This window comes from Nymphalis io, chromosome 4, assembly GCF_905147045.1.
Source record: "Nymphalis io chromosome 4, ilAglIoxx1.1, whole genome shotgun sequence".
NCBI classification, from domain to species: Eukaryota; Metazoa; Arthropoda; class Insecta; order Lepidoptera; family Nymphalidae; genus Nymphalis; species Nymphalis io.
In genome coordinates, this window is record NC_065891.1 from 6,706,689 (window position 1) to 6,778,777 (window position 72,089).

At 32.0% G+C, this 72,089-nt stretch overlaps 1 protein-coding gene across 7 annotated transcripts; it reads left to right on the forward strand.

Annotated features, from left to right (window-relative positions):
• Positions 1-720: 720 nt before the first annotated feature.
• LOC126768241 (vascular endothelial growth factor receptor 1) lies at positions 721-27,296 on the forward strand. Of its 7 annotated transcripts, XM_050486235.1 has the most exons (25): positions 721-1,254; positions 10,956-11,303; positions 11,391-11,503; positions 11,893-12,046; positions 14,243-14,394; positions 14,519-14,681; positions 15,202-15,322; positions 15,416-15,591; positions 15,675-15,823; positions 15,902-16,187; positions 16,397-16,540; positions 17,087-17,211; positions 17,362-17,539; positions 17,640-17,897; positions 18,484-18,708; positions 19,882-20,038; positions 20,148-20,239; positions 20,492-20,524; positions 22,189-22,343; positions 22,910-23,032; positions 23,316-23,485; positions 24,276-24,420; positions 24,736-24,910; positions 25,692-25,738; positions 25,989-26,194. In XM_050486235.1, exons 1-24 carry the CDS (start codon positions 1,158-1,160, stop codon positions 25,715-25,717), a joined length of 3,765 nt encoding a protein of 1,254 aa, XP_050342192.1. In that variant the 5' UTR covers positions 721-1,157; the 3' UTR covers positions 25,718-25,738; positions 25,989-26,194. The 7 variants fall into 7 exon arrangements, with proteins under 7 accessions (XP_050342192.1, XP_050342186.1, XP_050342188.1 ...); XM_050486229.1 differs by lacking the exon at positions 25,692-25,738 and having other exon boundaries at positions 723-1,254; positions 25,989-27,296; XM_050486231.1 differs by lacking the exons at positions 11,893-12,046; positions 25,692-25,738 and adding an exon at positions 12,358-12,490 and having other exon boundaries at positions 723-1,254; positions 25,989-27,296.
• The last annotated feature ends 44,793 nt before the right edge of the window (positions 27,297-72,089 follow it).

The following is a 72,089-nucleotide window of genomic DNA, read 5'->3' on the forward strand; positions in this document are numbered from 1 at the left end:
GAATGAGAGAGATATGGTCGAAGAGCCAAAATAATAGAGTTACTTAAAAGCGGTCCAGCTTATCCAAATAATTTACTTGCAGCAGAATGAGAGCATAATCGATAATTATTGGAAATATAAGCAATTCTATTGATAAAACTCTGATAAAATGACTTAGCGATCTTATTCTTGTCTATACAATTGTAGTTTAAATTTGCAAACCTGGATCTTATACAGAGGTGTGATTACCTTGCAATAAGTTTATTGTTAACCCATTGGAATGGATCAATATTATAGTTAAAAATATAATATATTAAGAGTTTCTTAGGTCATTAAATATGTATATTAAAAGTCATAATAAATTTTTTTTTTGGACATTTACGCGCCATGAATGCGTGAAGTTGTATTGCCAATTTCTATTTGTCAACCTACAAACAAGCTTTTTATGTAAGGTATAACAAAACAGAATTATACCAGAGTGTGTGTACGGCAATAACCATTAAATAATGCAATTTGTATGAGAATATATTTATTTAACATGCGCATAATATATGAATATAACTGAAACCGATATACGGTGTAGTGTGAAAATGTGTTTGATAAATATTCAAATATTGGTATTTTTGTCTCGTTTCGTTATATGCTGACCGATATGGTGTTATCTTCGTCTGATGGCGACTGGCGAGGAGTCGTGACGGACGCGGGCGCGCCGTGGCCGGGGCATGGTCGTGTGTGTATGGACGATTGTAGTTCGTACATTCCGTCGGAGTAGACGCTGCGAGTTGCTCGCGTTGACGATTCACTCGCCACGTGCCCCGTTCAACAATAGTTTATACTTTTACTGTGACCTAATTATACCAAGCTTTAATACGTTAGCATATTGGAAACGAATTAGAAAAGTGTCAGCACAAGTTTCAAAATGTGAATTTATACTTTTAATATTTGCAGCGCAGATTAACGAGAAGTGACTCAGTGATTCTAAAGTTTTTAAGTGTTTTCATCGGCTGTGAATGAGAGGAGGATGTCTGTTTTCGAACTGCGATAGATTGGATACTTAACTAAAATAAACCCGACTAATCAGCTTCGTGCGATTGGGATACGGTTTATAATAACTTACGCATGGGAGCCAATGCATACGTTTAAAATTTTACTTTGGTATTTATAAGAAAATTGTCAAAATGATTTTTATCCGGAGCTGGCAGTTATTAACAGTTGCTGTTGGGATCATAGTAACATGCCCGAACGTTATGACATTTAGCAACTTCACAACAGCAGGTTTGAACATTTATCTTAACCTATTGGATTAACAGTTTGAAATAATAAGCTCTTCTAACTACTCATGGAAACATGTCACTATTCTAACAAAGGATTTGTATAATTCTTGCTGCACCTTGTCTGTTATTATAAGTATAAAACCCCAAAGCCGTTTCAATTTTTATTGAATAATGTTCGTATAAACGTGACTTAAATTCAAAGTTTACGTGTTAATGTATGTGAGGGATATAGGAAACGGTCTCCCATATGTCGAATGTGGAGACTTTACTTAAATCATTTTTCCTTGACTTGTAATAAACTTTAGTAATTTTAGTTTCCCGTTTTCTGTACATATGAACTTTTGTTTTTTTTTTTATATATAAAATTTTGCAAATGTTTGGCGTTTTTGCAAATGGGCTACCTGTAAGTTGTCACCACCGCTCGCAGATTGGCGCTGTAAGAAATATTAACCATTCCTTACGGGAATTAAGATGTTATATATTAAAAAAATTACCGCTGAGTTTCTTTCGCCGGTTCTTCTCAGGTCTGAGGTGTTTATTTTCGAATCAGTGTTAGATTTATGGCAATCAATATTATTGGTGTCTGTAGTTACACTGGCTCACTCACAGTGATGAATAAGTGGTACCTAGCTAGACTGGTTTCCTCAAAACCCTACCATAAGGTGTGTTTTTGATTTTTTGGAGATATAATGCGTATAATTAATTTATTGATGAAAATAATTAATGATAAAAGTCCATTAGTACCGTTTTGTAGGTATAAAGTATAAAGCATTGAAATTCATATAATAATAGCAGTTTTAAAATCCATCATAAAGCTATTATTAAGGTAAATTGTTCTTTAATGCGAGATAAAGATATTGCTAATTGATTGAACGAACATTGAAGCGGCTTTGACTGTGTTAATATAAAATGTCTTGAATAATGTATGAGCATAGCCAATAATACTTTGTCACTATACTTCTGGCAAAATCTTGCGTATAATTTGTTGACTAATTTGGAAATTAATGCTTGGTACTAGAGCTACGTCACAACAATAACAATGTTATATACTACTTAGTAAGGAATGTAAGCGGACAGCGCCGCTTTGCTTACAGAAACATACGGAATTAAGGAGAGCTTGTAAGTATTTAATGATGCTATGCAATTGTGCTAACAAATTGTGCACAGATAAGAAATATTGATAAAAAATTACTAATACACGTAATTGTAGCCCATCACCAAATGCGCTACCACCTTTTTTTGTTATGTCTCGATACTTAATTTTTTTTTAGTGTTAATCAAAATTTCAAGTAAATATAGTATTTTAATGGGTATAGTAGTATCACATCGTATCTTATATATATTTATTGATCAGTAAAAATATAACTAGTATTCAATAATAATATGTAATATTATTTTATCGTTTTATTCCGGTAAAATCTCAGTTAAAGAGTGAATAAACGAAATATAAAATATGTCTCTTTGACTATAATTAAATCAGCGGTACGTAATGAGGTTATTATTAATAAATAAATAAACAAATGGTTAACTTATATACCTAGTACAATATTGAATGAAGGTGAGTCATGAGCATCGTAATTGTCTAAGTCGGAACTGATTTTTCTCTTGGTTTTACGGTAAGGGTTCAATATCCATGACTCATAGAATCTCAGCATCTTGTTTAAAGGCGAATTAGTCAAAATATAATGATTCATAGTAAGTCGTATTGGAGACAATTGTGCGCTACAATTAAGAAAAGTTATGAATATGTTTCTACTTTTTAGTGTCGTAATCAGTTCTATTCTGAGAACAAATAAACATAACAAACTGATAAAAAGGTTTTATATCAAAGATATGGTGTATGGTTTTGTCTGCAGTCTTTAACTTAAAGCTGATATAACTATATAAACAGCTTTTTTTAGACGCAGTCTTATTTTACATGTGAGAAAACCATGATTATTTCCTTCAATTCTTTAGTACGTAGTATTAAAGAGGGAAAAGCAGAGGCCGTTTCAAGGTCATGGAAAAGTTAATGTTCAAATTAATATTATGAATGTACCTTCGCATTTGTATTAAATGTGTTCGGAACAAAAAGGTTTTATTAGTTCTGTAATTATGTACTGTTATTAACAATATCATTTATTTCATAGAAATTGATATTAATCAAAATTAGTTCAAAGATAAAGATTGTCAGGATCAAATTGTATGTTTTGATATTGACACAATTTCAATGCAAAATAATACACGATGAACTGAATAACTTAAATACCTACTTTTTTTTTAACTCAATGAGGATTTTGCTGTCAGTTAACATTTATTTAGTGTCAGTATTGAATGACAAATATTTTAAAAGTTAGCAAGATAGGCAGTAACTTTGATTGAGAAAACTGAAAACTTGGAAAATAATATACGTAAGAATTCTAGTCGTAAAGTTGTATACTATATAAGTATATTGATACAATATATATGATCGTTTTTAATATATAAATAAATTAATTATCATAAATATGTATCGGTTAAATTTTCATATAATTGAGGTATGTAATCAGAATATATTTATGAATGTCATTAATCATTTTCTTTTTTTATTTGGACTGTAAATAGAAATTGGGGTTTTGTATTCAACAAATATATTATATATATATTCTACATCATGTCATATTCTGACAGTGAAAAAGAAAAAGTAAATAGTATCGTACGTTGGTAAATGTTCAACTCTGGGCTAAATTTTTCTCTACATTTTAGGCGAAGGTTTCTCTTTTATTTTACTATGTTGCTCCAAGTTTTTGACGATGTTTTTCCTAAACGCTGACTGCGAAATTAATTGTAACAACTAAAGCACTTATAAAGTCACCGTCGCTTGCCATGATTTGAATTCGTGATATTCGCTTAAGAACCACGTGCTCTGTTGTGGTTATTCAATTGAAAATAATTGTATTTTTTTATCCAATCGTTTCAAGCAAAACAAGGTCATATTTGCCTTTAAGCCTTTGCCTTTCAAAGGGTTAATTTTGCGTTATAATTTATAACATATTTGAAATAATGTCACGATTAGTATCGAATTTTTGTGATAAGCCAGACCATCGAATAAACACGCTTGTTGAAACAAGGCCAGGTAAACTGCAAGGACAAAATTTAGAACAAAATATTTTATATATATAGTAAAAATAGACAACAAACTATGTAGAAATCACGACTTTAATAGTTAGCACGTAGCAGAGCTGTCATTTCTATTCAATACAATTATCTATCGTGCTTATATTAAAAAAATGCTTTTTTTTTTGTAATTGTGAACTATAGATTTATGTTCCTTGTAGTTAGTTTTGACCTTAATTAAGTCATTTAGTAATATTAGAACTGTAACTGCAGTAGTGATTAGATAAAACCCTATTATTTCACTTTTTGAAATAATATTATAAAATAACAAGGATAAAATATTTTATTTTCTACCTTATACTTACAACTATGCTAAATCTGGAACATTCTAAATACAATTACAATTGTATGTATTTTGTGAGCTCTTAAAGAACCTAGAAATACTCAGGTTAAAATTTGTGTATTAACTTTTTTTTTATAGAATAGGAAGGTGGACGAACACATGGGCCACCTGATGGTAAGTGGTCACTAACAACGCCCTTAGACATTGGCATTCTAAGAAATGTCAACCATCGCTTACATAGCCAATGCGCCACCAACCTTGGGAACTAAGATTTTATGTCCCTTGTGCCTGTAATTACACTGGCTCACTCACCCTTTAAACCGGAACATAACAATATCAAGTACTTCTGTTTTGCGGTAGAATATCTGATGAGTGGGTGGTTCTTACCCAGACGAGCTTGCACAAAGCCCTACCACAAGTAGGGTTTATTAAAGTATATTTTATTAAAATATATGTTAACGCTAATTTTTTTTTTTTTGATAATGATCCAAACAACAAACGAGAGACGTTATGGGACATCCGGTTGAAACGAAGTTGCTTTCGCTATACAATGAAAAATATATTGTGTGAGAATAACTAGATGAGGCATAAAAATAAATACTTGTACCTTCGAATAAATAAAAATACGCTTGTAAATAAACAATATACAACGCACGCAATAATACAACGCACATATTATAGCAAACGTGTTGTGACGGTCTAAATCTTACACATATTTCCGGCCTTTATAAAAATAATATTTAATAATCCACGTTCTAAAAAAAACAAGATTTAGTTTAACAGATTGTATTGTCTTCAGTTCCAACAGTTTGTGCAAAATTAATTACAATTGTCTTGTCGGAACTTGTTTAAAATCAAGCAGCATGATTTAACCCTTATGGTTCACATACAAACCAGTGATGTTAATTATAAGCTTGTAATAAAAAAAAGGTTTTAATAGGTAGTTATTTTTTATCGTTCGATACGATGTATTTTTTAAAAGTTTATTGGCGATAATTATTACTTTAGACCGTAAATAGTAGTAAGGCCAAAAGTATTTTATTTAAATATACAAATGTCACAGTAATGAAAAATAGACCGTTGATTTTGTTTTTGCAAATGCTTATTCATTACGAAAATAGTTTGATCTATGATCTTATGTTCCAGTATGTTCTATGTAATAGTCATTATGCATAAGCATACAATAGTAATATTATTTAAATTCAAACTTTAGGTATGTAAATTTTTATTAAATCCCACGAGGATTGTCTTCGCACATACTATCATTTTACCACCCTTGCCTTGCTTGTTTACACCTGACAATTTTTTGTCAGGTGTAATTTGTCCTTGAAATCAGAGATGAGCTATAATGACTACTTAAAAGTGTTCAATAAGTTCTTCTTCGACTTAAATTTGGGCTTTATTAATATGCCCACGTTTATCTCTCTCTTCTCTAAAAACTCAAGTGGTTCCCAAGCAGTTTTCTCACGGAATACATATGTTTTCTGCCTTATAGTGTTTAATCCAAATAGTTATAGTAGTTGAAACAAATATTTTAGTAGTTAAAGACTGTCATGAAAATCTCTTCAATGTGATAAAAATCTAACTTTTATAACCCCTTACCATTCAATACGTTTAAAAAGTCAAGTAAAAGTCTATTGTTTAGCTTTCTGAATATCTGTAGTTACTTAATTGTTTTAATGGAATTGAATTTTATGGTTGTATATTTGTGTCCTTGTTATTATTATTATTTGTATATTAATATTTTCATTATAATATACAAAGATTATATATTGTTTATTATTTTCAAATCCTATATATCTGACGGCGTATTAGTAGAGACATTAGATAAATCAATCTTATGTTATAATTCAAGCCAAAGAATTATTCAAACGTAATTAAAATTAACTGCGATCCTTCGATGACGTCCAATTACAATATAGCTGTCCGTTTGACGTTCCGCCAGAGTGACATAACAACAAAAAGTCTGCTGTCACTCTCGGCTCAATTTTAAAAGTCTCAATTGATGGCGGCGCCACAGTCTCTCCGTCACATTAGTCAATATTTACACACTTTCTCATCGTTTTATTCAATTTCTTGTCTTCTATCTAAAGGTTGACAGAAGAGATCGCTTACTTAGCGATAAGCCTGCCTTTATTTGTTAGTGTGCAATAACTCATATTTGAATTGTAATTAACCTTATCATTTCAAGACAGACTCAAGCTCTAAAGTATAATGAGGCGATTAACAATGTATTTTTTATGTTTATACCAACTAGTCGAAGCGAAAACAGCCAGAACGCTTCAATCTCGAACGCTAGTAAAAATATAATTTATATATTGAAACTATACGAGAGCTGTGTGTATTTCAGAAACGACATTAGAAAAAAAACGAGACAATACATCATTGTCCAGATAAAAACTCAGTAACAACATCTAAGTTCACTGGTAGAGTCGTTATGATGATATTATTGAAGAGGTTTGAAATAGCACATAAAAAATATGTAGTAAAATAAATATATATAAAATTTTGTTAGTAACAAATATACTTTTCTTAAAATTATAGTAATATATACGGGCGTAAAGATTGGTGGCGTATAGGGGACATGACGGCATAAGAGAGCGCTATGCCGCTTGCCATCACGACGTATGAGTCGAACTTACCCCCAAGACGCGCAAATAGATGTTTTATATCAAAAACAGTACGCAGCACTGGTTAGATATGAGCGGAGAGATCACATGGCACGATACATTCTGAATGACCGAGTGATTTTTGTTGATACGGTGCTTATATTATGAAAAATATTATCAATAGTTTCGTTAACGATCATTTTGTTAGTTGAGTTGTGACTTAAATAGTAAAAGTGATACTAGTACAAATGTACATGTCAAGAAAAATCTATTTAATATTCGTATATAAACAAATATCGGAGGGTAGATAAGCCAATCTTAGATTTATGCAATGATTTGCTAATAGCTCTGCTACATTGACGGGCTGGTTGGCGTGGTTGGTAGATTCTTGCATTTCACGCTGAAGATTGTGGGTTCGATTCTCAACCAGGACAGACATTTACGTGCATGAACATGTATGTTTGTCTTGAGTCTGGGTGTAATTATCTATATAAGTATGTATTTACACCAGAAAAGTAGTATATGCAGTATTTCAGTTATCTGATTTCGATAGCACAAGCTCTGCTTAGTTTGAGATCAGACGGCCGTGTGTGAATAATGTCCCGGGATATTATTCATTTATTTATTTATTATTAACAGTTCTTGATTACTATATTTTTATTTATTTGTATCTACTTTAATTTTAATTTAAACAGTTAAAAACATCACCCACATTCAAATAACGGATTCATAATAATATGATAAATTATTTAAAATCTTGACCAATGATGACAAGTCAATTACATCTGCTTCGGTTAAAATGTTCGTTTCGTCGTCGTTTCGCATTATACTTGTAATGTATATTCAACCTTTTAAAAATTGTGGTTTGCTTTCTTCAATCATCAATATCTAAAAAATTTTATCTCTTCAAAAACCTACATTAGGTTTAGAAGTTAAGAAAGTATCACGATATACATTAACTATATAAGTGAAAAAACTAAAATTGGTGTATGTTTTTGCTTCATTGCTTGTAATAGAAGGAAATGCCTCATTCCACAATTATTTTAGTAACAGGATGTATATTCTGATATCTTAAAGGGGACATCCGGCGACAGCTGTATACAATAGTTTTATTATACCGAGAGAAGTCCAACAACGTATCATTATAGTCCAGTTTTGAAAAAAATACATATGTATTTCACTTCCTAGTCAAGTCAGGTTCTTCATTTTTATTGTGATTTTTAATGTTTTTTCGAGGATAGTATATATATGTTTTAATTAAATATTAATATTATTTTAGTCATACCACTACCTACCTCATATCCTATCAGTAATTACTTACACCGTTGGTTGCCTTTAAGAGATCGCTATGTAGCGATAAGTTCACCATAATTGTACATTTATTTGAGCAGTATACATGTTTTGTATTTTTCTCTTTGTGGTGTGGTGTACAATAAAGTATAAAGTAAATTTAAGTAATGTATATATAATAATAGTAATATATATATAATATATATATATTATTAATTCAATGAGTGTCTGGTTAGCAACAAGAATAAGAATTGTTTCTACTTTTAGATCTTTTTGATGGGTGATAAAATCAAAGATAAACTGCCAAAATATATGCTTCATATATTTTTAGAACTAGCAACACGAATTTGCAAACAAAGCGTATCATGCAAAGAACTGTTTTACAGCTATTTTTAATTTAGAATTTTAAATTACACGTATTTTCTTAAATGGCTTTCATGGGAAGGATTTTTTTTCGAAAATATGCAGGTATGTTGGTATGTGTACCGTTAATGGTTATTTACTTGAACAACCATTTCCGTAATATATAACTCTTGAATATAAACAAGGTACTTTTGTTCATTTAAGTTATAACATTACCCGGTTACACGAATTGTTGCTCAAAGCAATTTGCTTAAAATAAATTATTATAAAGAAACAAATAACCTGAACGCGAACAACCCGGCACAGAGATAAACAAGCTTTAGATTCTTAATTTAGAAATGTGAGGTGTATTCGAAGGTGTGACGGAAGCTTTCCAGGTTTTAGCAAAATCTGAAAGAAACCAAAGGCGTGATGACGACGCCAACATGTTTATTTCTAAATAAATAATCTCTTTTAAAAAATAATGGAGAGATGCTATTGAAGCATATGTTTTTTGGTTATTGACCGATTACTCAAAAATGGCTCGACTGCTCTGAATTTGAAAAAATCGACTAAACATATTTACTCTCAAAAATGTGTACTTATCGTGACTTGTTTTTTTTTAACGTATGATATTTGATTTCAAAATCGCTTCAGACGTTGCTTAATGAGTTAGTTAATTAGTTACTAATGCAGCTTATATTATCATTCACTGACGTAAGCTCACTTCCCGATAAATTGTACCCACATTACTAGTATTAATTCTTATCAAAATTGCAAAATTTTCAAAGTTTTTCGCATATAAAAATTACCTTTTACACTTTGCATTAGTAATTTCGGATAGATTACTGGATGTTACAAAAGTTCGTTTAAAAAAAATTACGATAAGATCGTATCACACTGTTTCAAATATAACTTATTCTATAATTATTATAAACATATCCGTATAGGAGATGGTCAGGATCTTTACCAATATTACTAGATAATATGAGATTTAGTAAATATGTTGGCAAGATATAATTGTGCAGCAGGTATAGGCAGATGATTATGATTATTTTCCAAGTAATTTATTGGTTCTGAATTATAAATTGTGATTCTGTTTAATCGTTTCTTTCACTTTACTAAGAGTAGCATAGACTTGCCAAATAATTCACTTTATTAGTAAGCTAACTCAAATTGCTATACTACTGCAATATGGTTATATTTCAGGTTAAACAGATATCTTAGCCCACACTACTTTTCGATTCTCAGTATCAGTAATGCCGTATTAAAAACATATATAGATGTTATATAAATCGATCACGTCATTATATGAAATGCCTAAAACATTAACAAGATAGACCACGGGATTCTAATCAATTAATTGCCTAATACCTTTTCCAAAGTTTGATATAATCAATTGTTATCAGCTAGCGACAGAGAGGTTCATTCGCCATCTTGCGGGTAGGATTAATTTACCGAATGCTGACCGCACCTTTGTTTGTCACACCCCAAACATGAGCTAATTAATAGAGTTTTCAATACATTGCCGTGGTAACTCGTCTTACGTTACACGTACCATTAGCATGATAGGCTTATTTGTTCCAATGTTTCTTCGTCATACTTCAATTCGTTACTATATATTCCCCTCCGTCGGAACGGTGTAACGCTAAACGAACTCTTGGCAAGGTTGTTAATGTTTGTCTTCCCTACATGATTAACTACTTGGTTAACATTACCGATAGCTGATGTTACATGTTACGTTGATAAATTGGTCGTGAAAAGTTTTCCATGAAACGCTCATTTTCTTTTTCTTTTTGAAGAGTAGGTGCGGTTGCATTATTGAGTGCCATTTAGCAGGGCATTACTGGTTATGATGTGTATGTTTGTACATTAATGCGCCATCAGTTTTTAGTTATGTTCGTATGAACTAAATTTACATTGTTTTGTTTTTAAGAAAATTATTAAAAACAATTACAAATATTTCCAAATTAGAAACGATTTTTATGTAGCGATTTATAATGAATAAATAGAAATAAGAAAAAGTCTTAATTGTGGTTTCAGATGACGAAACGAGTGGTCCGACAATTATACCCAATAAAAATGAAATAATTTTAAAGGAAGGTCAAAACTTCACGATATATTGTAAATGGAATCATCCAGTACAAATAAAGCAACAAGAAATTGGGGAAGAGAGAACAGGGTCTTTCGAAATGGTATTAAGAGACGTCTCAAGTCCTAATGATCCGAATGTATATGAATCCGCGCTCGATTTGTACAACGTTGATAAATTTACTGTCGGTTATTACGCATGTTTTAATAAAACAGTGAACGAAACTGATTTCTTAAAAAATATAATGGAAGAACCTGTCAATACGAAAAACATTTCATATATTTATATCTATGTTGATGGTGAGATTTTACTTTTTGTCTTATAATTTTTAGTTATATTTTAATTCAATTTCATAAATAATCAACGCTGATCTGTGATACTTTTAGAAACGAATAGCTTACTTGCACCCATGAGGGAGGTCGTAATAACGAGAAATGATACCACTATTTTAGTCGAATGTAGACCTACGACACCTGATGTAAACGTTACGTTGTTAGGGGTATGTATATAACAAGTATTAAAATATATAAACTTTTAACAGAGACAGTACATAAATTGCTTTGAACAAATATTATGTATGATTTATAAATAAAATCTACAAAACAAATAGCTTGCAGTTTACATATGCATGGTTCGTAAAATCTAATTTATGTATTTAACAAATTATAACAATTACGTGAAATGGGGCAATGATCACTATTTTAATTAGAAAAATAAACGAATATTATTACGGAAAAGATAAAATGCATGTTAAAATTGACGTTGTCTCATTAAGTGCTTACGAATAAAACTAACGCTTAATGCTGCGAGATCTAAAGTAACTAAGGCATGTAACTTCGAATTGTTGATTGCTTGAGATAATTTCATAACAACGTTCTTAATATTCAGGAATTTGCAGACAATGAATACACAGTATACAATTTTAGCCCCAAAATCGGGTTCACCTTCGATAACAATCTTTTGGATGTTACATTATCTATTTTCACTTGTGTCTTTGAGAGACGAGGCTTAACGGATCGAAGCTACGTTTTTGTAAATAAATGTAGGTGATTAGATGATGTGTGATTTTATCTTAACGTATATATGCTGCGTTCACTGGAAAAATATTATTTTTTAAATAACAATTCTATCTTTAAGATGCGAATGCTTAGATTTTTTGCGGTGAACGTAGTAAAATAATGTTTTTCAATTTACTTTATATCAATTTATTTAAAAAAAAAATGAATAAAAAGGAACAAAAAAATGTGAATTGTACTAAATAATTCGAGTTTAATATAAAATTGAAAAACATAATTTTGAGGCAATTATGTTCGTACTAACAACACATTATTTATTTGGTAATATTGACAATAGCAGCAGAGTAACAAGACACCAGAAATTTCAAAATACTCTCCAAAGATTGGATTTTTAGTGAAATCGCGTAAGTCGCGTAAATACTTATGCGAAGGACACCAAGGAAAAGCAAATGAAATGAAATATATGATTTGTAAGTAGATAGTGCTGATATCTTGATGTCACATAACGAGGTAGCGTGGTGTGATGGTTACATTCAGTGTTAAACCAAAGTTAATCCTTTGCGTATATCGGCTTGCTGCTTGTAATTTTTACTTCTTTTCTTACTTGGTGTGGTGCTCTGTATGATCTTTGTGCACTCACTTAATATATTAAGACTAATTTACTAACTTATAATAATTTATCATTTTTTATTGTATTAATTTTGTTTTATTAATAACACGTTTTGTACTTTTTTACCAGTTTTGCACTAGTATGTTAATATAGATATAAGATCGAACAATGGAGAACGAACAGTGTAGGAGGGTAAATTTTAGTTTATTTAATATATGCCATTCATAGCAACATTGTTTATCTTGGCACGTTTTGAGTAAACAGCGCTTTTCTGTTATTTCTAAAATGCAAAAGTAAGTAAAAAATACGCAAAATTAAGAAACGACATTAATTATTTAATTCGTATAACAACTTTTACATTACAAACAATAGGATTTATGAGATTTTTTACATCGTAGATAAAAATAATTTTAATATAACAGATAATAATAAAGTTTTCAATCATGATACACTAAAACTAAGTAGATATATAATTTTTTTTCTAGAAACTTTTAATTAATGTGAATTATTATACATATAGGCTATTTTACGAATTTCTACTGTTTCTATGTACGCAAAACTTTTGAAGATATATTTTAGAAATAAATAGTTTGAAAAGCGTTGTTTCTAGATGCTATTTCACGAAATACTGCACGATTTAATAAATGTATTCTATGCAAGTTATCAATAAATAATAAGAGTATTTTTTCAGAATATTTACAAACAAAACTTTAAATTATTTCGCTCTGTAACTATTGATTCCTGAAGAATATCAAAATACATAATATAATACGCAAAGAACAATTATTAAATAAAAACATATTTACAAAATGAAATCACAAGCTATTAATAAATATTTAATTAATTTTATTTATAATATTATCTTTTACGTGTGAGGGAAAATAGTTACAGCTTGTTTGAATAATTAACCGCAAATCGTTCGAAAACTGCACGGTATAAATGCAACAAACTTAATTTTAATTATTGATAGATAGATTAACATATGAAACAAGCTGCATGTTCTAATCAGTATCATAAAGCTTTTGAATGAAGATCAAACAACATAATATGATAAAATGTTAATTAGTTTATATATCTTATACGCAAGAAGCTACGAGAAAGATAAATATAGAGATATTTCTTTCTGTGTTTTATGTTCGAATCCGTTTTAATCTTTACGTTAAATTTCAAATGTGAATCAAAATTATAAAATGTATAAAATATTCGTTTTATTATGATTTTTTAATAAATATTTTTTAATTAGAGCTTTGAACTTATAGTACACACATACATGTCTTACTTAAGTTATATTTATTTTCTCTTAAGCACTGTGCTTGTTATATAGTTTTGTGGATTATTGATTATGTTCGCGCTTGTTATATTCTATATAATTATGAAAAATATAAAAAATAATAATTTAATTAAAATAAAATCAATTAAGATATTAATGTCTCTAATATTATTCTAAAAAAATTGCGTGCAGTATTTTATAATAGCGCTTCAATTCCTTTTTGGTTCTCAATTTTCAAAGTAAATCGTTTTTCTTTTTCAAGTATTTAAGGCTGAATTATTATCATAAAATAAATTTTATAAAATTTAATTGAAACATATTTTTTTTCTTTTCTTTTTTAAGATAAAAACGTGGTGCCTCCAACGCCAAAGATTATAATTAATTCAAAGTTTTTCTTGGAGGGTGAAACCTTTTCCCTCAATTGCACAGTATTATATACAACTAATTCGGCAGTCAAATTAACATGGAATATTCCACGACAAGAACCGATAGAGGTTAGTACCATATATATATATATGTTGGTAAAATGTCGCATCCAATTCCAATTTAGAAAATATTATGGTTGTTTAGTTTGTTTCATTATTAATAAATTATATAATTTTTAAAAACTTTTTAAAGGAGAGTATTGGAATTGATACGAATGAACATAATATGACAGGCGACATTTTGTACAAAAGTATTACCATAGCGAATGCAACTATAAACGATGCAGGAAACTATACGTGCACATGTACCAACCCAATCGACAACCGCGTAGCGAGAGTTGTAAAAATATACAAAGGTAAGTAAACACATACTGCTAAATGAGTCGTAAACGGTTATAATATTGTTATTATTTATTATTATTATTTTTGATGATTATTAGAAGATTTTTTTAGATTAGATAGACACACGGGTAAATAGGCGACCTGATCGTAAGTCTCACCACTGCCCATAGATATTGGCATTGTAAGAAATATTAACCATAACTTACATCGCCAATGCGCCACCAACCTTAGGAACTAAGATGTTAAATCCCTTGTGCTTGTAGTTACATTGGCTCACTTACCCTTCAAACCGGAACGCAACGATATTTAGTATTGCTGTTTAGCGGTAGAATGTCTGATGTGTGGCTGGTACCTACCCAGAGGAAACAAAGCCCTACCACCAGCAAAAAAAAGTTTAGGGTGGTTGGTATCTAGACGGGCATGCACAAAGCCGTACCACCTTATAAATACTATACCACTATAATACATTACATACTGCCTGATAGCCTACTTTTATTTCTTTTATGAATACATTCTCAATATTAAACTTTTCAGGTAATAGAGGGTATGTTAAACTTAAATCAGCACTACGAAATCTTGATTTAATCGAAGCTACGCAAGAAACGATTCGTTTGCAATTTATAATAGACGCATATCCTCCAGCAAATTTTATGTTGTAAGTAACTCAGAAATTTACTCGTTTAATTGTAAGCAATTATTAAAAGCTAGCTTATAGAAATATTGACTTATTGTGACTCAATTTTTATAGCCTGCTTGATGGTAAAAAGCTGCCAGAAGACGATGAGAAATACAAAATAACCAAGAAATATGATTCTGTTTATCTGAATATAGATCCTTTGAATATTGAAGATACTGGAAGCTATACTATGGTTGCTAGCAATGAATACGAAAGTGATAATTTAACATACAACATTAGAGTAAAAGGTATCGTACTAGAATGGGGTTACGGTTTCATTTAAACTATTTAAACACTGATATTCAATTAATCTCAAGAGTTTTAATTTTAGCTTCTCCTGTTGTTGAATTCGGGCCAGAAGTCGACAAAAAATATTTATTAGGCTCAATAGCGACGCTTAAGTGTGAGGCTATTGGATATCCCTTGCCAAAAATAAAGTGGGTATTCATAAATGAAACTGGCGAAGAAAATTCTTACGAGGTATTTTATCACGTCGTGCATATTTATGACTTTAAACCAAGTGTATTTATAATGTTAATAATTTTAATTGCGTCGCAGGCTATCAATTCCACTGCCGAGTCAATTATAAGAGTATCCTCGCTTGTCAAAGTACCAGTACAGACTTCGGGAACTGTAATATGTCATGCAAGAAATTCAGAGGGAAATGATTCTGCAACGAGGAATCTTCTAGTGTATGAGATACCAGGCGGTTTCGGAGTGAAGAATGCCGACAAGGCCTGGTTTCCTGAGGGTCAACGTGTTAGGATGGCATGTTACGCTTCAAAGTATAACTTTCTCAATGTCAGATGGATAAGAGATGATAACAAGTCAAGAGTGGATATTGGTATGTTTTAAAGCAGTTTTGCATATAATCAGATTAAATAATACTAGTTTGAAGGAGATAAATGAAATAAATAATCAACGAATATTTTGTCGTTTCAATCGTACACGCTTTCTATAAGTCTAATATTATAATAAAATATATATTATATAGTAAACAATTGCCACAAAGTAAAAATATTATGTATATTTCACTTTATTTTATTATTACAGTGACGCTAAGAACGTCTCCCTTCTCTTTGATTGCAACATTGGAAATACAAAATATATCAATTGAAGATGAAGGCAATTACACTTGTATTGGAGAAAAAAAAGACGGCTCAAGCGAAAGTCAAACGGTTTTATTCACGGTTGCAGGTATGTTTTTTTTATTATTGGAAAGCGGATGTGCAAATGGTGAGTGGTCACCGCCACCTATAAAATACGCCACCAACCTTGGGAACTATAATGCTATGTCCCTCGTGTCTGTAAAATATTACTCTTAATTATGTTTTCTATTTCTGTGCAAAGCTCATGGGTGTAGCGAGAGCATTATTTTATTACTACGCCCAAACAATAATTATACCAATTTAATTGAACTTACATCTCTGCCTTTCGTATTCAAGCATCACATCATGTAAGCCCAAATAAGGCTAAAAATAAAATCAACCTTGATCATTTTAATTTTCATATTTAGTAACAATATTTTATTACACAAGTATTTGCTATAATATATTTATATTATGAGAATAAAAGGTTTTTTTTTCTTTAACCAACTTATTACGTTATTGAGTTGGTTTTTTTGATGGATAAAGTACTAAAGCTAGAAAACTTATATATTTGTCTCTTGAGCCTTTGCAGGCAAATATTCAAAATAATTATTTAAAGATTTAAATATAAAAAAAATTAACTGATTATTTTTAGCAACGCATCCACCTATAATAACAGCACCAGAAAAGGATATAGACCAAGAAGTGAATCCATACCTACCAGTGAAGCTTTCTTGTCAAGCTAATGCTGTCCCACCACCTGTTGTAACTTGGCGTAGGGTAAGATAAAATCAACCTTAATTTTGAATATTATTATAATCAGTAAACTCACTCACATTGCACTTGATGAACTTCTTCGTCAGAAATGTATCAAACAAATTGAATAAGTACAAAAAAACATCCCATTATAAATATGTTTCTTTTCTATAGAATGGCGAAGTGTTGCACAATGATAGTAACATAGATATATTTGTGGACTATTTAAATTATACAACTGTCAACTCTACTATTTATATAAAGCAAATGATCGACGATTATAACAAATACGAATGTGCCGCTGAAAGCGGAGGAATCGTTAAGCACAGGTCTTACAATTTAATTATAAAAGGTAAACGGTTTATTTTACATACCCTCTTAAGTTTTTTAATTTTGTTTTTCTTTATTTTTTTGTGCATGAGTTTTTAATTTTCTTCTTTTTACATTTTCAGAAAAATCACCTTTTAAATCTGCTATATATCTCAGTATAATTGGAGTCATATTATTGTGTCTAGTTTTGTTAATTATTTATCTAGTGTGGAAGGTACGTAAAGAGAAACAGTTTAGGAAAGAATTAGCTGCAGCTGGTTTATTATACTTCAAAGAAGGGGTAACAAGATCTCTCAATCCAGATCTTGGTATCGATGAACAAGCGGAACTGTTGCCGTATGATGAGAGATTTGAGTATCCAGCTGATAAACTTATTTTAGGTAATACTATTGTACGATCTAACTTGCTTTTAAATAGTAATTTATAGATTAAATTTTAATTTTTTTTTTGTTATTGTATCTTCACAGACGTGTTTTCTGGGCTTTTGGTTTATTTTTTCTTTAATTTATTGTAATGTTTTTTTTTAATATGCCTGCATGTTTATTAACGGACAGCGATACACTATACGTATCAGGATTCAATTGATAGAGATTAATTTATAATATAAATGTTGACTTACATTTAAAATCTTAAAGAGTCCAGATAAATTCTCTGACTCAGAATGTTGACAGTTGACTTCTTTGAAGAAGTGTTAGTTGTCATTATAGATTACATTTATCAACGACAGTTCAATTAAGTTAATTGTAGTATGTAATAATATTAAGCAACCCTGGGTTGATTCATACTCGATATTACCCTCCGTACTAGGTCAACTGTATGACGGTGGGTGGGTTTGTTTATTATTATTAAACAAATGGTTTATTTCAACTTTTCTCACAAGCAATCGTAAAGCCCGTTGACGTTAAATGATAAAATATTAATATGAAACTAAAAAATTACAAAAATCTTTTTTCTGTTTTATTTCAGGAAAGCAACTTGGTGCAGGTGCTTTTGGCGTCGTGTATAAAGCTGAAGCCCGTGGTATCATCAACGCTGAGGAGACCACGCCGGTTGCTGTTAAAATGGTTAAAAAGACCGCAGATAACATGTATATTAAGGCATTGGCTTCTGAATTAAAAATCATGGTACATCTCGGAAAACACGTGAACATTGTGAATTTACTTGGTGCCTGTACAAAGAATGTTGGAAAAAGTAAGTGTTCTTATATAGCCCGCTTAGGACGCTATTAAAGTGAAATTTATTTATGCTGAGTATGAGATTTTTCTATGTAACATTTTAAGATTAAGCTATTGTAACTAAAAAAGTTTTCGCATTTGCACGTGCTTTGATTTTATTTATTTGACGAGCCGGTTGGCGTGGTTGGTAGATACTTTCACGCCGAAGGTTGTGGGTTCGATTCCCACCCAGGACAGACATTTTTGTGCAGGAACATGTCTGTTTGTCCTGAGTCTGGGTGTAATTATTTATATTAATATTATTAAGTATGTATTTACAAAATTAGGTTCCATAGGTAGGTTTCCATAGCACAAGCTTTGTACAAGCTTAATTTGGGATCAGATGGCCGTATGTGAAAAATGTCCCAGGATATTACTATATTATTATTTTTTATAAAAAGATGTGAATATATCGTGAATTTTAAATTGCTTTGGGATTATTTTAAAATATAATTTAGGATAAATTGTTGCAAATATTATCACACATTGAGATACCATCCAACGTAAATTTTAAAAAACAATTATGGCTGTAAATCTTAGTCACAATCTAATCTAATCTACTTTTTTTATATCATAAAATATTATGAGCCGCGACAGATGTGATTGATAAATCAAAGAATAAACTTTTGTTCGCAACTATTTTTGTCATTAATTTAGTTAAACGACGAGTCTCTATCAGAACGAGCGTAAATATAAATCGTTATCATAAAACCGAAATAAATTTTTAGTGTGTACATAAGTTGATAATTATTTTAATAATAACCAAAAATACCTATATTTCATATATAATTAAAAAATATATGAAAAGTATGGAAATGCTAAGAATACTTATTACCGTTTAGATTGGTTTTCCTCATATTAACTTTATTACTAAACCGATATTTTTTAGATTGTTGTGATGTCAGAGCCGAGTAATCCACTTTTATTTCAAGTACACGGTACTAAAACCCAATATAACTATAGTCACAGTTGATACCACATTGACAATGACATGAATTTCAATGGCATTAATCGTCAGATAACATTTTGCGTTTTGGATAATATTTATTTAAAAAAAAAATAGGCGCTAAGTGTACACACGCCTTTATCGCCTGTTCTATTTCTATTACGCCGCGTTAATAGCTGAGTGACGTGTTTGTTTGTGTTACAGGGGAATTGATTGTAATCGTGGAATACTGTAAGTTCGGCAACATACACAATTACATGCAGAAGCATCGAGAAGTATTTATTGATCAGCTAACTGATAACAAAGAGAAGAATCTCGGCAGAGAAAACAGAGCATTTTCGTACAGCACGGGAAGTAGCGGGTAAAAAATTTCTTTTCATTACAAGCGAATTGTAAACTACTTAAATGCTCTTTTACTAAAAACTTATGTTAAGTATAAAAAAACACATTATTCTGTTTTTACATTTCAGTATGCAGTCAGACTATTTCGGTTCTAATCACACTCAAGAAACGGATCACACGTTTGTAAACACCGCCAATACAAATAGATCCGGCAGGAAAGGTAATTGCTTCAATGATTTACTAAAAGCCACATCACCTATTTAATCAAACAAACACACACATATTAAAATGAAATTAAAAAAAAAGGTCAATACACTCCTCTATATTATGCTTAATGAATTTATTATAATTATTTATTCTAAGTAACACGGATTCAAATTTTAGGTTGGGCTTATACATGACCTGTATTCTACTAATCATTAAGTAGTTAATTCTGAGGTTTTTTATTGAATTTTTCTAAATTTGTACACAGATAATACTAATCAGCACGTGGAGTTCGTTCGAGGTAAATAATTTATTCGTAATTGGTGTATTTAAATTTTAAATATCGAATTCGTGGTATTTTATTAATCTTACATGTCGCTATTTATATTCTACATAATATATATAACAACGCTGTTTTGTGCGTGTTATACGCGTTTGCTAATCGTTCATCGGATTGAGTTACGATAAATAATTGTTATAGTTGCCGTTGACAAGTAAATTAGTCTCTAATGTATACTATATCAAGATACAATGGTAACATGTTGTACGTCCGATACGTACAACATGTTAATAATAACTGTTAAAAAAAATTGAATAACAACGTATACTGTCCGTTAATTAGTCATAAAATATATTAACTTTGACATTAATATTTAAAGTACCTACTCAATTGGCGACTAAATTGAAATAATATCGCCGTTATTATGTTAAAACAGCTGGTTTACTTATGAAATACTATTAAGTGTTGAAATCAATTGTTGCTTTGGGAATTTTTTTAAGTTTATTTAATTTGATAGTAGTCATTCATATAACTTTACACCAATTACGTTTGAAATTAATAAATTTGCGTTTCGTACTTTGTTTATTCTTAGATTATTCATTAGAATTATCGCACAGATTTTATTATTTTTTGCATAGTCGTTGTTATGTTTTGTCATGGACATTTGTATCTTATTTTTAATACGTAACATGCTTTGTACTTTATTTAAATAGGAGTAGTAATTATATATATATATAATATTAGTATTTTATACTATTGATAATATGGGATTATATTCCATCGCCAAGCATTTCTTTATTTTTTATTGCAGTAATTTTGGTAAAAAGCCGATTCGTTGGCCATCATTCAACATAGATTTTCCAATCGAAAAAGTATGAAAAAGAGAAACAAACCTTATTTATGTGTGCTATTATGCAATAGCTCTGCTGTATTATGCGGTATTAATATATCTAAATTTATAATACAAAACTATGCCACTTAACTACTTATATTAAATAAACTCTTCGCTAACATTTAAAATGTAATTTTTTCGCGAATCCATAATTTATCAAAGATTTTTTTTTTTTATAGAATAGGAAGGCGGACGAGCATATGGGCCACCTGATGGTAAGTGGTCACCAACGCTCTTAGACATTAGCATTGTAAGAAATGTCAACCATCACTTACATATCCAATGCGCCACCAACCTTGGGAACTAAGATTTTATGTCCCTTGTGCCTGTAATTACACTGGCTCACTCACCCTTCAAACCGGAACACAACAATATCAAGTATTGCTGTTTTGCGGTAGAATATCTGATGAGTGGGTGGTACCTACCCAGACGAGCTTGCACAAAGCCCTACCACCAGTAGGGCTATTATTCAAGATTTCGACCAATGAAATGACTTCAATGTCAAAGTTTTTTTGTCTTTACTCCTTTTGTAGTTGAAATAAGCTATAGTTGCATGCACGGTAATATATCATATATGAGCAGTATTAGGCTTAGTTCTTTGCTTCTGACAACTACTTCCTACTGTACGCTTCTTCACCTACTTTCGAATAGCCCGTATAGATTTCTGACTACTATGCTTCAAAAATAAATCTTAAAATTATGTTTTTATTAGTTATCATATATTAATTGTAACTTTTGATCAATTTTTTGATCAAAAGTCAAAATTCATACAATGTGTCCTTATTATTTCCAGTTTCTGAGACGGGATATGTTCAACCGGAATGGCGATCAAATTACGAGACTGACTATAGTTTTGAAGGACGGAACCCACGACCATTGACATCAAGAGATCTATTAGCGTGGGCCTTTCAAATCGCAAGAGGCATGGAATATTTAGCTAACAGAAAGGTAGGTAATATAAATATATGACAAAGAAAAATGAAATAATAATATATTTATATTATATGCTGAGCCAGTTTTCTTTAAATTATTACAATAATGACAATGAATATAATACATTATTATCTCGGCTTTTTTCATATTTACATAAAGAAAGGTATGCTAGTAAGGGTTCCTTACCAAAGATGATAAACAATTTTATTTTCATTTTGAAAATTTTGAACCGATGCCCGTATATAAAGTTATTTTAGTATGTATACGTTATAGTTTTTATATAACTGAATTTTATAAACTGGCTTTGACAGCATGAAATGGTTAAATCTTTTAAATAGTTTTGATGAACTAAACGAAGATTGAATGTAAAGTTTATTATTTAACTTAATTTAGAACTTTACCTTTCTGATGAATACTGACTAAGAATTACTCGCAGTTTATTCTGTCGCGTTAAGCCTTTATTTTCATTAATAAAAAAAAGTTCATATAATTAAACTATCCCGAATTTTATTTTCATCTATTAATAATATTGTGGTCCGCCTTTTTAATAAAGAAAAATAATTGTAATTTTAACTTTTCAGGTATTGCATGGCGATCTAGCAGCAAGAAACATTTTGTTAGCCGAAGACAATATAGTAAAAATTTGCGACTTCGGCTTAGCGCGAAGCATTTATAAAAATGATGAATACAAGAAGCAAGAGAATGTAAATATACATGACATATTTTTATTTTGCAATTTAAGCATGTTAATAATAATTAAATACCTTCATGGTGACTTTCTAACCGTCTCATATTTTCGTTTTAGTTTTTACCGTAATCACAAAGTTATCGTTGTTATAATTATCTATTGCATATAGAGGCACCGACTTAATTTAAATTGTTTGCCCATAATAGACGATTCTGTCTGTCAAAGCAAAAATATGTACTTTTACTAATTCAGTATTTTTTTTTGTATTGGCTCAATCTGGATTATATATTATGTTTCAGAGTCCACTTCCAGTGAAATGGTTAGCGATTGAATGTATGACTGACAGGATATTTTCAACGCAATCAGATGTCTGGTCATTTGGAATTGTATTGTGGGAGTTATTTTCTCTAGCCAAAACTCCTTACCCGAATGTCAGTCCAACCAGTTTAGTGCAGTGGCTATCAGATGGGTAATTCTTCGTTTATTTATTTGGTTAACGCCCTAATGCATTGCGATGCCTTTAAATTTTTTTTGTAAAAAAATATGCGATACGACTTGCGCGTCGTCTATTTCACGAAAGCCTTTAAGTAAATACCTACAACAGTTACATATGTGCAGTTAAAACTTAATCGGACGAACGATACGCGAACTCATAATAGACTAAGCTGGACTTTAAAAAAGGATAGTCATTAAATATAATTAATCGTAATTGGATGTTAGATAAATAATAAACTATTGGTCTGGCGGTCTGTAGTCTGTAGTCTGTGGCGGTCTCCGTTTATGGTATTCTATTCTGCGTAAAATTAAAGATCACTTATAATTTTAGTTTAAATAAACATATAAGCAATATATGTGTAAAATAAAATATGTTAAGTAAAAACCTTTAGTATATACGCACTGAAATATTTTATATCAAAGGATTTTCATAACATAGTTAATACTAACTATATTTGAATGATAATAGTACCAGTTACGACATTGAAGATAATATATATATAATAAGTACATAAAGTATAAGAACTTTTAACTTTACTAACTTGCTTAATACTTTAAGGCAACGTGACCTAGTTGATAGAGTCCACGGATCCCAAATAAACCGGTTATTATCCGGCTTAAAAAAGTTTAAGTATGTCGGTATATTTTTCTAAGAAATAGGTAGGTAATTAATATTTACAATATACATCGTGTCATCTTGTCTTAATGTTCTTTTATGTCAAGAAAAATGTAAATAATATCATAATATTTGTCTCTTTTTGTAGACACCGTCTCGACAAACCGCAATATGCAGACAACAAGTTATATGATGTGATGCTTCGCTGCTGGCAACAAAAGCCTACAGCGCGACCAAATTTCAGCCAATTACAGGAGATCCTTGGCTCATTCCTTGAAGATAATGTGCGAAATGTAAGATATTTTTTTTACAATACAATAAAATTTGTACCAAAAATTATTTTCCTTATAAGATGAAATGAATGATGATTTTCGGTGGATTAAAAACAATGGCAGTCTCCGATATAAATATCACCATAATCTTCCTACTAACTGTTTCTTTATTTATCGTCATAGTTGTTTAGTTTGTAATGATTTTAGATGTAGAAATTTCTAAAAAATATTTAAAAAATAAAATCCTCTGTTCCAAAAGAGAAAAATTCTAAATAATTGCTATTGATGTGATGAAATTTTGGGTAATTTAGTATAATATATATTTTTTATTCTTAGCACTATGTAGATTTGAATTCTGCATACATGGACCTGAACGTGAAAGCCGAAGGGCAAGAGGACTATTTGGCGATGATGTGCGCGCCCGACTACAACAACATGGTGACACCCAGCCCGCACCACTATGTGAACGAAGCTAAAAGTTTCTTCCCACCAACACCTACACTCCAACACGGTATGTGATCAATTGGAACACGTCTACATATATATTTGATAGTCATTCATATCTGGAAACAACAAAATAATTACTTTTACTTGCGGTCCTTGATAGGCTCCTAGTCGATTTACGTAAAAGCGGCCGTTCTTAATGTTGGATTCATCTGTGCAGGAGACATTATAGTTTCTAAATGCATACGATGCTCTCTCTAACTCCTTATTCTTTGATTCCGATGGAATAATTGCAAACCTACCCGACCGGACAGAGTTCATGGGCATAAGCTTTATGTGCTTTTCTTGGCACGGGGCTGTTAACACTCGGAATAACCGTATCGACAACATACTACGACAAACCGTGCTCTATATATCTATATGCATAGCTATTTAAATATTTCTCGTGATTTGGAATTTTATCATCCTCAACGTAACTAAGTAGTCAGTTGTAGTGACGGTGCTTTTTTCACTTATCACATCAAACAAAAAGTAAATTCACTAGGTATCACTAAAAAAATGCAATTTCTAGTAACATGAAGTTTATTACTAAATAAGAAATATAATCGTAAATGTTATAAAAGTATTCACCAAAACCTAAGGTCTTACTTATTAAATATTGTTAAGTAAAATATTTATCATTGATTTAACTTTCGAAAGACGAAGACCGATCAAAAATTTAAAGGTAAAGCTGATAAAAATCATTTTATTTAATCGTATATATAAACGGCGTATATCTTATCTTCAATAAAATATTGAATAGATTTTTTCTAATATTTTGTCATATATGCGTATTTTCCTTTTGTCAGACGGAATGGAAAATACACCATTTTGATCACGGAACTGATTCCATACGGTAATAAAATATGTGTTATAAAATAGCATGTGTCTTCTCGTCACCTTACTAACGAAATGTATATATAACATTTACTATTTTAAAATAGTTAGTTAACATATATATTAATGTTAATCGTAATTGGTAAATATTTATCGTGATTGTTGTCTTTCAATCTTATTCACTTTTATTTTTTCTATTGCATGTTCTTTTAAGTTTATGTCTTCAAGTAAATACAATTTAGCATCATATCATTGCCATATACTTACAGATGACGAAGGCTATTTGCAAATGAGTCCAACTAATCAGTCCATATTTAGTCCACGAGCTCAGAGCGCAAAGTTTGATTTTGACGCACGCAAATTGAACACAAGGGCTTCTGATCCTAATCATGGATCCGAATTGACTCCTATGCTAACTCTGAACAACTTGCCAGCGAGAAGTGGCTCAGAATCGGACTATGATGGTAACGTATCACCGTACCTCAACATGTGCCCGAGAATCGAGGAAGAAACAGACGAAGTTTTCGAAACGAAACAATATAATTTTAAGAATACACAAAATAATCAGAATAGCGCCGTAACAAATCCCACTTACATAACATTCGACGTTGATTTGGAAAAGAAACCTCAGAACATTTCCAATAATTACATCAACGTCAATGGTCTAGTCAAATAGATAATTCTATAACACACGATAACTTCTAATCTTGATAATTATTGTTACTCTTATTAAATAACTGAAAAAAAAATCTTGATCTCCTACAAATTTTGATTAAATATGTGTGTAGTTTAGTGGCATTAGAAATCTCAGTAATAACTTTTGCATGAAAATACTTCTTATTTTCTATATAATTTTATTTTAATATTCATTAGTTTTTATTTTATATATTGCGCGATTTAAAGTGAATCATAATAAAAAAATTAAGATAAGGTCGTAAATGAATGTATAAGTTGTGTGATATTTTGATATAGAAAGACGCTGGATAAAATTTGATAATGAAATGTTGGTACTCTTAGTATATTATATTATATAGATTTAATTTATTAAGCTAATGTAGAGCCAGTATTTTCTTTGATGAGCCCACCATTTAAACATTTTGTAAATAGAATACTTATTATATAAGCTAAATATGTTTTTATCTCCATCATTCCTTTAATGATTTTCGTGACTGTGATTTTCTACGAGATAAAGGAAGTCTTCATAAAATAAGATATATACAGATTATATACATTTTAATAAATAATAAAAACATTGTAATTTCTTTTAACTTGACAGGCGAGTTTGTTTATTTATATAAATATTTCTTTATTTATTAAAAATGTAATTGAATCGTTATATTATACAAAATATATATATAAAGTTTATATAAACGTTAGAATTCTCAAAACTTTATGTATTTGTGGGACGTGTATCTGTAGTTTTTTGTATGTGTTTTCTAAAATACGTCTATGTTTTAATGTTATATTATTCGTAATGTGCTTCGTGTTGATATAATAATATATTTTTGTTGATTTATTGATAAAAATATTTTTAAAATGTAAATGCCATAAACTCGATTATAATAAATAAATGGGATATTAAAATATGTGCCTCTTTTTTAATTTAAGTTCCAGAATATTTTTCTTTACTATAATTTTAACGTTACCATTTTAGTTAGAAAATAAATAAATGATTATTGTTTTTTAAATTAAATTTCTCAAAAATTATTGGAATCTAAAAATTATTAAAAGACTGCTAAATATAAGAAATAAATAAAATTAGATCGAAAGCCATAACTCACCGCCGACCACTGAGTTTTTAATTTGCTTTTCTATTTATAGTATTTAAGAAATGTCGTCTCAAAAGCTGATTACACACTCTTCCAGCATATAGAGCAACATGGTCGAGAAAGTTACAAATTATAGTCAAGCTGTAAGAAATAAACGGATTCTTGCTGACGAAATTAAAAGAGTATAAGACATTTAAAATAATACAATTAACAAAAATACTTGTTAATTAGAAGTTGTTTAATGAAAATGCAATTAAATGTATGTGTGTTTTGCAAATTAACTTATTGCTTGATTTATGTTATTAAACTTTATATAGAGCACAGTCGAGCCTGCTGCATTTTGAACTTCCGCCAAAGTTAGATTGGATATTTAGGTGAAAATACCACGCACTATCGCGAGAACAACACTTTCGATTACTTCGGCGCCCTGAAAATTAACAATTTATATATTTAAGTATTGTATTTATGTATATTAAAATTCCAGTTTTTATTAAATTATTGGTTTATTAAGGAAACTATGTTCAATAATTTTTATAGTATATAAAATAAAAACAATATAAATAAAAACACTACACATTAATAGCAAAAACACGCCGTCTAAAAGGCGTTAACGTCCGTTTTTACTAAAAAATTTTATTATTTATTTTTTATGTGAGTGAGGGTAATGAGTGCAAATAATTTTCATCCGATTTCAAAAAGGAACGTTCTTTCTTTCCTCATATGATTGTACGAAGTATGTACGTATAATACAGAAACTGGTCGATCGATTTGTTTGTTATTTATTGTTATAATCTGTATAAGTATAGTTATAATATAGTTATTAAAGTTATAGTACATGAAATATTAAAGTATGGTATATTTCTAAAAAACAATTTTTAAAAGTAATAATGGCATTTTTATTAAGTGAAATTATTTTAAAGAAAAGTATACTCACGTCTTTAAACGCTTCTACGATACCCAGGGGAACATCAACGATCATCCTCCCGAAACTGGCTAATGCCTGAAAATATTCTTTATTATTTATCAAATCTAATTATTAATTATCTTAAACTAAATGTAATATAATTGACTTCAAATAAATACATTTTCTTCAATTATTGATTATGGTGATATTTGTTTTTTTAAATTGATAACAATAAAGTTCATCAATGTTAGAAACTACGTAAAAAATAGAAAATCTGTTGACAAACAAAGGTATATAAGGTACTGAACTTATCCGTCTTTGCCTATTTATATGTAGATAGTACGATAAATGGAAATTATAAGTAAATGAATAATATTGAAAATATAACATCCCATCTTATTGCCTCTCTTGTTTTTGCGATTCAAAGGGGAAATGCTGCTAGCATTCTTGCCACCATTTCAGGCGGACGTGATTTGTACAATAGTTATTTATAATTTTAATTAGAAAATTATTTGAAGCTTTAATGACCATGTCGATATATTTATTAATGTGTCAAAATGAAGGAGCTTTGCTTAAAAATATCGATCATATTAACGAGCTACTTACGCCACTTGGTTTTGCCTCCTTCGGTTCAGTATCTGAAGCGCCCGTGGTATCGTTGTTTAAACAAATTACAGTCACAGCAAACAATGTCACTACTACCAACACAGTCGAGTGGATGCTAGCCATATTTACTATGCACTAGAAACATGTAGCTTGCTCTTTTAAACTAACAACTCGCTAAAGTCTTTCGCCATGGCAATTGTTAGAATAGCATTGTCTTATTGTGAGCTCAGGACGATATTTTCATTGGTTTTCTTTTGTAACTTTTGGTGTATTAAAATTGTTTCTATGTTAACATTGATATGTGGCAACGCATCAACGATTTTTACATTAATGTTTTTCCTAACTTGTAATAAGTAGCTTTGTCTTTATTAACATGAAAATGAACTACAAAATTTAAATCTCACATATCGCAGTGATTTTATTCAAAGCCCTTAAAAACATCTTCAGTTTTATATTAATTAAAAAGTTAAGGGATTTCTTAGCAAAAATATACTTTTAAATCTATATAATTAATTATAATATAAAATTAATAAAACATAATTAAAAATAAGTAATAATAATTTCTTCGTAATATTTTACTCGTGGTAGGGATTATGGCTACCTTCTAGCTTTTGCTGTGTTCCGGCTTATAGATGAGTAAGGTAACTAACTACACACGCATAAGGGACATGATATCTTACAAGAGTAATTGGTGGTGCATTAACGGTGTAAGCAATGGTATATATTTCTTTCAGTACCAATATCTACGAGCGGCAAAAACTACTCACAGTCATATAATCCACAATCTCTTCTACCTTTTTATTTTACATTAATATTTTTATATTAAAAAACAGTCTCGCTGTTTGTCTTAGTTAGTCATTAAACAAACTCAGTACATTCACATATATTTATTCATGATTTACAAATCAATAATATTATACATACAAAAACATTATTATAGAATGCTTTATTTGATTCGTTTCTTCGATTTTCATATATCTTTGTCCATTGTTACAAGAAAAAGTCTAAAAAAGCTTTTGACGTCTGAAAAAGAAAAACCAAGTTATTAAAATATACAACAAAAATATAAAACAGTAAAATGTACACAATAAACAATACGTCTATAAATAACAGGGCAATTTATTATTCTTTACGTCCGTATCAAGATTTTTTTTTATACTAAAATAAACATGTGTATAAAGTTATAATACGCCAGCGTTACTATGCTGTAAAATATAAAATTTACTTCACCTATCTCACCTACAAAGGAGTAATTATAGTACATAAGTGTGCAGCTTCAAGCTTATTATCTATTCCCTCACTCTCATACTCACGACCGCTGAAAGATCAGGCGCACGAAGCACGGCAGAGTTGACTTACTGCTACCTATTAAACTCTGCTCTTAGTAGCAATTAAGAATTTGACGACAGAAACAAGCCAAATAAACTTTATTGACCGATATATGTATATATATATATATTATTTCCTACCAAAAGTTTCTTTTACGGTCAGATGATAACTAAGACCGGCGGCTTAATTTGCTTTTTAATTGGTGATCAAACTACAAATATTATAAGGAATTTATTTGAAATTTATCAGATAATTAATAATATGACAGAAGAAGCTTCCGGATAATCGAAAAAATGGATTCCAAATTTAATCCACTACGTTGCTACAGTAGTAATAATATTATTTTTAAACTGGCTTTTAACTCAATTAAACAAATGTTTGTAATTTTATTTGAGATATCTTAAGTCATATTTAACAAATTGAAAAGGAGTTGTTTTGAATGCTAATGCCTCTCTCTTGGACTCAACAGCTTCAGCCCATCTGTGAGTTATGTAAACTAGAAGATCACCGGCTGAGAGACTCCGACGGCAACCGTACTATCGCGGCGGTCGTTAATCAGCTGGTGCTCCTCTAGGTACCGCAGGACCTGGTAGTCTATAGTAGACTCCATTATCTTGGAGAAAAATTAGGTGATGGCAATAAGCCTATATTTTATATTGTTTATATAGTGTTGTTGTTGCTCGTAAATAAATACCTTTTTGGATGTAAAACAAATTATAAGTTCGTTAATATGAAATATTGCTCTGTCGGGTTACTGTTACTTAAGTTATATTATCTGTTGACATTTTTTTGTCTTTCCGATTAAATCAATATTTATTGTACATATAACGTAATATACACTTAAATGATTGCTATTATTATTTATAATAATTTGTGACACATTTTTCTAAATTATAACCTTACTAATAGCTAATAACTAACTAAATGACTTCGTTAAAAAACGTCAACTAAAGACAATTATAAATTAAAATTTTCCGATCCTGGGTTGTTCTAAATAACTCAAATAAATACATATATTTGTCTTATGTTGTATGATATAACGAATATTATAATACATTTTAATAAATGATTTCACTTACATCCCGGCAAGCTGAGATAAATCCATTCCGTATATCAGAAGCAGCTTTAATTATATCTTTTAGCACCTGTAAGAAAACATGTATATATATAAGAATGTATGTTTATATTATAAACTAAAAAAAGCTCAATAAGAAGAACCAATAATTCTTATTTTATTTTTTCTTTATAATATATAGGCACACATGCAAAAGGGCCATCTGATTGTAAGTGGTCACAACCGCCTATAGATTGTTAGGTATATAAACTATATCTTACATCTCTAATGCACCATCTGCTTTGAGAACTAAGAATTTATGTCCCTCATGCCTGTATACTGGCTCATACTTTAAGCCGGAACACAATAATACTAAGACAGTGCCTCATTTTAATTTTGCCATGTACATATATTATTGTAAAGTGTGATATGAACAGTACATTACACATAACAAAGTTCCATACAAGAAACAAAAACACATTAATAATATTTATATATACAAAAAAAGTTTTCTTTACATGATTACTCTATTTTATAGAAACTTCAACGTGATACTTACATTAGGTTTTTCTTTACCAGTTGGTGGCAAAGTGGTAGGTATAGGACTGATCGTCGTTGTGTTACTATCAGCACACAATACACTGACTGCAAGTATTATAAAAATAAACAAAAATATAGCGACGCGTGCCATGTTTTAAAAAAATTTGGAATACGCTCTACCAAAGCGTCTGTTTTCATATATATACAAACTTCTTAATTACCGGAACCATTGCATTGTTATCATACTATAGTGCTATGACAAAATAACAACGATCCTTTCGTTCAATCAATCAGTGATATTGTCTGCGTTTCCAAGCCATAAAACTGAATGTTGTTGTTATAAAAAGAAGAAAAAAAATTGAGGTATATTTGTCGATTAGCCAGGTGCAATGTCTATCCTCTCATTCTTACAACATGTTTTGATACAGACACACACACCGGAAACAGTTCAAACGCAACGGCTTTACATGATTTCCGAATTTTGTAGACTCAGAAGTTGGATAGTGCGTACACATCGTGCTATTGACAATTTTCGGCAGAAAAACCGAATGACTTTTTCCTGGCCCGACCTGGTTTAAACCCTGGGATTTTACCCCCGGGATCTGCGACCTTCTATCTAGCCACTAGACCAACGAGGCAGTCGAGCATGAGCATAGAATGATCGTTCAGATCACGTCGATAAACTTCAACTACATTCGCCTATAAGTGACTTTAGGCATACGGGCAAGAAAATACTAATATATATTGAGAAATATAATATTAATAAAAATAAATGAATACGAAATAAAAAAATAATCTTTGATTGCGTAAAATGTTTTTGTCGATTTAAAAGACCAGAAATTATAATGAGATGCCAATGTAATGACTAAGATATGAAGAACATTCTTTGTTCGGGTAAAGAAAAGAATGTGTCTTTAAAATAGGACAGCGAGAAGGTTTAGAATTAACAATTTCATTGTGAATATGGGCTGTGTTATATTCGTTTTACGTCAAAACTTCACAGTTTAATTTGGATTGGCATTTAACATCACCAAAACAAATAACTATTACAGATAAATATTCGAAAAAAGTCAAGCGTGTCTAACAATATTCGCATATTATAAATAAAAATTAACTTTAATTTACCTTGTTGTATTGAGTATTCTAAAACGGTTTTCTTCTAAGGGCATAACTCGCTATATTCAAGGATATAACTTGTTTTTATACATTACATAATAAGCATACAGTAGTAAGTTATTTAAAATCATTATATTCAAAATGCAAGATTATACTCGTCATAAATACATTAATCGGATCATTTTCAATGTAATTTGATGTTCTCGATGGGATATATTATATTCAATTAATAGGCATTAACTCCACAAAACGTTTATATTGAAAAATAAATATGCAGATTGAAAACTGTTTTACTAACTAGAAGCATTCCTAGGCGTAAGCAAAATGACTTATCAAAATTCTGTACGGTCCAATAATTTAGGAACATACAAAGAAACAATCATTTCTTTTTACTATTTTTATTAACTATAAAAAATACGAGAAGATTTAAATATTATAAAGTATAAGCAAATATATAATATAATCTATGATTATTACAAGCCGAGATAGCGTAGTGGTTAGAATGCGTGAATCTTAACCGATGATCGTGGTTTCAAACCCGGGCAAGCACCACTGAATTTTCATGTGCTTAATTTGTGTTTATAATTCACGGTGAAGGAAATTATCGTGAGGAAACCTGCATGTGTCTAATTTCATTAAAATTCTGCATGTGTATTCTACCAACCCGCATTGGAGCAGCGTGGTGGAATAAGCTCCAAACCTTCTCCTCAAAAGGGAGAGGAGGCCTTAGCCCAACAGTGGGACATTAACAGGCTGTTACTGTACTGTATAAAATAAAATAAACTTATTTTTTTGTTGTTAGTTAAAAATACTTAAGATTATCATGTTTCAGATAAGCTCCTTGTCTAGAATTATAAGGCTTCTTCGTCACTTGCAATATGACTCATGTATTTTCAACTCTTCACGTTGTGAGATTTAACAATTAAAATAATATGCCGTATAAAATATCATTAATTTCTACGAAAAACTTCTGCATTGTGGGATATGCACTTGCCTGTTTTTTCTTTATTTTAAATATACTTTTATAACACAAGTTCCATTTTATAATAGATTCTAGCAATTTAAATGCGGAAACGTAGCGGGCTTATTCCGGGCATCCGGATGCATCCGGCCTGAGATATCTAGTTCCACGCAAGTCAAGCTAGCTCCAGATTATTGTATTACAAGATGCGCGACTGACATAAATTAGTAATATTTTAATTTAAACAATTATAAGTTAATGGCATTAATATATTTTTATTGCCTATGTTCGTATTTAAAAATATTTTAATATATTAGTACAAGTAATGTAGCATTATATTAGTAAGACTTCATGTATTTTTATAATAAAACTTTATTTACATAAGAATTATAAGAATTCAGGCCTTAAATAAGTATACCAATAAAAAATAAAAATAGCTACTGTACGAATCATAGCTGCGTGAAATGTTTGCAACGGTGCTAGTATTTATTATATGCGTTATTAATATTGAAAGAATTTCCCTTCGATTGAAATTATATCGCAGGGTAATCCAGTTGTAGTCGCCATTGCGCAGTCACGGCCTTCGTCGGCCTCGCTCCTGTTTTAGGTGAGCTGTAACACAATTTGAGGCGCCCCGCTCCAGGATGCTCGGGAAATTGTACTTGCCTTATCCTTTCACGTAGAAAATTAAATGTCTCACGGTAATATCCGCGGTTCGTACCGTTGGTTTTGGCATTTGATCTATTGTCTGCCGCACTCGTGAACTCCGCTCGGTGAACACAAATGATCATTTCGATGCTTTTCCTGTTAAAGGAGATTGAATTGTATAATTAATAAATAACTACGAGTTGATAGATTTATTTATTCAGCTAATTTTGTTGCTGGCAACGTTAAGTTAAGAAGTCATTTCATAGCCTTGACACTGATGTTAATAAATACGATTGATTGATTTCAAATTGTAAATAATAATTAATTAAAATCGTTGAGTCACTTAGTTTAAGATGATAACTTTTGCGGGTTTTGTTTAATAAATATATTTTGGGGAAAAGGTTTAATAAAGGATATAACTCTTTATAAAATCTTTAAAATAAAAAAATATATCAAAAACATATTTTAAAAACAATTTTCTAATGAGTTAATTAAAGTTCAATTTTATTGCAATAAAAGAGCAGTAAAAAGCAGGGAATAAGATTTAATCAGTAATTAATTAATTATTTTAAGTGTCATTTAAAGTTGGCTTTGAAACGAAATCTTACTGGTGGTAGAGCTCTGTGCAAGCTCGTCTGGGTAGGTACCACCCACTCATCAGATATTCTACCGCAAAACAGCAGTACTTGTTATTGTTGTGTTCCGGTTTGAAGGATGAGTGAGCCAGTGTAATTACAGGCACAAAGGACATAAAATCTTAGTTCCCACGGTTCGTGGCGCATTGGCTATGTAAGCGATGGTTGACGTTTCTTACAATGCCAATGTCTAAGGGCGTTTGGTGACCACTTACCATCAGCTGGCCCATATGCTCGTCCGCCTTCCTATTCTATAAAAAAAAAATCAAATACACTGTCATTTTATATAGAGCAAGTTCCTGTAAAGAACGCTTTAATCATTAATACATTTTTAAGTTGCTGAACAAAATGAACTTAAATGTAAATGATTAAGCGATTAAGCGTATTTAGGTTATAAGGAAGGTCGCGAATTCATATCTGTTATCACTGTGTGTTTATTTATTATGAGCTTTTTGCTTAATTTAAGCAAAACATCGTGCCGAATTCTACATATATGGAATGATATTCTAATCGTCAATGCAAATGCAAGCCCTGACCTCTCCTAAGAAGGCCTTTTTCCAGTAGTACTTTTTTTCTGTAGCATTGACGGATTGTTATTCAACTTTTTCTTAGCTTATATTCCTATTAAGATTGCGAGTTATCGTCCAATTTAAGAAATACAACTTTATTATTGACAACAAACAAAATATTACCATAATTGAGTAAAGAGAAATAAAGATATTACATATGAATATGGGTATTTCGCTTTGTAAACTTTCAAGGCCGGTACAACAACGAGAATAATAAATAAGTCCATGAAAATTTTATTCACATCGATAGGGCTGACATGTTTCACTTTAAATATATTATTCTGTACGTAATTAACCAATCTACGTTAACTACCCTTAATTCATAATCTTAATGTAAATGGTATTTGAAATATTATAAGTGTTATTATCATTTCTTAAATTTACAATGGATAGGTGTACTAGCAAATGAAAAACATTGCAGCTGTAAGAAATTAATCTTTCCAATTCCTTACATTGCCAATCTCTTAGGTAATATTTTAGTTGGTACCGTCAACCGTGGGAGCTAATATGACTTATAATTGCAATTCGACTGAACCTTCAAACCGGAACACCACAATACTAAGTAGTACTGTTTAGCGGTAGAATAAGTGATAACTGAATGGTACCTATCCAGACGGTTTTGCACAAAGCCCTACCAAGCATAAATTATTTTGTAGTGTGCATTTGTAAAGTATTGATAGGTGTTTATTTAGTTCTTTTGCTTCTTCCGCACTCGGGAGTTATGATGCTGTGTGGATGGTACATTTGCATAAAATCGTCCATTATCCATCGCTACGACGAAATAAAAATAGGCGGCTGGGGCTTATGTGTAGCACGGACCGTATACTATCATTATCGTTTTTATATATAGTAATGCTCTTCTCGGAGCAATATTCAGGCTTTAAGTTCAATGCTCTCGATTCTCGATTGTAACTGACTCACATAGTTCGATTTTAGTTGTCCACCATTCATAAATTAAAGTCAAAATCTTTTTTTCAGTATAGAAGCGACAAATATATCCGTATAAGCGACAAATATAACTGTTGAGAGATTATTGACAATAGTCTATTTGAAAAATAATAGATATTTGACAATAATGTTAGGAAAGAAATATCTAGGGCCTAAGAAGAAAACGCAAATAAAATTACGCGAGTTTTTTGGAGTAACATTAACATAAACTACTAGACCATTTAGAATAAGATTGTTTATGTAATTTATAAATAAAACGTATCATATATCATGTAATTGAAAATTGAAAGAATTATTAAGTTTTAAGCTGTTTAAATAAAAATCAGCGGACATCGCTTAGACTCGAATTTTTCAGCGATTACGATTCAGTTTCATCACTTGCCATTGTCCTATTTACTAATGTTAATGTCGTTTTTCTTAACATTAATTTATTTTAACATTAAAAAAAATGTTTATTATGTTGGTAGGTCTTTGTGCAAGCTCGTCTGGGTAGGTACCACCTACTCATCAGATATTCTATCTCAAAACAGCAGTACTTAGTATCGTTGTGTTCCGGTTTGAAGGTGAGTGAGCCAGTGTAATAACAGGCACAAGGGACATAACATTTTAGTTCCCAAGGTTAGCGGCGCACTGGAAATGTAAGCGATGGTTAACATTTCTTACAATACCAACGTCTATGGGTGTTGGTGACCACATACCATCACGTGGCACGTATGCTTGTCCGCCTACCTATTTTATATTAAAAAAAATATTTAATCGCCTGCCAGTGCTACGATTCATAGAAGTATGCATTACTAACATTATATTAAAAGATAGAAAAAAATATATTTATTTAACATTCTTTGCTAGACTAGTCTAATTAGCGAGTGAAATCTGTTTTGAATGTGGAACCTCAAGATAAAGTTAAATAAGCTTAGAAGTTAGTTATACATTTAATTACTCGAGAGATTTGTCAAATTGAATAACATATCATCACATGGGTGGAAAAAATGATGCTATGAAGGTTATTTAATAAAATATATAATACTTTCTATTATTAAATTAAAATTATAATTTAACTATTCTTATGAGTAATTAATACTCTATATTTAATAATGTTAAAGGGAACCGTCACTTACAAGCGTCAAACAAAAAATGAGAGAAATTATAATTACTAGTACAACTATCAAGTAACAAATCATAAACAATAATATCCGATTTAGTGATTTTGATCACGTGATGTGATTTTCTTGCAAAAATGTGTAGAGGTATATATATAAAATATATATAAATATATATTTTTAAGATAATTAAACAATCAACATTGATATGTCAATCAAAGGTCCCAGTCTTCCGCATCCAATCGGGACCCGCCACCTTCTTTAGAACACAGCAGAAACAATATAATCAATATTTATCGCTCTTATTGTCTCCATAGCCTGACAACAAATTACTAAGAACATTTATATAGTCATAGACAAAACAATTGTCTTTCGTATTTGCTTATATTATGTCATAACTGTTTTATTTTGTTTTGTTGTGATATACTACAATTCGTTTAATATTCAATTAATAATAATAATAATCATCATCATTTATTATCAGACAACAAAGGTCCATATAATTGAGATACAAAATAAAAATAAATTACAAATTTCTTACTTTATTATTGTTAGACTTACTTGTTCGACAAATCTTTTAATAGAACGACAATTAAATGTGCTTAATGTGATATTTGTTCTGGTCGTACTACCCATATTATTTAAAGAGTTCCGTGTGTGTCGTTTTATAAAGCGTCGGTATACTAAACCTGCGGGCCAAACATTAGGCCGGGAGTAGACCAGGTTTTGTTGTTCATTTAGTAGTAATTTGATTTTTTTTTTTTTTTATAGAAAAGGAAGGCGGACGAGCATATGGGCCACCTGATGGTAAGTGGTCACCAACGCTCTTAGACATTGGCATTGTAAGAAATGTCAACCATCGCTTACATATCCAATGCGCCACCAACCTTGGGAACTAAGATTTTATGTCCCTTGTGCCTGTAATTACACTGGCTCACTCACCCTTCAAACCGGAACACAACAATATCAAGTATTGCTGTTTTGCGGTAGAATATCTGATGAGTGGGTGGTACCTACCCAGACGAGCTTGCACAAAGCCCTACCACCAGTAAATGATAATTGAGCTTGATATTTTTATTGACCTACAGTGATACGCGTGCCATTCATTTATGTACACAACGTAAACAGAATCGTTTTAAAAATAATTTTTATAGTTATTCTTATTTGTAATATTACAATGTAATGTAATAATAATATAATATCCTGGGACATCATTTACACATGGCCATTTGTCCCCAAACTAAGCAGAGCTTGTACTATGGAAACCAGACAACTGAATGCATATACTGCTTTTCTTTTGTAAAAACATACTTATACACACTCAAACTCAAACATGTTCTTATATAGATTAAATGAAAGATTCTCTGCGTTTTAAAAAAATAGCATAGTATTAGATCATACATAAATATTAATTTATCTAAGTCAACCAGTAAGTAATTCTGTAATGTCCCATTGCTGGGCATTTACAACTGACTCCTCTTGAAAAGAAGGTTTGGATTGGCTTTAGGTTTATTCACAAGATTTATTCTACATCTTGTAAATTTCTATGAAACATCTTCATTGATCGTCTTACTACCGTTGAAACGTTTTTGCCATTTATAAGAGGATGATTTGAGATTTTTCTATTTTCAACAAGCCTAACACTAACTCCTGCGTGTGTAAATATAAAATGAAATAGGTGAATGGCAAAAAGTTGTGTTGTTTTAACATCAGACACGCTTGGACAGACTGCTATAGATATAGCCCTCTTCAAATCTGCGTAATTTTATATCAAGTGATTGTGAGACAAACTTATTTTGTTTCCTAACTTCATTATACAGTTGTGTCCTAAATAAATAAAAATATGTATTACAGTTGCTACATGGTACAAAACTATAATCTCAAAATTGGGACTATATTAGTGAATGGTTATTACTAACAGTACTAGTCGCAGCAGTAATTGGTATTGTTTTGTTCCGGTTTTAAGGGTGAGTGAGCCAAGGTAATACAGGGCACAAGGTACATAACATTTTAGTTCCCGATGTTGGCGGTGCATTGGCGATGTAAGCAATGGTTAACATTTATACAATACCAATGTCTATGGGCGTTGGTGACCACTTACCATCAGGTGGCCCATTTGCACATTCGCTACCTATACTATAAAAAAAAAAACAATATCCTACACGGAATACTTCGTAAAAACTCTCCTTTGTTACATTAACCTAAATTTGTATACAAATATATTAGTTACATAACAATACAATTAGAGCATAACTAAGGTAGTAGCTAGTAACTTGACAGTATGCCATGACAGTATGACGTTGCCCGTGACGATAACACAAATATCGAAGATACGATCTTATCTGTTTTCAAACTTTGCTGTATTTTAGAAATAGTTGAAAACGATCGCTGAAAATATAGCGTCTATTTCAATTCGAAAAGCACTTTTATATTAAATTCTCTTAGAACATTATTGAATCGGTTTAAGTTGTCAGCGATCACAGAATTGTTGTGGATTAAAATTATCATTATTAACATTGTGTGGAATACAACAATAACGGGGTGTTAATGTCACATGTGGCAGAATTTCAATGAAATTAGACATATGCAGGTTTCTTTACGATGTTTTCCTTCACCGTCAAGCACGAGATGAATTATAACTACAAATTAAGCACATGAAAATTCAGCGGTGCGGTTAAGATTCACGCATTCTAACCACTAGGCCATCTCGGCTGTGTGGAATAATATATTTAATAATACTTTACGAATAAGTGCATCAGTCTAACCACAAACTTCATTATATCGATGACTTTTTAACTTAATTTAAATTTTAATAGAAATTTCAAATATAGGTAATTTTATATGCTATGTTTATAATTTTTTCGTTACTATGTCTTGTCTTCTTCTTGATTTTCATCCTTCGTTATTGTGAATCTGATTTCGGCACAACTAAAACCACTAGTATGTTTGGTTATGTGTTACTTTCGATTGAGTTTTGTTATTATATAAGCTCAACTCATAAATATCTATAATAAAATGTATTTATATATTATAGATTTAAATATGGAAGTCATGTTTCGTTTTTTTTTACAATATAAAATATTTTAAGCATCGGTAAATTTTATCTAAGCACGAAAAGGTTTCGCTGATCTGGAACATATCCCGAGACCTAGGGTAGCAGATGTTCGGGAAGGACATTTAGAAGTTACTATTTTTAAACATAAAATTAAATTTAAGACTTTTTTTACATTTGTATCTATATAAAATAACTTGTTGAAATAATATATAACGATTTATCTATATATAATCTATTTTCTTTTATATAGAATAGGAATACCTATTTTATAAAAGAAAAAAAAACCTTTTGTATGGTAATCAAATGTGTTCTAAAATAATGCATTATTTGCAAAATAGTTTTTATTAACATGGCAATAATTCTTTTGAAAGATATCGAGATAAGAACATAAAAAGTTCTTAGTACTTTTTATAGTTTTGACATATTTCAACAGGTAGATGAGAAGGTTGTTTGAAAATACTCATACATATATAAGTATTTGTTGTCGGTTTGTAAATAACTTTGTAAGTTAAAGTTTATTGTTACGTAGGTATTTCATTCTTTCGTTTATTTTATTTTTTCATGGTTTTGTTAAATTTATACTTAGTCGGTTTGTTGATAATACAAATAAATGTACTATTAAAAAAAAAACAGATTGACGTTTTAGTTTCTAAAGAACGCAATTTTCTGTGAAGGTATTGTTTGCAGATACAATAAATAAAGCGCAGAGAAAGACATTCAAGTATGTCCGAATAGATTTAAGTGAATGATGTTTTTCTCATGGTCAATTGTATGTTACCCTGTATAGATCCGGGTGCGGCAAAAACCAATAAATGCTAATGTCCCACGAAAATAAAAGTATTTTTTTTATATACTGAAATATTATAAGTGTGCTCTTAGTGATTTCTTTAAGTTATACGCGGGTGAAACACAGGCACGGGCACAGCTGGTTATGAAATATGTTTATATGATTATGACTGTAACTTGATAGAAAAATTAATATTAACTGCTAATAGAAACACCTAAATGGGAAAATACAAAAGTTATGTTTATTAATATTTTATTAAGATAAAATAGTGTTACACATTTGTAAATCTATTTTTTTGCTACAATTTTATGTATAATAACATAAATACGTAACAAAATATCTAATATTTTATTACATTCTTGAGAAACCAAAATTTTAATGAAAAATAGAAACATAATAGTCGTGAAGTTGTCGTAGCATTTAAGTGGTCTTTTTCTAAACTTTTCCCATATGCACCTGGTTTCCAATCACATGAAACACCCTGTTGTTTGTAAGATTTATGTTGGATTTATTTGAATGGCTCCACATAATTGTTTATATATGTACATTTTCTGAAACTGGAGGTCGTGTACGAGACATATTATCACTTTATTAACATATATCTAACAGATAAAAGTATTATATCAAATTAAAAACATTTTCAATCTACAATTATTATTTTAAGTTACTACAGTACTACATCCTACTATAATAATAGTAAAAGCCGGACGATCCCCGTCTTGCTTGAGAAGAAGGTTTGGAGCTTATTTAATCACGTTGGTATATTTAACCAAGTTGGTAATGTACACAAATTAAAATGTTTGTGGTCTTTATTACTACCATTGTAGCAACTTTTATGTTATTTATTATATATTTGGTAAACAAATGACACTTGTTTTTTTTTGTAACATTATCGGCCATGTCGGCTCTGACTTTAATATTATAAAATCAAGTAAGTAAATGATAAATCATATAATGAATAATAGCTTCATAACAATTAAAAAGTTTAATATTAGCTTCACATATACTTGTGCAGATGAATCAGTATGGAGACGGTTTTGCATTTGTAATAGTGTACTGACTGCAGATAAACAAATACACGAACATGTTTTATATTTTTTAGTAGTTTTACTTCATCAAAAAATTTACTACGTATCTATTCAATACGTATTATTATGAAAATTATTATATCCTTGCTTTGCTTTTTAATGTTACAAAGATTCTTAGTCATTTGATTTACGTGCCAGCGTTTTGTTCGATGACTGGGAAGTAAAAAACAGAAGGCCAAACCAATGCTGTTTAAGGATGGTATAATTTAATGTAATATTATTTAAATATAAGATAAGCTACACAATAAAAGAAAGAACACAAAAACTTTTTGCAGAATAGAAAAACGATAATCATCGAAAGTGTAAGATCGGACAAAAACAAAAAAGGAACAAAAGACACACACGGAGCACGTCGTAAATGGATCACTTTTTCTTTCCTTTCAAAGAACGAGTGCGAATCGGACGATAACGAAGTTTCACCAAACAGCAACACGTGTGCTGCTAATGGATAATGGTCAACAAAAAGCATCGCATGGTTCCGTATTAAGATATCGTTTACTTAAATTATATATGTATTAGGTGTCGTATTTTTTATCAGTATATTAAAAAAAACATAATATGTACGTTAGTAATTAGTCATATAAAAGTATATTTATTTATTTGCTTAATGGTAATTTAACCGCATCAATAACGATAAGAAAATAACTATAAAGAAATATGACAATACTGCCAAAAAATAAACTATCGTGCATAGAATTACTCTTCAAAATAACGAATAAAAATATAATTATAATTTTAGAACAACCTATAGTCGATTTTGTCTTATTATTTTTAATTTATTCATTTTTGAATTGAGTGTTTTGCATCAATATATAATTTTATTTCAAACTTATACACTTAAGTAGCTACTCGACCAGGGTCTACATATAAATAGCTATTGTTTAATGCGGCGCTCGTTAGTAAAGCTCCTAAATGGCATGGTTTTTTTGACATCTTTAACAATGTATATTTCAGCCACGTAAATTACTTAAAACTTTAATGAATTATACACCTAAACCTTCCCCATAAATCCCCACTGGTGTAAACCAGTTATTAAAAATCCATCCGGTATTTTATGAATTTATTATGTTCAGACATACAGGCATAGCTTTTGTCATACTACGTAATTATAGTAATAAGGCAAGAAACTAACGCCGTAACTCCTGGTTGTGGTTGCTCCTGGTTGAGAATTTTTAGACAAGAAAACTCAATATATTTTTATAGGTTGACCTTGATTTAAACATAAATTCATATTGAAAAATGTTAAGGCATCTGATTTCTAATGAAATGTGAAATGTTTATCATTTTCACAGAAGTGTAACTATGAGCATGTGACTTTTCAGTGTCAATAAATAGAAGGGGAGTGGTGAGACTAAATTGGAAAATAGGAACTCGCTGAGGGTGCATACGCCCGTTCTCTGATCCTGTGGGACCGGCCTGAGCTTAGAATGTCGTTAGGAAGGCAGAACATTATTGAATCGTGGCGTAATGAATTTGGGACCTCGTCTCCGTCGCCGAAGATATTTGTTTGCTAAATTCAACGTTGAATCAACTCCTTTGCCACTTGATTTGTCGCTTAAGTATACGAAGAGCATTGAACGTAATATGCTTTAGACCTTTGTCGTTGACGTCATGTCATGAAAAGAGAAGAGAGAAAGAGAGAGGGAGAGTTATTATAATAAGTACATTCGCACCAGTCCGTAAATGTTATACTGATAATAATGAGTAAAGAACACTTCTAAGAAAAACATAAAGATATGTTGCAATAAATCACTCAATTTTAAAAATTATTGAATACAGACGTGTCAAAATAAATTTCCTTAAACTAATGTATTTTACTATAGATTTCTTCACCACACCGTCGGAATTAATTATAACACGAAATGAATATCTGTCATTAATAATTTTTAGCCGAATAAAAATTGAACTACTGATCGTAAAAGTAAAATACCCAGCCATATTTGAGAAAAACCAGCGAAATAAACTCAGCGGTTCTTTTTGTCGAAAACTTCTGTACAACATTTATGCAAAATTTCATGATGATTGGTTTCGTAACTTAGACGTGAAAGCGTAACAAACAAAACCTCACTTTTGTATTTATAATATAAGTAAGGATTAGAAAGGATTGCATACTTTGATTGTCAATATTTAACATAAATTTTAGCTAATAGGTGATCATTTAATCCCCAAGGTGTGCTATACTATATGAAGTCACGAATATAATAAATATTCATTTAAATACATCACTTCACAATATTTTTTATACATGAACAATACCAATTCCACCTTCGCTTTATAAATACATTTTATTAATTTAAACAAAACAGCATATAAAATTAAATTGAGACGAAGTGAATTAAGATTATCTGTGGAGTTTAAAGGGTCCGTTAGTGTGATTCTCTAGCACAAGCCGGACGGCACATTTGTCTGCGCGACAGCTCCAATTACCGGAAAATACCGGTCTCATTCGTTCAAATACCTAAGCGATTTGCCTTTACAGCTCCGCTGCTGAACATTGATGCATTTTGATTACCTTTTGAATGACGTTATTTGATTATGCATTAAGAGGTGAAAGCGTTAAATACTATATGATAATGTACCTTATAAATAAGTAAATAATTAATATACTTCATAGTTACAAATAGATACCTACCTATATATTCCATATTATAGCATTATTTACAGCTTAATAAAAAGCAATATGTTATTAAATATTTATATTGCAATCTCTTATGTATTGTGAAACACCGATCGGGTTAACCGGTTACTATATTCATTTTTAAGAAACAATTTGGTTTTCTTCAACATTTGTTAGAATTGTTAACGAGGCGTAAATCAACCCCTATTAGTAAGTTTCGAATTCGCATGTTCGCCCTACTGGTGGTAGGGCTTTGTGCAAGCTCGTCTGGGTAGGTACCACCCACTCATCAGATATTCTACCGCAAAACAGCAATACTTGATATTGTTGTGTTCCGGTTTGAAGGGTGAGTGAGCCAGTGTAATTACAGGCACAAGGGACATAAAATCTTAGTTCCCAAGGTTGGTGGCGCATTGGCTATAAGCGATGGTTGACATTTCTTACAATGCCAATGTCTAAGGGTGTTTGGTGACCACTTACCATCAGGTGGCCCATATGCTCGTCCACCTTCCTATTCTATAAAAAAAATGTATGTGATTTAGAAATGACTTATTGGCTCGTTCCTCCTGTCTTATAAAAAAGATAAATCAAAATCTATTGTACATATACGATCGATAATTTAGGAAGTGATTACGTTTATTATATTGTTAGTGGTATTACTAAAATTGTATTTTATGTAATATATGACATAATTTTGTAATAAGCATATTATATTCGACTGTCCTAAAGAGTAGTGTAAATTAGAAAGTAAATTATCAAATGTGATATAAATTTTTATTTATGTATTTATTAGGTAATCAAAAAGTTTATACAACTTATAACATTAAACTTTATTTTACTGTTAAATAAAGACAACATAGGTATACACAAGTGTTTAAAGTTATATTGTATTAAAAACTAAAAGATAATAATTAAAGTAATGAAATAATTATAGGTATGAGAATCGAATGTGTGTAAATGTTACTATAAGCCAGTCAGCCAGTAGTATTGCAAAATAATTAACTTAGTATTTTAATATATTTCATAAAAATAAAATATGACTTGTATATGCGTTAATGTGAAATACTTGTAACGATATGAACTCAGTTTGCTATAACGTTCATAATCACTGTTACTGTCGACTTCACATCAATCAGTGTATAACGGACGACTGACTGCGCTTCAACGTAGCCTAGACTCCGCGGTAAACTGATATGCCAATGCTTAATTAATAACTACATGAAATCGTGAGTGTCTACAGATATTGATTGGCCAATATGAAATATATACAAGTGTTCTAATGTAATTATCAGGATAAATATGTATCATTTATGTAAAATGCCATTATACGATGAAATAGGTAACATCATTTCAAAAAAAATCGAATAATCCAGGTTTTAATTTACCGCTTTACATGAGATAAATTATATAAATAAGTTAAGTACCGGAAAACTCCGTTTTCCCGCAATCTTTCAGTCCAACGTTGCCCATCATAAAAATATGTATAATTTGATACATATATAATTATAGGCACATACATATGTTAAAATTATATTTACGTGAACGGTATATGTATTTCTTTTTAAATGTCAAACGACGTCGTTTCAGTACAGACACAATATAAGCTCGAGGTATAAATTGCGAAGAGTACGAAGGAAATTTTATTGCCGAAAACATAATAAAAGATAAAAAGTCATAAACCTCTAAGTCCCGAATTTAGTTTATAATTATAATTAAACCAAAGGATCTTCATAAAAGTACTGAATGAACATTTTATAGCGGCTCTAAGACTAATGACAACAGACGATTACTATTAATTAAGCAGTGTCTTCTGCCTGCTATTCCGGTACATTCAATAGAAATTTGAAAAAAACGCGTGTATTTGTTTATAACATAATTTTTTATATCTACTATTTTTCTTGATTTCAAATAAGTGCCTACCACCACTCTTAGAAATTGGCACTGCTAAAAATCTCTTTGGTCGTGAGGTCGGACAAGATCTCTCCCTGCGAGAAATCGTGTTGGCGATGCTTCGCAGGGAATCGGCTTGAAGGTCCGTAGTCTCCTTCTGTGAGACCATCATGGTCAAGAAAGAGACGGCGGAGCGGGAACAGGAAAGGGTGGATTTTGCTCGGCGTAGACGACGTCGGCATCGTCTCGGCCCTCCCATAGCCCCGACGCCCGGGGCTTAAAAGATAGCAGCCGGGATGGCCTCGCTCTGCCATACGCATTAGTGAGGAGTGCGGGAGTTCGAGATTACCTTTGTCCCCTGAGGAGAGTTCCGCCAAGCCACGAGCGGAGCACAGCACGGGAAGGGCCACGGATGCGTTATATCAACACGATCCCGTAGCCTTTCCGACCAGTACTGAGGACGACCATTGCAGTGGTTTTAATAATAATAATAATAAAACTTTTTATTTCAGGACTAGCCCGTATAGTGTTAGTAAAACATATTTTTTAACTTTACAAATTTTAAAATACAATACAATAATAAAAAATAATTACATTTTTTTTTTTAGATAATAATATTTATCAATAACAATTTTAAAATTTAATTTAATTTAAATAGTTTTTTAACATTATATTTAATATTTTATTATTATAATTTAATATAAAATTTTTAATCAAGCAGTTATTTAATTTTAAACAAAAAACCATAAATAAAAAAATAAAAACAAAGCAATTAATTACAACAATTTACAATTTTAGTGGGTAAGAATACCACAAAACCCAATTGCCTCCCCATGGGACCCGGGGAACTTTACGAAGGTTTCCATTGAGTGAAAAGAAAAGGGTACCTTCTAAGATTTTATGCACTCATCTTTCAAAACGACAAAACAAAACACGTGTGCATTATTTATGTTATAGCACATTGAAATATAATTTAGAATTAAGCTATGAGACGATTCTATTTTTATTTTCATTGGTTCCGTTAAAAATTGAAGAAATCTTTTTTTTTTTTTCATTACAGCGATAAAAGCGCACCGGGCGTGATAACGAGGTTTGCGCGCAAATAGCAACCCGTGTGCTGCTAATGGAATGACCGCCTTTCATCCTTACGGTCACATGAACTTGTTGCAAGAGTTCTGTACCTGGTACCAAAAAGATACGGAGTCAGCTTCATATTTGCTATGCTTAGTAATTATGCAGGGTACTTTTATATTTTTTTTTTTCATAAATTCTTATCAATGTTAAGGAGAGAAGAGCTTGACTTAACATTACAATTGCTAATAATAATGAGAAGACGCTGTTCTTTATAGATATTATATTGTATTTTGATTATTTTTATTTACTTTTATATTAAAAACAAATTATTTATAAAGAATCAGCAGAAAATAAAAATTTCAAATTGCAACCCTTCTTTTATATAATAATTTATGCATGGGCTAGTAGCAGCACAAATTGAACGTCACTACGAATAAATAGCAGTTTTGCGATTTAAGTAGCGATCCTCAGCTTCCATGCAGCGAAACTAACTATATTATTAAAACGAAAAAATGATTAATGCACTTTCTCACATTATGCATACTTTCATAAGTAAAACTGAAAAACAATATTTGTTTTAATATTCCATAAAATTTATATTTAAACTATTTATAATACAGAATTTTGTAAAACATCAGAAGTCATCCTATTTCATAATATAACGCAACCCAAACCACGCTCACTTTACGATTATTATAACACATTAGCATACTGAAATCCGTTTATTTTACGATTTCACCTAACCCTCCTTAATGGAACGTACGATATAAGGATTCATTGGCTTAAGTTACTCAAGCTATGCAGTTTTAAATTGATATTCAATACTTAAAACTATTCGTACTATATTTTTTTCAATTATCGAATGATAAATTTATAGTATTCTAATGTAGCATGATTGAATAATCTATTGGCGTTCTATAGGGATAAGAACGGCTCGTATGCCGTGACGACATACGGTTTGGTCTCATGGATGAGGGGATGACGGATGCACTTGCCGATCTCCATCGCCGCATTCTACTCCTTTGTGTGCATGGCGTGTAGTCTATTGTTATACGTTGTTGCTTCGTCGTGCGTGGATAACAAAATTTTATAGTAATATATCATTAGTAATTACTATTTGTATATGAGTATTGTATTTAAAATTATCGATGAACAAGTATTCGTGTGAGCAATCAATGGTTGCTTGATTTCTTGATAGTTAACGATCCTTTACAGCGTTCCGCTTTACGAAGAGTTCAATTTCCTGCACTAAATACCTAAGCTCGTGATCCTTTGGTCTAAGTTGTTCTTTGTTGTACTTTAGTGGCCTTATATAACACATGTTGCGTTCTTGTAAACAATCTTACAACCAGAGATTTTAATTAGTAGGTATCACCAGTGCTTTTCTGTAAGAACTCATTTCATTACTCAACTGTGAAATATTGACAACCGACCTATAGTTATATACTATTTTGATGCGTGTATTCTTGAAATGATATAATTATTATGGTCAATGTCATATGTCACTTTCTAAAATTTCACGACCATTTTCTGCGGTGTGATTCTAGTTTTTTCTTACACAATATTGATTTATTTTATTTATCGAATTATTCATTATTTTAAAAGAACTTTCTCAGTTTACGTATGTAGTTATTATAATAAGATATAATTTGATGAGAAACGAGATGGCGGTTAGAACGAGTGAATCTTAACCGATGAACGCGGGTTCGAGCCAATGCAAGCACCACTAATTTTCATGTGCTTAATCTATTTATAATTAATTCGTGCTTGGCGGTGAAGGAAAAGGTCTTGTGTTTAATTGTTGTGTGTTTAATTTCTCTGAAAATCTGCCATTATCACGTTTATGATTCACAATTTGTATTTTTAGGAGTTTATAACTATAAACCTTTTGCCAAACTTAAAGTAACTTAGGATAATAGTATAATGTAAACATAAAATGTTAAGTAAATTTCATCAACAAGTCGCACGATCAAATTATAAACTGGTTCATCGAAGTAAATAAGTACTATCAAAATTAATAGAAAGATAAAAAAATACTTTAATATTTACAATATTAATAGACTAAAATATATACAAAAAAATTAAGATATTTTTATGTTTGATAGTACATATGTTTATTTGTATGCACTTTAATATATATAATTATGTAGCTGAAGTTCACCGAACCTAAGCCGACTTTGACAAATGAGATGTATGAATGATGATGTCGTTAAATGTCCAGTAATGTCCAGAGTGTCACACACTCAGCAGAAATCTACAACAGCGATTACTAACCGCCGCCGTAAATTATAAAATCGTTTGAGGCCTATACTAGTTTTATATTTATTATTAAAAATTATTATTACTACTCGAATTGACATTTGGCTTATGTCTCAGATTTTCCTTAATTTCTGATTGGTAGCAGAAGCCGTTAAGCTGTCACTGGTAAGGAAACTGAAACTAATTTCTTCATAGATGAGGGTTTCGATAGCAAGGAGCGGACCGTTACGGACGTTCGATGTCCCTGACAATCTTGATTGACGTATCTGGACTTTTACAGCAAAACCACTTTGGGTGAGAATAGAAAATATAGACAATTTGTTCTTGTCATTATTTTGACTTACTCTGTATAAAGTCAGAATCAGTTCCACTGGGGACATTAACGAAATAATCTGTGGCGAAATAAGCTAAGTATTTATTTAATTATTTTGCTTAATATCATTAGTATTTAAGTTTGCTTAGGCTGGTTTAATATAGTAGAGTAAGATTAATAATAAAATACTCATCAGGTTTTTATACAATAATATTGATATATATATATGGAATAGTAAATTACACTATCGAATAAATCTTACTCGCGTTGCGTTCTTTGCTTTATCGATATCGGGCTTAGGCGGAACTGGCAAATCTCCAGAAATTTATATAAACGTGGTCTTGCAACTCACCTCGACGTTTGCCTTGCTAGTTTAATTTCAGAGTATTGGTACTTGGCTGCTGTTAGTGTATATCAATGACACCCGAGGTCAAACGGCTTCACATCAATGTTCTGTTGTTAAGTACTATGGCCAAGTGACTTATGTATATTTAAAGATAAATTGCATAAAGATTCAAGTAACTAGTTCATTGAAAATAAATAAATAATATTTTAGTGTAGTATCTTATTTTGACAAATTTATTAACCTTTTATTAGACACTATCGTCGGTTATGTTCGGTTAAAACTGTTTTGGGCAAATTTAAACCGTATTTTAAATAAAATGAAGGAAAACGAAGCAGACAGCAAAGATCGCTGAGAGAAATGCTATTTGGAACGCACCCAAAGGAGCGTTCTATAAATTTTCAGAGGCTAATTTCAAGCTCTTGGTTTAAACGCTGGAAATTTATATATACACAGTAGGTATTTAAAAATATACATATTTATATTTTAAAGTAATAAATACACAAAATAAGATCGTTGTATTCATTTCATATTTTTAGCGAATTTAAACGAATTAGTTATTGAAAAAAATCTAATTTTTTTATATTTATTGTACTGCAATTGCAATTTGTTCGTTAAGCATTTTTCTAGATTGAGTAGTAAAAAAAATATACATTCCCCTTGCAAGAAGTTAATTATTTTATGTAATTTAACATCATATTTTATTTGTAACTTAGTTATACACTATGCTGTAGTAAAGTTAAGTATATAAAAAACCAAATAAATTACTTAAGACGAAATCCAAAGGTAACTGCTTGGAATATTCTCGTTCTAAATTATTTTAAGGAAATATATAATAAAAGTATATATATATTAATTTTAATTCATGCTACTTTTTTCAATTTTAAAAAATAATTAGAAACCCTAGATGGAATCGGAAATAACATGAAATCGATAACCATAAACAAAATTACATGCTCATTTGTAATCATTATGTTTCAATGTATTAATTAAACGAGTTCAAGAAAAAGTCATACAGTTATAGGAGACTATTCTTTTTTGCTTTCCCTTACACATATTCTTCTCCTAAAGTCAATTATTTTTAAAATTTGCTACTGTTGTCTCAACTTAGGTACATTGCCCTCCTTAAATTTTATCATATACGTTGTGTTTTTTGTCTTTAAAATGTTCATTATACATTTGTTTATTCAAAAAGCCACCAGTCCCTTTCAACATTGCGTTTAACATAAACCTTTCAGTTCGTAATTGAGATCGTTAAAATTACTTTTAAATTAGAATGTTTGTCACTTCCCTTTTCGTTCCAAACGCGTGTCACTAATTAAATTGTCATCTACCCAGTTAATGTAGTCCCGTGGTGTTTTTTCAACGTAGAAAGAGCAATATTATTCTTCCCAAAATTAGCATTTTTTATCATCATGAATATTTGTAATAAGAAAGTGTTCTATAAAGAAAGTTCAGTATTTTATTGAGTTACATTCGCTGAAAATAAATTAAATATTACGCAAATATTTTTACAAACTTTTATACGATATTCTGGAATATATAATATATTTTAAGCATGCTCAGAAATTAGGTAGGAGTGCCGAATTACTAAATCTTATTTTTTATTTATTTTGATTAATATACCGTAGAGGTAAAGATGAAAACTAATTGAAATTTCTCAAAAAAAAAAAAAACTATACCATATATACTTTTCTGTACTATGATAACGTGTATGTAAAATTTTAGACAACTCATGATGATCAGTTAATTAAAGACGTAACAAGTAAACAAACAAATAAAGGTCTGTTACACAACCAATGCGCTAAGATGTTATATCACGTATATCTGTAACTGCACTAATCCAGCGCGATCACGCAGCCGAAATATTGCTGGGTGCTACCTACCCCGCTGAGTTTGCTTTAAGTTATCTTCTATTTGTAGTTAAATGATATTTTGACATGTGATAGTTGTATTTATTTTTATTTGTAGACTTACATATTTTGAAAAACATCTCAGGGTGTGTGTAATATATGAATTTGGTTGCTTGCAGAATCACATTAAGAAATATATTTTTATTGAATTTTTATAAATCTATTTTATAAATTTTAAATCTGCAAATTAGTCTACAGCGTTCAATATTTATTTACATTTGGTGGTAGGGCTTTGTGCAAGCCTGGGTAACCATCAATACTTGTTATTGCAATGTGTCGGTTCCAAGGGTGATTAAGCCAGTGTAACTAGAGGCACTAGGGTGTAAGATCTTTAGTTACCAAAGTTGGTAGATGGCGATGTAAGTAAATATCGGTCTACTTATATACTTATTAAAAGAAAAAAAGGAATTATATATTTATTATTCTTTTGCAGGGAAACAAAGGGCCAAAAATGTATTTTAATGTTTTATGTTACGATGAACGTTCAAAATACTCAAATTATATTACGTCATGATATTAACAAAATTTTATTATTAGTGAATAGAAAATATCACTTTTAGCAGAACTAATTAATTGTGCAATCAATGAGTCGTATTTATAATTAATTGTTCATACCACGACGAGCTTAAAGAAAATAATCTTTTTTTTTTTAACTAAATTAATTTCATGCGCCCAGAAAATAATTGCACAGACTTATTTATTGAGTCTATTTCGTAACTTAATATAAATAACTTTCTTATAAGTAATTTTTCATAAATTATTTGATTAGTGTTTTTGCCATTAATTTAATAAATATAAGGGAGTCATAGGGGCTGTAAAATTAATTTATTACCTTATTTCTAGATAAAACAATTTAAATAATTACATTACGAAACGTCAATTCTGCCTGTGGCTTTGAAAGTCATTTGTCATAAGATATGGTTGCTCTATAAATTCCAAACTCTCGTTTGAACACACTAGCCACTATATTATATGCCCCTTGTTAAGCATTTCGGCTCCGCACACAATCTGTACGAGTATAAGTTTGGTTTGTTGTAGATTTTAATTAATAATACTCATACACAAACAAATGAAACAAAGCAATGAGCAATACTATTCAATTCTAAACTAGTTGTTAGTTAACTATTACTAGTGTTTGTCGAAATTCAATTGAAAATTGACCATAATCATTATTAAAAATGTTTGGAAAATATATAATGAAATTGCATGTTGTATTTTTTCTACTCTTATTTCCATTTTTTTATTGATAAAACTAAAGCTCGTCAATAATTTCTAAACTCAATAAAATGATTAGCAAACAAAAAACAAAAAAAAAATACTGAATTGTTTTGTATTTGCCTATTTATGTATAGAGATTTAGTTAATGTTACAAAATAAATAAAATTGTATGGACGATGGTAAAAGCAAAAATGCAAACAGTGTTAATCTGGACGGGCCATCTAGCTTAGTTAACGATCGCTTACCGCAGACACGTCGCAAAGGCTGTCACGCTGCTGGTGCATGTCATCGCTTAATCATACCTCGCTTAGCATATCTTGACCCTTGAGTAAGCGTTTGGAGTGCATATTTTGCGAATATTTTCAATATAAACATTTAAGTTCTGTGATTTATTATTTTTGGTAGTCATTCAATTTAAGTGATCTTTAAAAGCCCCATTGCTTGGACATGGCCTCTTCTCCCTTTGAGCAAAAAGTTTTAGAGTTTGTCCGCAACGCTGCTGCAATGTTTGTTGGTGGATAAACGAGTACATGTGGCAATTTTATTCACACATGCTGGCTTCATTACATATGTTTTCCTTCAACGCCCACAAACTTCGTGTAAGTTATCATATTTCAATTCATCAGTACCATCACTGTCATTTTTTTTGTATGAAACATGTTATAAATGTTTTATTAAAAACAGTTTCTAAAGGATGTAAAATGTACACAAATAACTTTATACACTAATTCGACCGCAAACATCAATTACCTTAAAGCCATGACAGTCTGGTTAGTGAACTGTCGATTACTTGGATCTAATGGCCTAGTTCAAGTTGGTCAGTTTGCAAGTAGTTGTGTGCAAAGGATTTATGCAAGGGCGGCGACGCGAGAAGCCCATGGCAAGTAGGGTTGCCTAGAAGCGCACCGACCGCATTGCTACCGACATTCGCTTTGATTAATGTAACGCTCCGAACCTACACCGCTAGCAAACAACCTTACTTATAATATTTACAAAAATGGAGCGAATACTAACTACTATTGTAACTACTAAAACGTTTTTTTAATAATTCAATCAATAAAACATTTTATATATATCTTAAACTAAGAAATCTTCATTATTTTATCACGACCCTCAGTTACAGAATCTTATATTTCAGAATTACTTTTCTTGCTAATTAATTGAACGGTCCAACTAGCAGACACAAATTTTATTCACAGTACATAGAGAGTGTTAATGTAAATAAAGCTACCAATTATCATAAAAGTCGATTGAAAAACATTCTCGCCTGAGTAGGTACCACCCTCTCAGATATTCTACCGCAAAACAGCAGTACTTGGTATTATTGTGTTCCGGTTTGAAAGGTGAGTGTACCAGTGTAGTTACACCGGCACAGGCACAAGGGACATAAAATCTTAGTTCCCAAGGTTGGTGGCGCATTGGCGATGTAAGCGACGGTTAACATTTCTTACAATGCCAATATCTTTCGGTGTTGGTGACTGCCAACCTATATATATATATATATATATATCGATAAAGGAAAGGTATAAAGAGAATAATCTCTAAGTATTGTATAAGTATGTAAAGAGATGGCGGGCAGCATGCGCAGTGCTCTAAAGGAGGTGTGCGATGTGGCCATGCCGAGGACCCGGCGGAGGGTACCGCGCCGTCAGGTGTACTGGTGGTCGCTCGAAATAGCAGAGCTGCGGGCGACATGTAACCGGGCGCGGAGGGTATACGTCCGTTGTCGCAGGCGCAACGGCCTCGACACGGACTTGGAGGGACGGCTGTGGGCCGCTTATCGCCAGTTGAAAAAGGAGTTGCAGCAGGCGATAAGTTGTGCCAAGCAGAGAGCAAGGGAGGAGCTTCTGGTGGGCCTTAACAGGGACCCATGGGGGCGCCCGTATTGTGGTGTGCGAGGGAAGTTCCGTACACACGGCGCTCCTGTTACGGAAACGCTACCGCCGGATCTCTACCTGCGCCTGGTTGGGGAATTATTTCCTAACCCAGGCGAGCACGTCCCACCAAGTATGGCCCCTCGCTCCATGACAGATGACAATATGGCTCCACCAAATATCATGGAGCGAGAGATGGAGATGGCCCTTGATCGACTGAGGGCCCGAACAGCGCCAGGTCTAGGCGGGGTTTCAGGGCGTGTTCTGCGTGACGCCCTGGAACTCCTAGGAGGGAGGCTTTGGAAACTGTTCGACAAGTGTCTTTCTAGTGGGCAGTTTCCGAAGCTGTGGTCCTGTTGCCGAAGGAGGGGCGCCCACTAAGCTCTTCCTTGGCATACAGGCCAATTGTGCTGTGAATGAGACGAGCAAACTCTTCGAGAAGATTGTCGCTGCCCATCTTGTTCAGCACCTCGAGGAGGTGGGACAGGGCAGTTCAAAGGCTTGAGTTTCAAAGGCTCAGTTCGGGTTCGGGGCGGGTCGATCAACTTTTGACGCCCTGAACACCCTGAAGATCCGGACCATTGAGGCGGTGGCCCTAGGGGACGTGGTCCTGGCGGTATCGCTGGATGTGGTGAACGCCTTCAATAGTCTTCCTTTCGGGACAATAAGGGAGGCGCTTCGATATCACGGGGTGCCTTCCTATCTCAGAAGACTGTTGGGGGCATACCTCCAGGATCGGGTGGTCCTCTGAGAGGGGGGCGATGGGTGACTTGTCCGGCGTCGAGTGGGCTGTGGCGTTCTACAGGGGTCGGTTCTCGGCCCAATCCTGTGGAACGTTGGCTTTGACTGGCTCCTGCGGACACCCGTCCTTCCCGGGATGGGGGTGCTATGCTACGCGGACGTCACCCTCATCACGGTGACGTGACGTACTTTTCAGGAGGCAGCCCGCCTGGCTGAGGTCGGAGTGTCGCTCACGATGGATCGGATCAGGATGCTGGGCTTGAGAGAGGAGGCTCTGTAACAAAAACGGAGGCCTACGGTCCACGGCGAGGCCCCCTCGAGGAGAGTCTATCACCGTCCAGGGAACGGTGATTAAGGTGCAGGCCCAGATGAGGTATCTGGGCCTGATTCTGGATGGAAGATGGAGCTTCGGGCAGCATTTTGTCCAACTCAGCTCGAAGCTCATCAACGCCGCTGCCGCCTTGGGCCGCCTTCTACCCAACGTAGGAGGGCCGGAAACACCTTGCCGGCGATTATACGCTGGTGTGGTGCGCTCCATGGCGCTGTATGGTGCACCCATCTGGGTGGACGCTCTCACTGCTCGTAACAAGGCTCTTCTTCGGAGACCACAGAGAGTCATAGCGGTGAGAGCGATATGTGGTTACCGTACAGTGTCATGGACGGCAGCGACACTTCTCGCGAGCGATCCGCCTTGGGAACTCCAGGCAGAGGTGCTTGCGGAAGTGTACCGGTTCCGGGTGAAAGCGAGGTCGAGTGGCGACCGTCCAGGATTGGCGGAGGTGGAGCGAGTCAGGGCTCTAGCCCAGCGAGCCTTGATTCGCAGGTGGGAGTAGGACCTGAAGTCCCCCTCGGCAGGCCTGGCGACAGTGGAGGCGGTCCGTCTCTACTTGAGTCGCTGGGTGGAACGGAGTCACGGCACACTCACATTCAGGCTGACGCAGGTACTTACCGGGCAAGGTTACTTCGGTAGGTATCTGCACCGGATAGCGAGGCGGGAGGTCACTCCCTCCTGCCACGAGTGCGGCGCGCCTTCGGACACGGCGCGTCACACCCTGATTGAGTGTGCTGCATGGGGGCCTCATCGCCATTACCTGGCGGCCATTGTAGGCGAAAACCTCTCGCTGCTGAGCGTGATAAACGCCATGATCGGTAGCGAGAGGGGCTGGAAGGAGATGATCTCTTTCTGCGAAAACGTCATGTCACAGAAGGAGGCCGCGGAGCGGGAGCGTGAGAACAGTGCTTCCGCTGACCCGCTTCGCCGAAGAAGACCGGGGAGAAGGCGTCGGCGCTATGCAAACCTTCTCCTCCCGCCGTAAATGTCACCGGGGCTGGGGGGTGTCTGTAACCCGAGAACCCCTTAGAATTTGGAGGCCTGCAGAGGCGGGCCTACCGTCGGAACGTCACGGTAGTATGCGCAAGCGATCCCGTGGCGTCCCCCGAAAAGACGGTGTGGGTATCGTTGGTTTTTTGGTATGTAAAGAGAATAATCATGATCATTATGATAATACCATTCGATTTGTATATTTATATAAACTAACTGGATTTTTCATCTTTAATAATAATAATTTTTAAAACGTTCAAGTCTTTTCTTAAAAAACATATGAATCAGTTTGAGAAAAAAAAATCACTTTATTAGCGTATCTGTAATTTAATCCGCTTGCATATTTTCATCTAACACTGTTATTAAAATAAAAAATCTGAATTGTAATTAATGTTATGATTTAATTACAAGTAGAATTTACTAAATTATACAATTCAAAATTCATATAAAAGAATATGTTTTTCAAACTCAAAGTGATTTTTCTAGCTTTTTTTGGTAATTATAATATTTACTTGTTCTTTTTATGTGTTTAAAAATAAACCTTTTTTCAAATTTATTCTTATGCTTTATTCCTAATCGATAAGGGGTCGTTGAACTGTCCTGTCATCGGTCAAAGTAATTGTAACACAAGTGCTATGATAAACTTCATAAATTAATGTCAATCTAATCACGCGACTCATTTCGCACGAAACCGCTCTATGGTATAGCGATGTTTGAGCATTAGCTGGGATCAGCGAATGTTATTACTCTATCGATATAATGTATATATATATCGATATATATATATATATATATATATATATATATATATCGATATACTATCTATATCTATTGTTATTTGTTATAGTGGATAATACATTAAGGAAGTAGCAGGCCGTAAATGTGCCACTGTTGGGCAGAGCCTCGTCTCCTGTTAAGGAGAAGATTCGGTACTTATTTAATAACGCTGATGGCAGAATTTCATCCAACACATTCGCCGAAGCCTTCACTGCCGATTTTAAGATTAAATTTGTAGACTTTAATCAAACAATTACAAGGTGCAGTTAAGGTTATTTTTAGGAAAAACTATACTAAATAAATAAATATTGTTTCTAATATTCTTTCAATTGCATAGATGTTTATCATCCTGAGATAAATATTAGTGATATAACTTCCCCGTATTATTAACTAACGAGAGTTTGTTAATCAAACCTCTAAAAAGGTATTTTTATATATACGGCAAAAGTGAAAGACATAAAATGTAACAGTTTAAGCAAATTGAATACAAAGGTGATTTGAAAAAATATAATCCAATCAGCTTTAACGAAGGTATTCAAAGAAAAAATACGGATTAAAATTTAGTTAAAAGCCAGCAGCCGGCAGTAGCGGAAACCACGGCTGTGTGACTATAAGCCCTTGAACTAGCGTAAAGATAAAATTTATAAGCTTATAAAGACACGAAGTTATGAGATATCTTAAAAAACATGTAATTTGGCACAATGCTCAGGAACAGGAGTATGCGAATACAAATATAATTATCACAGGATCTAAAAGTAGCATGTTGTTAAAGATGCAATTTGCATAGTCAATTTGGCTCGCTTCCCACAGCACTATCTACTTAAGATATGCAAAAGATTAGAGCGTGGGACGGATGGGCGGAAATTCAACGTCATTTTTCAGCTTGTTGTATCCCGCTGTTTCTGTGGCCTAGTTTCGGAATAAATTTAATATCGTTAGGATCTCCGATCGCTGAGTTAGTGCTGGCAACGTATTGGTAAGGTGCCCTAGAATCACCTGATCTAGCCTCGCGCTAATTGTACCACACAATACACGCCAAATGTGAACCGAACATTGTGCTCTAATTATCGTATTGTTATTTTAAATCGTAACCTGAAATGGTTAATGTTTTAGGAAATTCGATAGTGTATTGATAAAAATCTTTGTTCATATTTAAATTATAATTTGGTGTAAATATTTAAATCCAGCTGATTGTTCGATTTTCCAACTAACCAAAAGAGCCTTTGGGCCTAAATTATATCATTTAAGCTTAAAAAAGGTAGTAAAACAAATATTTACTTTCAATGTTTAAAACCAATTTTAAACAATTATAATTAATATGAAAAAAAAACTGTGAACCATTTAAACGAGTTTCCTCACCCAAATTAAATCATATTTCTATAGTGCTAATGATATTTTTAAACCGTTAATTGGATCAGAGTCGAGGCTCAAAAACATTACTGAATCTCTTTAAAACATTTAAAGTATCATTACACAACGTCAGGCTTTGTGTGAATTAAAATAAAATCGTTTTTAAAAAATATACAAGCTTTGAAAATACATAATATATGTTTATGTATTTATAGACTCGTTTAGCACACAGGCGATAATGATAGCGGGCGTAGAGCCTGTGCTATACATAAGCTCGGCAGCTATTGATTTTTATTTGGTCGAAGCGGTGGATAATGGACGCTTTTATGCAAATGCAGCATCCGCACTGCATCATAACTCCCGAGTGCGGGAGGAGCAAAGAAACCAAATAGAGCAATTTACACTTCTCTGAAGGCACTTGCTTTTTAAGATATGTGTTTATATTACATCTGCATGTGTTTCGGTTTCATCGATTTGAAAATATTTAGAAACACACATAACTTGTTCGTAAAGACTGGCAGACTTCATATTTTATAAATACAGATAAATTTCTATAATAGGTACTCATAATTAAAACTTAAAATTTTCATATTTTTTTGTTATCCTTTCAATGTAAGGAGTGAGTATATGCATTCAAGCCATGCAAATTTGACAGTCATCTTGACTAAAAAAAACAACTTATGTAAATTAAAACAATATTAAATAAAAACTATGTCACAACAATATTATATAAAAACATCTGTGTGCTTGGCAAAATGGAATCTATTAATTTATCGTTTTATCAATAAATTATGAACACTTTAGAAATATATAAGCAAAAAGCATATACATTAATTTCAAATGGAATACTTTCGCCAGTTCCATTTATAATGTTTTTATAATACGTATATTGTAAAACCACCTATAGAATGACCGTGGGCACAGTCATACGTTGATTGAATTGCATCCAACGAAAGATCGACCAAATTCGAATTTAATATTATAATTGTAATACGTTGATTTTTATTTCCTCCTCACCGATTTTAGGCACAACGTTTGCATGTATATTATACAGGTATGAGTACAGTGCACAGTTATGTGCACAAGTACACTAGGTTTTACCGACATAATCAAAAATTCAGATGCAAATTCAAGGATATAATTTTTTTTTTGTAATTTTAGTGAAATAGGAGCGATTACTTTACACAATACATTTACAATAATATCATATGGTATGGATGGAACACATATCTACTAAATCGATTATTTTGATAGAGACAGTGATATACATCGTATGAAGACGAAAAGTAAATATAAACTTGTCCCATCAAGTTTCCGACTTCGCAAAGTCAATATATCCTTCCAGGCTTGGCCTGTATACGCTAATATGATAAGATCCCGCAGATAATTTTACATTACATAGCAAATAATTAATTTAATGTTTTTGTAAAGAATAAACTATCAGTATCAGTTTATATAGCTTGCCTGTATTCGTTGATATTACCCAATGTATAAAATTAAAATAATTATATATGAATATTTCAAGTATGTATGCTTGTTGCTTGTTGAAGAAATGTAAAACTATTGAATTTCTTGCCGGTTCTTGCCCTCTAGAATCAACATACCAAATAAGAACAAGCATTGATTACTTATCTTGTAAAAAAGCTTTTAAAATATTTTATCAATGCGGGTTGGTTGACCCATGGCAGATTTTGGTCTGCCACTTACAGTTTTTCTCCTATTTTTTTCTTCACTGCCGCCCGAGATGAATTATAAATACAAATTAAGCACATGAATATTCAGTACTCGTTCGGAATTGAACTCGAAATCATCGGTTAAGATTCTCGTCTTTTAACAACACAAGCCATCACGGCTTATCCGCTCGCAGATTAATTATTTGTTTTTTATAATCCATATAATCTCTTTATTTATTTCAACAGAAACTAATATTGACAAAATAACACCAATGCCTCATATTTCAAAAGCAGATGTACTTCAAACTTTTGATCCCCATTTTACCCTTATTAGATTTTACTGTTATCAATTAAGCTGCCGTAAAGATATAAACATATAAACTATAATATAATTTCAATCATTATAAAATAAAAATGAGATTCATCGGCGAAATTTATGGTTATTGAAAGAATGAATGTACATATTTAACTATTAAAGAAAATTAATAAATGAGTGGACTAAAATAAATAAAAATATAGTCGCAGTAATAAAATAAAATGATTTGTAATTATAATATATTGCAACGAAGTATATAGTCACGGATATAGTATTCGCGCCATAAAAGTAGCCGTAGAGTGAGCATCATGCCGTTTGCCTTCACGGCTTACGAATTAGTCTAACCAACTAGGCGCGTCAATATATATTTGATAATAATATGAAATCGTTCCCGATGAATAATAAGATAATTAAAAATTGACATCAGTATTGAAGTGACAAACCGGTTCGCTTAAAACGATAACGTTACCCATTTACAACCTTATTTTCCGCGTAAACTTTAAGTGGCTCTTTGCCAAATTAATTAATTCGTAATTAAAACGTATTTATCGCTTGTCGCTACTTGATCCGTAGTAATTGGCTCGACCATTCGTTACAAAATCTAAGTGGACGGCGAAAAAGTATTTAAAGTTTAAAAGATGGAACTTGAATCATCCTCCATGGATTCTACTTTTGTAGTACTTTTAATTTTTTTGGTATTCACTTAGTAAATTTAATACATAGTGACATTAAATGTTAAACATGACTTTTTTATAACAAAACAAATGTAAAATGAACTCTATTTTATATTTAAGTCTTTCGTTAAGTCCTCGTCATTGAAGAACAAACTGTAACAGATGAAAAAATATTTCGCTAGTCGAGTGAAGTTAAAGAGTGCGGCAGACAACAGATCAACTGCCAAAACCAACGCTACGAATGGCTGATATTACCGTAAGACATTTAATTTTCTACGTGAAAGAGTAAGCCAAGATTCTAGAGTATTGTAGCGTCAAATTGTGTTACGGCTCGCTTTAAGCGGAAGCGCGGCTGAGAGCATATTGACATTGCATCTTCTTTGTCGACGGAAATAATAAAAATATTTAAAACTGAAACGATAAATTGATTTAGAAAATAATTTAAAAGTTAATGGTTTTCAATCAATACGAGTCCTAGTTATTTCTAGATTATATTATCAGTTTTACCTAGTGGTAAGGCTTTGTAAGCCCGTTTGGGTAGGTACCGTCCCCTCATCACATATTTTACCGCCAAACAGCAATACTTGATATTGTTGTATATTAGTTTGTCTTAGCTAGTGTCACTACAGGAGCAATAATATTTTATTACATGTGTGTGTAACAAATTTTATGGTATTTAGTTAATTAGTAACAATGTACCTGTAAACACGTTTTCAGGTACAGCTTACGCCTATTTATAGTATAGGTGGTATGAAGCGTAGAATCGTAGTAGAATTGTACATATGCATGTGTTAATATATATAATATCGGTAATTAATAAATATATTAATTACCTATATTTTGTTGGTTTCATTTTTTTCTAGATAAAATTATTATGATAGTAAAACTTTATAATACTATATTCGGTTTATTTGAAGCTATATGATAAATACGTATGGAAAATTAAAATCACGAAAATGGCATGCTTCTTGTTCTTTACGGTCGGCGTGGTTGGTAGATACTTGCCTTTCACACCGAAGGTTGTGAGTTCGATTCTTACCAAGGACAGACATTTGTGTGCATAAACATGTCTGTTTGTCCTAAGTTTGGGTGTAATTATCTATATAAATATGTATTTACAAAGGAAAAGTAGTATACGAAGTATATACTACTTTTCTTTTTTACTGGTGGTAGAGCTTTGTGCAAGCTCGTCTGGGTAGGTACCACCCACTCATCAGATATTCTACCGCAAAACAGCAGTACTTGGTATTGTTGTGTTCCGGTTTGAAGGGTGAGTGAGCCAGTGTAATTACAGGCACAAGGGACATAACATCTTAGTTCCCAAGGTTGGTGGCGCATTGGTGATGTATGCGATGTTTAATATTTCTTACAATGCCAATGTCTAAGGGCGTTTGGTGACCACATAGCATCAGGTGGCCCATATACTCATCCGCTTTCCTATTCTATAAAAAAAAAAATATCAGTTGTCTGGTTTCTATAGTATAAGCTCTGCTTAGCTTCTCTTTAGCATATCAATTTAAACTATATGTAAGTAATAATAATATTTTTTGTAATTTTTTTATTTAACTTAAGCTGCTAATATACGTGTGGACCAAAACTTGCAACTGAAATTGATATCAGTTGTGCCACTCAACCGATTGTGTTGAAATGTTGTACAGAATCTTGTATACTTAATAATTTGTAATTAAGTAAAAAAAAAAAAAAAAAAAGTCAATAACGCCAAAAATGTCAAAAATATAATTATCCAGATTTTTGCAATCGCTGGTAAAAATGAATATACGAACTCAGTATAGTAGCACTTAATATTATAATCACTTAATATAAGTACATTGATATTATTAACTAAATAATTTGCTAGTACAACTTATTTTTTCGTTAAAAAATATATACGGTATACATAGGATAAAGCACAAAATATAACCTAGTCACTTGGATATTTGAGTAACATCTTGTTTTTATTGCAATCGGAATTTTGAATAATTGATAAAGTTATGAAATCAATTTTTATCTGCAATGAACTGTCATTATCAATTATTATTTATGAAAATTTACAAATTAAATTATAAATATTAGCACATAGCATTATTATTGTTAATTGGCATAAATAAACAGTCATTTTATTAACATAAAAAAGTACTAAATCACCGGTACAAGTTAGAATTCGAGAAAATTTTACGATTTGGGAAAAAATGTCACAAATATATATTATAAATAATACGAAGTTTATTATAACACTCTTTCTTTGTACGCTTTTTTATTATAAATTATAAGCTTCGACTTACTCTCATAAAGGCAGGCGGTCTTTTTGAATGGCATGGCACTGCCATGTCAATTTAAAAGAGATCAAAGGTTTCCTGAATGTGTATATTTCGTAAAAGAGACCTCTTATAAAATCGATCAAGTGGCAAAGCAACGTGCCTTTTTAAATACAAAACATGAAGAATAATAAAAGTCAAGTAAACGATGAAATTTCCCAGTTGTTAGAAAACGTGCGAAGCGGAAGATTACTGGTTCGAACTCAAAGCATGCAACATTGTTCTAAGTGTTTTGTCCAAGCTCGTCTGAGTATTGGTGGTACCTGCTAATATTCTACCGCAAAAACCAGTACTTGGTATTACTGTGTTCCGGTTTGAAGGGTGAGTTATGTAACATCTTAGTTCCCAAGGTTGGTGGCGCATTGGTGATGTAAGCGATGGTTAACATTTCTTACAATACAATATATACTATGTCTATGGGCGTTGGTGAACACTTATCATTGGGTGGCCCATGTGCTCGTCCGCCTACCTAATCTCTATAAAAAAATGTTATACTTTGAATCCTCGGGTTGGAACAATAAATAACTTCAATGTTAACGCGCTTAAGATCTAAAATAACAAATAATAACAAACAGCAACCTCCAACATAGCCAAAATCATTGCTCTGTAGGGATACCTACGTTTTTTATAAGAGCATCAAAAGGGAACGATTCATTCAAATTCTATAATGTTACAAGTAGGTTCACTTATTCAACAAAGACGCTAATGCTCAACCACATTGATGTCCGGAATAGTTGAATAGCTTTATAGGGCAGAATAAATAATTTAAATGTTTTAGATAGTTATGGTCGGTAGTAAAAATGTTACGAGATATTGAAATAAACGCGTGAAAAAATACGCAAGGCGTGTTGTACATATTAGAATACGGGTGAATAGATCGTTTGGCTAATGTTTATATTTAGTTGGTTGAAAAATAAGGTCAGGACAAGTAGTAAGATTAATTAAAAAATATGACTAAACATTTTACTTAGAGCAACTAGTTCATTTATATCAATATTAATTTTATTATAGCATTTCACTGTCAATGTGTGTTCATTTAAATAAGACATAAGTTACCTTAGTTATTACTTTATATGTCTAAAAATGTCTACTTCTCCCAAGAAACAAAATAAAAAAAAAAAAACAAATGAACTCGCACCCACCTAAAAACCTCTGGACGACTTTAGGCAAAAAAAGAATAGCTTAATGCCGTATTAAAGTAAAATCGGAGCTCTGAATACACAGAATATACTAAACGAGTACGATGTAGTGCCATCTTTGTATATAGCATATGTATGTAGAGGCCCTGGAAGATGCATAGACTTGAACGATGCTTGGTTCCGGGAGAGGTGGCCTGATAGACACTTAAACTTGGAAGTCGCATTGTATTCGTTGTTGTTATGTACAAATATAGTTGGGATACCTGATCCCACGTATTCACAGATTTTGCAGTTTTGCAGCCCATGGAGAAAATGGAGCACGTTGCATTGGATTTAATAGGTCAAGTAGATACGATAAATTATATATGTAACTTATTGTAGTATAGCTCGCATATAAAAACTAATGTAATAAAAATCTGATCTTTATTATTTTAGTTTATAAATCTAAATTTTCTTTTTGATTCATGATACTGATATTCAATATAGACCCATTTATAACTTATATTTATTCTGTATTGAAAGTTGAAGTAACTTGAAGTGATCAATCAATTTCAAGTACAAATGCGTGGGCATTAAGATCGATTACTTTCTGCCGTGACTTTGCTTGGAAGAAGTTTTGATTAATCAAGAAAAATATTTCTGCAACGCTTATTTGTTCTTTGTTTACTATAATGTATACTTAATATTGCAATAGATACATTATACTTTTATATTTGTTTAATTAAAGCTGTAATCATTCTTCAATTTCTTTCTACTAAGCTAAGGCGTACTATTGGGGAAATATGTCATTGAAACTTATGTCATCATGCTACTTCAAAACTGGTTAGTACACACATAAGGCTGAGTTGCATTACACTTGTAAATGTAATAACGTATGTACGTATAAACGCAAATTAAGCACAAGATAGGTGGTCCTTGGGCAGATTTGAACCAACGATCGTAATATTCAGATAAAAGCTGCGCGCACTATATATTGGGTCATCTGGATTCACATATAAATAAAATTATACATGCAATTCTACAATATAAACTTTAATTCAAAATACATGTTTAAATAAGCTACTCTACAACATAACATACATTTAAATGAATACGCGCAAATAAGAAAATTAAGAGGTATTAATTATAATCATGATAGAAATAATAAATTTAAAAAAAATAAGTAAGCTATATACTATGAACTTATGTGCTACATATTGTTTACCTAGTAACAATAAATCAAAATGCTATACAAGTTTATTTAGTATTCAAAATTAGTTCATTTTATAGCTAGCTACTTGATACTAAGCTAAGCACCACAGATTATAATCAATACTTTCGATACGCTAGAATAAGTAATCACTTATCTTGCCTCGCTATTAGTGCAGGAAATTGAACTCCTCGAACACGGAAAACGGTTAAGAATAAGAATAGCCATATACCAGAAGCTAAGAATACTTAAGTAAGTCAAATATACTACCTACTGCACTCTTAACTGATTGAAGCTGAGCTTCTACTAACACGTATGAACTGTTAACAATTTTGGCAAACCATGAATCGAGACCATGAACCATGAATCGATCTGACATATTATGTCGATTGACGCATCATCGACCGTGCTGTGCTTTGCTCGTGACTTGACGGAGCTCAAAAATAGATTTCCCCCCCCCCCCCCCCCACACTCCTAGCTACCGGGTGCCATTCTCCTCAGGAACTTCTAAAAGTGACTGCACTATAATGTAACATGACTTATTTTTTTAATTTAAAAATTGTATTTTAGAACTCTTAGTTGGAAACTATTGTAGATAAATAGAAGGAAAGATTTTTAATTATTAAAAGTAAGACAATAGTGCCATAATGAGAAAACTGTCTAAACCAAATGTAGGTTTTTATTCTTTTAAAAATAAATGCGGATTATAAATGTATATTCATTCAATAGAATAAAATAATTAAGCTATATTTTTGCTTAGTACGAATTCGAATGATATTTTCAATTTTAATTCATACGATTTAAATTTCAAATAAACATCGGTTGCAATATAAAAGTAAAAAATTACGCGGTTTCATTAAAAATCACATGATCATATGAAAAGCGGTCATTCCATTAGCGACACACGTGTTGCCATTTGCGAGCAAACCTCGTTAATACGCTTTTGGTTGTTCTAATGAAAAGAAATAAAACGTTCAATTCAAAGTTTATTTGTGTAGGAAACACTATCCTTACACTGTTTCGAAATTTCAAATAGAACGAAAATAATTTTATTTGTAATTGTATAAACCGTATATAATATTATAAATGCGAAAATTTCTAAGTTACGCTTTGATAAAAGGACAAAGGGTACCTAACATCTGCCTCCCGCGTAGGTGAAGCTGTGACAATAAAAATAAGTATACTAATGTTTAATGGGTTAATTTACTGGTGGTAGGGCTTTGTGCAAGCTCGTCTGGCTGGCTGACTCATCAGATATTCTACCGCAAAATGGCTGTACTTGGTATTGTTGTATTCCGGTTTGAAGGGCGAGTGAACCAGTGTAATTTTAGGCACAAGTCCCCAAGGTTGGTGGCGCAATGTCTATGTGCGTTGGTGACCACTTACCATCAGGTGGTCCATATGCTCGTCCACCTTCATATTCTATAAAAAAAGTTATTCTTTATTACTCACCCGTAACCCCGTTCCCCGTAACCCGTTCTGTAAGAACAAACTCTAAACTCAAAGTAAAAACGGTTGTAAAAGTGATATGCGACATTGATTATAGTAATTATAAAATGTCAAAATAGTATATACATACACATAAGTCGGTTATCAACATTTTACGGGTGAGTAATAAAGAGTAACTTTTTTTATAGAATATGAAGGCGGGACGTGCATATGGGCGTTGGTGACCACATACCATTAGGTGGCCCAGAGTTTGTTCTTACGGAATAGCCCTACTGGTATCTAATAAGAAAATTAATCTACGTATGTCATAAAGTTCGAAATGATACTGAATACGTATAACAGAGTAACTAAATTACTTTAAGCAAATTTATTTAAATCAAGTAAAATGTAACGTAACATATAGTGATGAATATTCGCGTGAAAATTTGTCGTGACACAAAAATAAGGTCAGAGAAACAAAACTGACGCACACACTGACATCGACGACAGGGGTTACAGTTTATGAATAGTAATCAAACCATCGTCCGTCCCCATTCATCTTACGAGCCACCCGCAGTGAAATATAGATGAGGTATTTTTGGTAAGCTCTCTGTATAATTTGTTGCTTCACGTAATTAAGAGTATTACCAATTAAACATTTAAATTACTCATTTTTATTTAATATTAGTATGTAAATGATTAACAGTTTGAAAATAAATATAATTATCTTTATCGTTTAACTAGAAAGCATATATTTAATCAGTGTGCAAATGTAAATAGTGGTACGTTTCATAATTTTTATCTGCATAGCCATGGAAACATTTTTTTATTTATTTTTAAATCAGTATTTATACTCATATAAAGTATATCAATTGGAAAAAAAAAATATTTTTTATAAATTGTATTTTTATTTTTTTACTTCTGTAAACATAAATTAAAAAGTAATTTCAGCTTAATTTTATTGTTTGCCTTTTAAAACAAGTAACTGCCGTATTGCCAACATTTAGGACCATTTCAATAAATTCCGGTTATTTTACAATTTAGCTAAACACGTACTAGTAGCACTAATAAAATTTGTGATTCTGTCCTATTTTTTGCCCTTACAGGGTATTTCCTTTCAAATGTCATATTGTACCGAAGAGCCAATTGGGCGGCAACACATGGGCTTAACGAAATCTGATAGAGACATTCATTAGATTGCCAACCCAAAGTACTTTTCCTGAGAATTGTGTGACGAGGCGCTTTTATTAGGATTTCGCATTCAAAGGATTCGATTGAAATGATGGAATCGTATTGTTGTGGTTATGAAATTTATTCATTAATATTGGTATTCTTCTTTTTTTTTTCATTAACGAAGTCGTTTATTTGTTTTCTTTATTTCTTTTCCAAACATTTATTATATTATATTTCAAAATCTAAAATATTCTTACGCATTTGAATACCCAAAATGTTTCTTTATATGAAATATTGCATAGCCACAGTTATCTTTCATAATTCTCAAGAGTCAGATGTTTTACTCTTTCATATTTTACGAGCTGCATCATTCTGTTAAAGAATTTTTAATTAATACGACTTCACTTTAAAGCGAGTGCCTTTCATATATAAATAAACCATTAAAATAAATTTTGAAATCGCAGAGATTTTTATTATAATGTCAGACCTATTCAGTTACAAATTTACTTTCAGCTTGTGCAAATACATAAAAAACCGGTTTGGCTTTATTGAACAAAATAAGGTTAAATACAGACTTTCAAAAGTCTTACTTAATATTCACATTTTAATTCTCTCCTACCCCTGCGTACCACGGAGGGCAATTAGACTGTGGGCAAGGTCGCATGTTTTTAAATTTGCAGAGCTCTCCGGATTTGTCTAAACAAAAATATTATATAGAACTTAATAGAATATTTCATATAAAAACATTTTATTCGCGAACTTATAAGGACAAAACAAGTTATTTCAGAAAATGGTTTGTTTATGATAGTTTTAAAATGTATTCAGTTTCTGCGATAGATTTTTCATAAATTGAATTGACTAGACGCGCCTAATAAGATGTTGTAACTTTTGCCCATAAGTATTAGCATATCAGTTATCATTATCATTACGTTAAAGTTATGTTTTTGGTGTTACGGAAAAGGTAAAATGACTGCTTCAGCTTAAGAACAAAAGACAATATCCGTTCCAAATTGATTTTACTCGACTTGTGGTAGGAAGTTGAAGAATCGCGAAGCTGCCATGCCGAGGACCCGGCGGAGGGTACCGCGCCGTCAGTTGTACTGGTGGTCGCTCGAAATAGCAGAGCTGCGGGCGACATGTAACTGGGCGCGGAGGGCATACGTCCGTTATCGCACGCACAACGGCCTCGACACGGACTTGGAGGGACGGCTGTGGGCCGCTTATCGCCAGTTGAAAAAGGAGCTGCAGCAGGCGATAAGTTGTGCCAAGCAGAGATCAAGGGAGAAAGCTTCTGGTGGGCCTGAACAGGGACCCGTGAGGGCGCCCGTATCGTGGTGTGCGAGGGAAGTTCCGTACACACGGCGCTCCTGTTACGGAAACGCTACCGCCGGCTCTCCTCCTGCGCCTTGTTGGGGAATTATTTCCTAACCCAGGCGAGCACGTCCCACCAAGTATGGCCCCTCGCTCCATGACAGATGATTTCTAGTGGGCAGTTTCCGAAGCTGTGGAAGGAAGGAAAGTTGGTCCAGTTGCCGAAGGAGGGGCGTCCACTAAGCTCTTCCTCGGCATACAGGCCAATTGTGATGCTGAATGAGACGGGCAAACTCTTCGAGAAGATTGTCGCTGCCCGTCTTGTTCAGCACCTCGAGGAGGTGGGACCGGGT

Coding starts and splice junctions, on each gene's coding strand:
- LOC126768241 (XM_050486229.1), top strand. CDS start 1,158: ATGATTTTTATCCGGAGCTGGCAGTTATTAACAGTTGCTGTTGGGATC. Junction 11,304..11,390: donor TATTTATATCTATGTTGATG/GTGAGATTTTAC, acceptor TGATACTTTTAG/AAACGAATAGCTTACTTGCA. Junction 14,682..15,201: donor AGTTGTAAAAATATACAAAG/GTAAGTAAACAC, acceptor TAAACTTTTCAG/GTAATAGAGGGTATGTTAAA.